A 72089-nucleotide genomic window follows, 5' to 3' on the forward strand; every position below is an offset into this window, starting at 1 on the left:
TATGATCCAACGTGTGATCGGGAAACGTGTTCAAATGTGTCTCAGTTTTCGTCCCCTGGTACTCGGGTGCAATATTCCAGACGCTTTACTAACACTCTCCCCACTTGGAGAGTCAGTGCCTTTAACCTCCTGTTTGGCCCAGTTTGCAATTTCTGCAGAAAATGAACAGGAATAGGGAGAACCAATGAGAGACTAGCTGGAGGTGTCTGGACGGGCAAATTTTACTCTCATTTCCCACCAGGAAGAGGAATTAACCAAAGGCTCAGCGTGCCATGCCAGTACCACACTAGGGCCTGAAGCAATCCTGCAGTGTTGCGGCCAGCTCACAAGAAAGCGAGTTGAAGAAAGGAGCTCAGGGGCACTGTAATTCACAAACCTGCAGAGTTATAAATGACAGCTATCGTCCAAAAATATATTGAAGTAAGGCTGCCAAGAGGACTTGAAAGCGGGGCAGAATTGCAGGAAACCGATTTCAGGAGGTAGACTGGAATTGCATGTAAAGCATAGGAAAAGAGGCAGAACGTCCACAATGATGCACTTGGCCAAAAAGGGCGTATGCGTTTTTTCCTGAATATATTCAGGAAAAAACGCATACGCCCTTTTTGGCCAACCAAGCAAGCTTGCAAAGGAAATCTGCACTACAATGAAGTCTCACTGCCCCCCGGTCAGAAGGGCCATCTGAAAAAAGTGTAAAACCCAGAAAGGCAGGACAGGCCATGGAGAACTGGGAGCCTAGTTAGGCTGATGGGCGGGATGTAAATTGCCAACAGCCACTCTGGAGAAGTGTATGGTGTTTCCTGAAACATCTAAAAAACAAAGCAACAGAGCCTAGGGCACTTCCACTTATGGTCCTATAGCTTAGGGAAATTAAAATCAAAAAGACACAGCCACCCCAAAATTTGGGACGGCTCTGTTTACAGGAACCTCATTTACGGTACAAGTTCAATATCACAGAAAGCGAAAAATGGATAAAGAAGTTGTGGTACTAACGTACAATGCAATATCACTCAGCAATTAAATCTATGTCATCAGGCCCATAGCAGCATAATGAGTGGATTCAGGTACGATGATTCTAAGTGAAATATGTCACACAGAAAAAGAAACATCATAAGATATCACTAATACACGGAATGTAAACTTGGCTACACAGGAACTGAATTACAAAACAGAATAGGGTCTCAAATGTAGAAAACCAACTTATGCTTGCTTAAGGGGAAAGGTGAGTTGGGGTGCTGCATAAAACCAGAGATTGAAATTAGCACAGATACCTTTCCATAAGCCAAATATGTAATAGACAAGAGCTACTGCTTGCTCAACGAAGTGGACTCAACACCCCATATTAAACGCCTAAGGATATACCTGACTAGTAAGAATCTTAAAACCTATTGATTTATATGTCTCCGAAAGAGAATCAAGTGTGTGTACAGTGGCATAAACGCAGCAGTGATAGGATTGGTGAGGTTCGGTGAGCAAATGCAGACCCTTTGAAGTCATATTGCATGGTACCCATTCCATGGTTCTCAACTCTCCAGGTTTAAGGGATTCTTCCTTCAGCTAAAACATGCATGTGGAACCCAGAGTATGATCCACCGTGTGATCGGGAAACGTGTTCAAATGTGTCTCAGTTTTCGTCCCATGGTACTCGGGTGCAACATTCCAGACGCTTTACTAACACTCTCCCCACTTGGAGAGTCAGTGCCTTTAACCTCCTGTTTGGCCCAGTTTGCAATTTCTGCAGAAAATGAACAGGAATAGGGAGAACCAATGAGAGACTAGCTGGAGGTGTCTGGACGGGCAAATTTAACTCTCATTTCCAACCAGGAAGAGGAATTAACCAAAGGCTCAGCGTGCCATGCCGGTACCACACTAGGGCCTGAAGCAATCCTGCAGTGTTGCGGCCAGCTCACAAGAAAGCGAGTTGAAGAAAAGAGCTCAGGGGCCCTGTAATTCACAAACCTGCAGAGTTATAAATGAAAGCTATCGTCCAAAAATATATTGAAGTAAGGCTGCCAAGAGGACTTGAAAGTGGGGCAGAATTGCAGGAAACCGATTTCAGGAGGTAGACTGGAATTGCATGTAAAGCATAGGAAAAGAGGCAGAACGTCCACAATGATGCACTTGGCCAAAAAGGGCGTATGCGTTTTTTCCTGAATATATTCAGGAAAAAACGCATATGCACTTTTTGGACAACCAAGCAAGCTTGCAAAGGAAATCTGCACTATAATGAAGTCTCACAGCTCCCCGGTCAAAAGGGCAATCTGAAAAAAGTGTAAAATCCAGAAAGGCAGCCCAGGCCATGGAGAACTGGGAGTTTTGTTATGCCAATGGGCGTGATGTAAATTGCCAACAGCCACTCTGGAGAAGTGTATGGTGTTTCCTGAAACATCTAAAAAACAAAGCAACAGAGCCTAGGGCACTTCCACTTATGGTCCTATAGCTTAGGGAAATTAAAATCAAAAAGACACAGCCACCCCAAAGTTTGGGATGGCTCTGTTTACAAAAACCTCATTTACGGTACAAGTTCAATATCGCAGAAAGTGAAAAATGGATAAAGAACTTGTGGTACTTACGTACAATGCAATATCACTCAGCAATGAAATCTATGTCATCAGGCCAGTAGCAGCATAATGAGTGTATTCAGGTACGATGATTCTAAGTGAAATAAGTCACACAGAAAAAGAAACATCATAAGATATCACTAATACACAGAATGTAAACTTGTCTACATAGGAACTGAATTACAAAACAGAATAGGGTCTCAAATGTAGAAAACCAACTTATGCTTGCTTAAGGGGAAAGTTGAGTTGGGGTGCTGCATAAAACCACTGATTGAAATTAACACAGATACCTTTCCATAAGACAAATATGTAATAGACAAGAGCTACTGCTTGCTCAACGAAGTGGACTCAACACCCCATATTAAACGCCTAAGAATATACCTGACTAGTAAGAATCTTAAAACCTATGGATTTATATGTCTCCGAAAGAGAATCAAGCGTGTGTATAGCGGCATAAACGCAGCAGTGAAAGGATTGGTGAGGTTCGGTGAGCAAATGCAGACCCTTTGAAGTCATATTGCATGGTACCCAATCCATGGTTCACAACTCTCCAGGTTTAAGGGATTCTTCCTTCAACTAAAACATGCATGTGGAACCCAGAGTATGATCCACCGTTTGATCGGGAAACATGTTCAAATGTGTCTCAGTTTTCGTCCCCTGGTACTCGGGTGCAACATTCCAGACGCTTTACTAACACTCTCCCCACTTGGAGTGTCAGTGCCTTTAACCTCCTGTTTGGCCCAGTTTGCAATTTCTGCGGAATATGAACAGGAATAGGGAGAACCAATGAGAGACTAGCTGGAGGTGTCTGGACGGGCAAATTTAACTCTCATTTCCCACCAGGAAGAGGAATTAACCAAAGGCTCAGCGAGGCATGCCGGGACCACACTAGGGCCTGAAGCAATCCTGCGGTGTTGCGGCCAGCTCACAAGAAAGCGAGTTGAAGAAAGGAGCTCAGGGGCCCTGTAATTCACAAACCTGCAGAGTTATACATGACAGCTATCGTCCAAAAATATATTGAAGTAAGGCTGCCAAGAGGACTTGAAAGCGGGGCAGAATTGCAGGAAACCGATTTCAGGAGGTAGACTGGAATTGCATGTAAAGCATAGGAAAAGAGGCAGAACGTCCACAATGATGCACTTGGCCAAAAAGGGCGTATGCGTTTTTTCCTGAATATATTCAGGAAAAAACGCATACGCCCTTTTTGGCCAACCAAGCAAGCTTGCAAAGGAAATCTGCACTACAATGAAGTCTCACTGCCCCCCGGTCAAAAGGGCCATCTGAAAAAAGTGTAAAATCCAGAAAGGCAGGACAGTCCATGGAGAACTGGGAGCCTTCTTATGCTGATGGGCGGGATGTAAATTGCCAACAGCCACTCTGGAGAAGTGTATGGTGTTTCCTGAAACATCTAAAAAACAAAGCAACAGAGCCTAGGGCACTTCCACTTATGGTCCTATAGCTTAGGGAAATTAAAATCAAAAAGACACAGCCACCCCAAAGTTTGGGACAGCTCTGTTTACAAGAACCTCGTTTACGGTACAAGTTCAATATCACAGAAAGCGAAAAATGGATAAAGAAGTTGTGGTACTAACGTACAATGCAATATCACTCAGCAATGAAATGTATGTCATCAGGCCAGTAGCAGCATAATGAGTGGATTCAGGTACGATGATTCTAAGTGAAATAAGTCACACAGAAAAAGAAACATCATAAGGTATCACTAATACACGGAATGTAAACTTGGCTACACAGGAACTGAATTACAAAACAGAATAGGGTCTCAAATGTAGAAAACCAACTTACGCTTGCTTACGAGGAAAGGTTAGTTGGGGTGCTGCATAAAACCAGAGATTGAAATTAACACAGATACCTTTCCATAAGCCAAATATGTAATAGACAAGAGCTACTGCTTGCTCAACGAAGTGGACTCAACACCACATATTAAAAGCCTAAGAATATACCTGAGTAGTAAAAATCTTAAAACCTATGGATTTATATGTCTCCGAAAGAGAATCAAATGTGTTTACAGCAGCATAAACGCAGCAGTGATAGGATTGCTGAGGTTTGGTGAGCAAATGCAGACCCTTTGAAGTCATATTGCATGGTACCCATTCCATGGTTCTCAACTCTCCAGGTTTAAGGGATTCTTCCTTCATCTAAAACATGCATGTGGAACCCAGAGTATGATCCACCGTGTGATCGGGAAACGTGTTCAAATGTGTTTCAGTTTTTGTCCCCTGGTACTCGGGTGCAACTTTCCAGACGCTTTACTAACACTCTCCCCACTTGGAGAGTCAGTGCCTTTAACCTCCTGTTTGGCCCAGTTTGCAATTTCTGCGGAAAATGAACAGGAATAGGGAGAACCAATGAGAGACTAGCTGGAGGTGTCTGGACGGGCAAATTTAACTCTCATTTCCCACCAAGAAGAGGAATTAACCAAAGGCTCAGCGAGCCATGCCCGAACCACACTAGGGCCTGAAGCAATCCTGTGGTGTTGCGGCCAGCTCACAAGAAAGCGAGTTGAAGAAAGGAGCTCAGGGGCACTGTAATTCACAAACCTGCAGAGTTATAAATGACAGCTATCGTACAAAAATATATTGAAGTAAGGCTGCCAAGAGGACTTGAAAGTGGGGCAGAATTGCAGGAAACCGATTTCAGGAGGTAGACTGGAATTGCATGTAAAGCATAGGAAAAGAGGCAGAACGTCCACAATGATGCACTTGGCCAAAAAGGACGTATGCGTTTTTTCCTGAATATATTCAGGAAAAAACGCATACGCCCTTTTTGGCCAACCAAGCAAGCTTGCAAAGGAAATCTGCACTACAATGAAGTCTCACTGCCCCCCGGTCAAAAGGGCCATCTGAAAAAAGTGCAAAATCCAGAAAGGCAGGACAGGCCATGGAGAACTGGGAGCCTAGTTAGACTGATGGGCGGGATGTAAATTGCCAACAGCCACTCTGGAGAAGTGTATGGTGTTTCCTGAAATATCTAAAAAACAAAGCAACAGAGCCTAGGGCACTTCCACTTATGGTCCTATAGCTTAGGGAAATTAAAATCAAAAAGACACAGCCACCCCAAAGTTTGGAACGGCTCTGTTTACAAGAACCTCGTTTACGGTACAAGTTCAATATCGCAGAAAGCAAAAAATGGATAAAGAAGTTGTGGTACTTACGTACAATGCAATATCACTCAGCAATGAAATCTATGTCATCAGGCCAGTAGCAGCATAATGAGTGGATTCAGGCAGGATGATTCTAAGTGAAATAAGTCACACAGAAAAAGAAACATCATAAGATATCATTAATACACGGAATGTAAACTTGCCTACACAGGAACTGAATTACAAAACAGAATAGGGTCTCAAATGTAGAAAACCAACTTATGCTTGCTTAAGGGGAAAGGTGAGTTGGGGTGCTGCATAAAACCAGAGATTGAAATTAGCACAGATACCTTTCCATAAGCCAAATATGTAATAGAGAAGAGCTACTGCTTGCTCAACGAAGTGGACTCAACATCCCATATTAAACGCCTAAAAATATACCTGACTAGTAAGAATCTTAAAACCTATGGATTGATATGTCTACGAAAGAGAATCAAGCGTGTGTACAGCGGCATAAACGCAGCAGTGATAGGATTGGTGAGGTTCGGTGAGCAAATGCAGACCCTTTGAAGTCATATTGCATGGTACCCATTCCATGGTTCTCAACTCTCCAGGTTTAAGGGATTCTTCCTTCAGCTAAAACATGCATGTGGAACCCAGAGTATGATCCACCGTGTGATCGGGAAACGTGTTCAAATGTGTCTCAGTTTTCGTCCCCTGGTACTCGGGTGCAACATTCCAGATGCTTTACTAACACTCTCCCCACTTGGAGAGTCAGTGCCTTTAACCTCCTGTTTGGCCCAGTTTGCAATTTCTTCGGAAAATGAACAGGAATAGGGAGAACCAATGAGAGACTAGCTGGAGGTGTCTGGACGGGCAAATTTTACTCTCATTTCCCACCAGGAAGAAGAATTAACCAAAGGCTCAGCCTGCCGTGCCGGAACCACACTAGGGCATGAAGCAATCCTGCGGTGTTGCGGCCAGCTCACAAGAAAGCGAGTTGAAGAAAGGAGCTCAGGGGCACTGTAATTCACAAACCTTCAGAGTTATAAATGACAGCTATCGTCCAAAAATATATTGAAGTAAGGCTGCCAAGAGGACTTGAAAGCGGGGCAGAATTGCAGGAAACCGATTTCAGGAGGTAGACTGGAATTGCATGTAAAGCATAGGAAAAGAGGCAGAACGTCCACAATGATGCACTTGGCCAAAAAGGGCGTATTCTTTTTTTCCTGAATATATTCAGGAAAAAACGCATACGCCCTTTTTGGCCAACCAAGCAAGCTTACAAAGGAAATCTGCACTACAATGAAGTCTCACTGCCCCCCGGTCAAAAGGGCCATCTGAAAAAAGTGTAAAATCCAGAAAGGCAGGACAGACCATGGAGAACTGGGAGCCTTGTTATGCTGATGGGCGTGATGTAAATTGCCAACAGCCACTCTGGAGAAGTGTATGGTGTTTCCTGAAACATCTAAAAAACAAAGCAACAGAGCCTAGGGCACTTCCACTTATGGTCCTATAGCTTAGGGAAATTAAAATCAAAAAGACACAGCCACCCCAAAGTTTGGGACGGCTCTGTTTACAAGAAGCTCTTTTACGGTACAAGTTCAATATCGCAGAAAGCGAAAAATGGATAAAGAAGTTGTGGTACTTACGTACAATGCAATATCACTCAGCAATGAAATGTATGTCATCAGGCCAGTAGCAGCATAATGAGTGGATTCAGGTACGATAATTCTAAGTGAAATAAGTCACACAGAAAAAGAAACATCATAAGATATCACTAATACACGGAATGTAAACTTGCCTACACAGGAACTGAATTACAAAACAGAATAGGGTCTCAAATGTAGAAAACCAACTTATGCTTGCTTAAGGGGAAAGGTGAGTTGGGGTGCTGCATAAAACCAGAGATTGAAATTAGCACAGATACCTTTCCATAAGCCAAATATGTAATAGAGAAGAGCTACTGCTTGCTCAACGAAGTGGACTCAACATCCCATATTAAACGCCTAAAAATATACCTGACTAGTAAGAATCTTAAAACCTATGGATTGATATGTCTACGAAAGAGAATCAAGCGTGTGTACAGCGGCATAAACGCAGCAGTGATAGGATTGGTGAGGTTCGGTGAGCAAATGCAGACCCTTTGAAGTCATATTGCATGGTACCCATTCCATGGTTCTCAACTCTCCAGGTTTAAGGGATTCTTCCTTCAGCTAAAACATGCATGTGGAACCCAGAGTATGATCCACCGTGTGATCGGGAAACGTGTTCAAATGTGTCTCAGTTTTCGTCCCCTGGTACTCGGGTGCAACATTCCAGATGCTTTACTAACACTCTCCCCACTTGGAGAGTCAGTGCCTTTAACCTCCTGTTTGGCCCAGTTTGCAATTTCTTCGGAAAATGAACAGGAATAGGGAGAACCAATGAGAGACTAGCTGGAGGTGTCTGGACGGGCAAATTTTACTCTCATTTCCCACCAGGAAGAAGAATTAACCAAAGGCTCAGCCTGCCGTGCCGGAACCACACTAGGGCATGAAGCAATCCTGCGGTGTTGCGGCCAGCTCACAAGAAAGCGAGTTGAAGAAAGGAGCTCAGGGGCACTGTAATTCACAAACCTTCAGAGTTATAAATGACAGCTATCGTCCAAAAATATATTGAAGTAAGGCTGCCAAGAGGACTTGAAAGCGGGGCAGAATTGCAGGAAACCGATTTCAGGAGGTAGACTGGAATTGCATGTAAAGCATAGGAAAAGAGGCAGAACGTCCACAATGATGCACTTGGCCAAAAAGGGCGTATTCTTTTTTTCCTGAATATATTCAGGAAAAAACGCATACGCCCTTTTTGGCCAACCAAGCAAGCTTGCAAAGGAAATCTGCACTACAATGAAGTCTCACTGCCCCCCGGTCAGAAGGGCCATCTGAAAAAAGTGTAAAACCCAGAAAGGCAGGACAGGCCATGGAGAACTGGGAGCCTAGTTAGGCTGATGGGCGGGATGTAAATTGCCAACAGCCACTCTGGAGAAGTGTATGGTGTTTCCTGAAACATCTAAAAAACAAAGCAACAGAGCCTAGGGCACTTCCACTTATGGTCCTATAGCTTAGGGAAATTAAAATCAAAAAGACACAGCCACCCCAAAATTTGGGACGGCTCTGTTTACAGGAACCTCATTTACGGTACAAGTTCAATATCACAGAAAGCGAAAAATGGATAAAGAAGTTGTGGTACTAACGTACAATGCAATATCACTCAGCAATTAAATCTATGTCATCAGGCCCGTAGCAGCATAATGAGTGGATTCAGGTACGATGATTCTAAGTGAAATATGTCACACAGAAAAAGAAACATCATAAGATATCACTAATACACGTAATGTAAACTTGGCTACACAGGAACTGAATTACAAAACAGAATAGGGTCTCAAATGTAGAAAACCAACTTATGCTTGCTTAAGGGGAAAGGTGAGTTGGGGTGCTGCATAAAACCAGAGATTGAAATTAGCACAGATACCTTTCCATAAGCCAAATATGTAATAGACAAGAGCTACTGCTTGCTCAACGAAGTGGACTCAACACCCCATATTAAACGCCTAAGGATATACCTGACTAGTAAGAATCTTAAAACCTATTGATTTATATGTCTCCGAAAGAGAATCAAGTGTGTGTACAGTGGCATAAACGCAGCAGTGATAGGATTGGTGAGGTTCGGTGAGCAAATGCAGACCCTTTGAAGTCATATTGCATGGTACCCATTCCATGGTTCTCAACTCTCCAGGTTTAAGGGATTCTTCCTTCAGCTAAAACATGCATGTGGAACCCAGAGTATGATCCACCGTGTGATCGGGAAACGTGTTCAAATGTGTCTCAGTTTTCGTCCCATGGTACTCGGGTGCAACATTCCAGACGCTTTACTAACACTCTCCCCACTTGGAGAGTCAGTGCCTTTAACCTCCTGTTTGGCCCAGTTTGCAATTTCTGCGGAAAATGAACAGGAATAGGGAGAACCAATGAGAGACTAGCTGGAGGTGTCTGGACGGGCAAATTTAACTCTCATTTCCAACCAGGAAGAGGAATTAACCAAAGGCTCAGCGTGCCATGCCGGTACCACACTAGGGCCTGAAGCAATCCTGCAGTGTTGCGGCCAGCTCACAAGAAAGCGAGTTGAAGAAAAGAGCTCAGGGGCCCTGTAATTCACAAACCTGCAGAGTTATAAATGAAAGCTATCGTCCAAAAATATATTGAAGTAAGGCTGCCAAGAGGACTTGAAAGTGGGGCAGAATTGCAGGAAACCGATTTCAGGAGGTAGACTGGAATTGCATGTAAAGCATAGGAAAAGAGGCAGAACGTCCACAATGATGCACTTGGCCAAAAAGGGCGTATGCGTTTTTTCCTGAATATATTCAGGAAAAAACGCATATGCACTTTTTGGACAACCAAGCAAGCTTGCAAAGGAAATCTGCACTACAATGAAGTCTCACAGCTCCCCGGTCAAAAGGGCAATCTGAAAAAAGTGTAAAATCCAGAAAGGCAGGACAGGCCATGGAGAACTGGGAGTTTTGTTATGCCAATGGGCGTGATGTAAATTGCCAACAGCCACTCTGAAGAAGTGTATGGTGTTTCCTGAAACATCTAAAAAACAAAGCAACAGAGCCTAGGGCACTTCCACTTATGGTCCTATAGCTTAGGGAAATTAAAATCAAAAAGACACAGCCACCCCAAAGTTTGGGATGGCTCTGTTTACAAAAACCTCATTTACGGTACAAGTTCAATATCGCAGAAAGTGAAAAATGGATAAAGAACTTGTGGTACTTACGTACAATGCAATATCACTCAGCAATGAAATCTATGTCATCAGGCCAGTAGCAGCATAATGAGTGTATTCAGGTACGATGATTCTAAGTGAAATAAGTCACACAGAAAAAGAAACATCATAAGATATCACTAATACACAGAATGTAAACTTGTCTACATAGGAACTGAATTACAAAACAGAATAGGGTCTCAAATGTAGAAAACCAACTTATGCTTGCTTAAGGGGAAAGTTGAGTTGGGGTGCTGCATAAAACCACTGATTGAAATTAACACAGATACCTTTCCATAAGACAAATATGTAATAGACAAGAGCTACTGCTTGCTCAACGAAGTGGCCTCAACACCCCATATTAAACGCCTAAGAATATACCTGACTAGTAAGAATCTTAAAACCTATGGATTTATATGTCTCCGAAAGAGAATCAAGCGTGTGTATAGCGGCATAAACGCAGCAGTGAAAGGATTGGTGAGGTTCGGTGAGCAAATGCAGACCCTTTGAAGTCATATTGCATGGTACCCAATCCATGGTTCACAACTCTCCAGGTTTAAGGGATTCTTCCTTCAACTAAAACATGCATGTGGAACCCAGAGTATGATCCACCGTGTGATCGGGAAACATGTTCAAATGTGTCTCAGTTTTCGTCCCCTGGTACTCGGGTGCAACATTCCAGACGCTTTACTAACACTCTCCCCACTTGGAGTGTCAGTGCCTTTAACCTCCTGTTTGGCCCAGTTTGCAATTTCTGCGGAATATGAACAGGAATAGGGAGAACCAATGAGAGACTAGCTGGAGGTGTCTGGACGGGCAAATTTAACTCTCATTTCCCACCAGGAAGAGGAATTAACCAAAGGCTCAGCGAGGCATGCCGGGACCACACTAGGGCCTGAAGCAATCCTGCGGTGTTGCGGCCAGCTCACAAGAAAGCGAGTTGAAGAAAGGAGCTCAGGGGCCCTGTAATTCACAAACCTGCAGAGTTATACATGACAGCTATCGTCCAAAAATATATTGAAGTAAGGCTGCCAAGAGGACTTGAAAGCGGGGCAGAATTGCAGGAAACCGATTTCAGGAGGTAGACTGGAATTGCATGTAAAGCATAGGAAAAGAGGCAGAACGTCCACAATGATGCACTTGGCCAAAAAGGGCGTATGCGTTTTTTCCTGAATATATTCAGGAAAAAACGCATACGCCCTTTTTGGCCAACCAAGCAAGCTTGCAAAGGAAATCTGCACTACAATGAAGTCTCACTGACCCCCGGTCAAAAGGGCCATCTGAAAAAAGTGTAAAATCCAGAAAGGCAGGACAGTCCATGGAGAACTGGGAGCCTTCTTATGCTGATGGGCGGGATGTAAATTGCCAACAGCCACTCTGGAGAAGTGTATGGTGTTTCCTGAAACATCTAAAAAACAAAGCAACAGAGCCTAGGGCACTTCCACTTATGGTCCTATAGCTTAGGGAAATTAAAATCAAAAAGACACAGCCACCCCAAAGTTTGGGACAGCTCTGTTTACAAGAACCTCGTTTACGGTACAAGTTCAATATCACAGAAAGCGAAGAATGGATAAAGAAGTTGTGGTACTAACGTACAATGCAATATCACTCAGCAATGAAATGTATGTCATCAGGCCCGTAGCAGCATAATGAGTGGATTCAGATACGATGATTCTAAGTGAAATAAGTCACACAGAAAAAGAAACATCATAAGGTATCACTAATACACGGAATGTAAACTTGGCTACACAGGAACTGAATTACAAAACAGAATAGGGTCTCAAATGTAGAAAACCAACTTACGCTTGCTTACGAGGAAAGGTTAGTTGGGGTGCTGCATAAAACCAGAGATTGAAATTAACACAGATACCTTTCCATAAGCCAAATATGTAATAGACAAGAGCTACTGCTTGCTCAACGAAGTGGACTCAACACCACATATTAAAAGCCTAAGAATATACCTGAGTAGTAAAAATCTTAAAACCTATGGATTTATATGTCTCCGAAAGAGAATCAAATGTGTTTACAGCAGCATAAACGCAGCAGTGATAGGATTGCTGAGGTTTGGTGAGCAAATGCAGACCCTTTGAAGTCATATTGCATGGTACCCATTCCATGGTTCTCAACTCTCCAGGTTTAAGGGATTCTTCCTTCATCTAAAACATGCATGTGGAACCCAGAGTATGATCCACCGTGTGATCGGGAAACGTGTTCAAATGTGTTTCAGTTTTTGTCCCCTGGTACTCGGGTGCAACTTTCCAGACGCTTTACTAACACTCTCCCCACTTGGAGAGTCAGTGCCTTTAACCTCCTGTTTGGCCCAGTTTGCAATTTCTGCGGAAAATGAACAGGAATAGGGAGAACCAATGAGAGACTAGCTGGAGGTGTCTGGACGGGCAAATTTAACTCTCATTTCCCACCAAGAAGAGGAATTAACCAAAGGCTCAGCGAGCCATGCCCGAACCACACTAGGGCCTGAAGCAATCCTGTGGTGTTGCGGCCAGCTCACAAGAAAGCGAGTTGAAGAAAGGAGCTCAGGGGCACTGTAATTCACAAACCTGCAGAGTTATAAATGACAGCTATCGTACAAAAATATATTGAAGTAAGGCTGCCAAGAGGACTTGAAAGTGGGGCAGAATTGCAGGAAACCGATTTCAGGAGGTAGACTGGAATTGCATGTAAAGCATAGGAAAAGAGGCAGAACGTCCACAATGATGCACTTGGCCAAAAAGGACGTATGCGTTTTTTCCTGAATATATTCAGGAAAAAACGCATACGCCCTTTTTGGCCAACCAAGCAAGCTTGCAAAGGAAATCTGCACTACAATGAAGTCTCACTGCCCCCCGGTCAAAAGGGCCATCTGAAAAAAGTGCAAAATCCAGAAAGGCAGGACAGGCCATGGAGAACTGGGAGCCTAGTTAGACTGATGGGCGGGATGTAAATTGCCAACAGCCACTCTGGAGAAGTGTATGGTGTTTCCTGAAACATCTAAAAAACAAAGCAACAGAGCCTAGGGCACTTCCACTTATGGTCCTATAGATTAGGGAAATTAAAATCAAAAAGACACAGCCACCCCAAAGTTTGGAACGGCTCTGTTTACAAGAACCTCGTTTACGGTACAAGTTCAATATCGCAGAAAGCAAAAAATGGATAAAGAAGTTGTGGTACTTACGTACAATGCAATATCACTCAGCAATGAAATCTATGTCATCAGGCCAGTAGCAGCATAATGAGTGGATTCAGGCACGATGATTCTAAGTGAAATAAGTCACACAGAAAAAGAAACATCATAAGATATCATTAATACACGGAATGTAAACTTGCCTACACAGGAACTGAATTACAAAACAGAATAGGGTCTCAAATGTAGAAAACCAACTTATGCTTGCTTAAGGGGAAAGGTGAGTTGGGGTGCTGCATAAAACCAGAGATTGAAATTAGCACAGATACCTTTCCATAAGCCAAATATGTAATAGAGAAGAGCTACTGCTTGCTCAACGAAGTGGACTCAACATCCCATATTAAACGCCTAAAAATATACCTGACTAGTAAGAATCTTAAAACCTATGGATTGATATGTCTACGAAAGAGAATCAAGCGTGTGTACAGCGGCATAAACGCAGCAGTGATAGGATTGGTGAGGTTCGGTGAGCAAATGCAGACCCTTTGAAGTCATATTGCATGGTACCCATTCCATGGTTCTCAACTCTCCAGGTTTAAGGGATTCTTCCTTCAGCTAAAACATGCATGTGGAACCCAGAGTATGATCCACCGTGTGATCGGGAAACGTGTTCAAATGTGTCTCAGTTTTCGTCCCCTGGTACTCGGGTGCAACATTCCAGATGCTTTACTAACACTCTCCCCACTTGGAGAGTCAGTGCCTTTAACCTCCTGTTTGGCCCAGTTTGCAATTTCTTCGGAAAATGAACAGGAATAGGGAGAACCAATGAGAGACTAGCTGGAGGTGTCTGGACGGGCAAATTTTACTCTCATTTCCCACCAGGAAGAAGAATTAACCAAAGGCTCAGCCTGCCGTGCCGGAACCACACTAGGGCATGAAGCAATCCTGCGGTGTTGCGGCCAGCTCACAAGAAAGCGAGTTGAAGAAAGGAGCTCAGGGGCACTGTAATTCACAAACCTTCAGAGTTATAAATGACAGCTATCGTCCAAAAATATATTGAAGTAAGGCTGCCAAGAGGACTTGAAAGCGGGGCAGAATTGCAGGAAACCGATTTCAGGAGGTAGACTGGAATTGCATGTAAAGCATAGGAAAAGAGGCAAAACGTCCACAATGATGCACTTGGCCAAAAAGGGCGTATTCTTTTTTTCCTGAATATATTCAGGTAAAAACGCATACGCCCTTTTTGGCCAACCAAGCAAGCTTACAAAGGAAATCTGCACTACAATGAAGTCTCACTGCCCCCCGGTCAAAAGGGCCATCTGAAAAAAGTGTAAAATCCAGAAAGGCAGGACAGACCATGGAGAACTGGGAGCCTACTTAGGCTGATGGGCGGGATGTAAATTGCCAACAGCCACTCTGGAGAAGTGTATGGTGTTTCCTGAAACATCTGAAAAACAAAGCAACAGAGCCTAGGGCACTTCCATTTTTGGTCCTATAGATTAGGGAAATTAAAATCAAAAAGACACAGCCACCCCAAAGTTTGGAATGGCTCTGTTTACAAGAACCTCGTTTACGGTTCAAGTTCAATATCGCAGAAAGCGAAAAATGGATAAAGAAGTTGTGGTACTTACGTACAATGCAATATCACTCAGCAATGAAATCTATGTCATCAGGCCAGTAGCAGCATAATGAGTGGATTCAGGTACGATGATTCTAAGTGAAATAAGTCACACAGAAAAAGAAACATCATAAGATATCACTAATACACGGATTGTAAACTTGGCTACACAGGAACTGAATTACAAAACAGAATAGGGTCTCAAATGTAGAAAACCAACTTATGCTTTCTTAAGGGGAAAGGTGAGTTGGGGTGCTGCATAAAACCAGAGATTGAAATTAGCACAGATACCTTTCCATAAGCCAAATATGTAATAGACAAGAGCTACTGCTTGCTCAACGAAGTGGACTCAACACCCCATATTAAACGCCTAAGAATATACCTGACTAGTAAGAATCTTAAAACCTATGGATTTATATGTCTCCGAAAGAGAAACAAGCGTGTGTACAGCGGCATAAACGCAGCTGTGATAGGATTGGTGAGGTTCGGTGAGCAAATGCAGACCCTTGGAAGTCATATTGCATGGTACCCATTCCATGGTTCTCAACTCTCCAGGTTTAAGGGATTCTTCCTTCAGCTAAAACATGCATGTGGAACCCAGAGTATGATCCACCGTGTGATCGGGAAACGTGTTCAAATGTGTCTCAGATTTCGTCCCCTGGTAGTCGGGTGCAACATTCCAGACACTTTACTAACACTCTCCCCACTTGGAGAGTCAGTGCCTTTAACCTCCTATTTGCCCAATTTGCAAATTCTGCTGAAGATGAACAGGAATAGGGAGAACCAATGAGAGACTAGCTGGAGGTGTCTGGACGGGCAAATTTAACTCTCATTTCCCACCAGGAAGAGGAATTAACCAAAGGCTCAGCCTGCCGTGCCGGAACGACACTAGGGCCTGAAGCAATCCTGCGGTGTTGCGGCCAGCTCACAAGAAAGCGAGTTGAAGAAAGGAGCTCAGGGGCACTGTAATTCACAAACCTGCAGAGTTATAAATGACAGCTATCGTCCAAAAATATATTGAAGTAAGGCTGCCAAGAGGACTTGAAAGTGGGGCAGAATTGCAGGAAACCGATTTCAGGAGGTAGACTGGAATTGCATGTAAAGCATAGGAAAAGAGGCAGAACGTCCACAATGATGCACTTGGCCAAAAAGGACATATGCGTTTTTTCCTGAATATATTCAGGAATAAACGCATACGCACTTTTTGGCCAACCAAGCAAGCTTGCAAAGGAAATCTGCACTACAATGAAGTCTCACTGCCCCCCGGTCAAAAGGGCCATCTGAAAAAAGTGTAAAATCCAGAAAGGCAGGACAGGCCATGGAGAACTGGGAGCCTAGTTAGACTGATGGGCGGGATGTAAATTGCCAACAGCCACTCTGGAGAAGTGTATGGTGTTTCCTGAAACATCTAAAAAACAAAGCAACAGAGCCTAGGGCACTTCTACTTATGGTCCTATAGATTAGGGAAATTAAAATCAAAAAGACACAGCCACCCCAAAGTTTGGAACGGCTCTGTTTACAAGAACCTCGTTTACGGTACAAGTTCAATATCGCAGAAAGCGAAAAATGGATAAAGAAGTTGTGGTACATACGTACAATGCAATATCACTCAGCAATGAAATGTATGTCATCAGGCCAGTAGCAGCATAATGAGTGGATTCAGGTACGATGATTCTAAGTGAAATAAGTCACACAGAAAAAGAAACATCATAAGATATCACTAATACACGGAATGTAAACTTGCCTACACAGGAACTGAATTACAAAACAGAATAGGGTCTCAAATGTAGAAAACCAACTTATGCTTGCTTAAGGGGAAAGGTGAGTTGGGGTGCTGCATAAAACCAGAGATTGAAATTAGCACAGATACCTTTCCATAAGCCAAATATGTAATAGACAAGAGCTACTGCTTGCTCAACGAAGTGGACTCAACACCACATATTAAACGTCTATGAATATACCTGACTAGTAAGAATCTTAAAACCTATGGATTTATATGTCTCTGAAAGAGAATCAAGCGTGTTTACAGCGGCATAAACGCAGCAGTGATAGGATTGGTGATGTTCGGTGAGCAAATGCAGACCCTTTGAAGTCATATTGCATGGTACCCATTCCATGGTTCTCAACTCTCCAGGTTTAAGGGATTCTTCCTTCAGCTAAAACATGCATGTGGAACCCAGAGTATGATCCACCGTGTGATCGGGAAACGTGTTCAAATGTGTCTCAGTTTTCGTCCCCTGGTACTCGGGTGCAACATTCCAGACGCTTTACTAACACTCTCCCCACTTGGAGAGTCAGTGTCTTTAACCTCCTGTTTGGCCCAGTTTGCAATTTCTGCGGAAAATGAACAGGAATAGGGAGAACCAATGAGAGAGTAGCCCGAGCTGTCTGGACGGGCAAATTTAACTCTCATTTCCCACCAGGAAGAGAAATTAATCAAAGGCTCAGCGAGCCATGCCGAAACCACACTAGGGCCTGAAGCAATCCTGCGGTGTTGCGGCCAGCTCAGAAGAAAGCGAGTTGAAGAAAGGAGCTCAGGGGCACTGTAATTCACAAACCTGCAGAGTTATAAATGACAGCTATCGTCCAAAAATATATTGAAGTATGGCTGCCAAGAGGACTTGAAAGCGGGGCAGAATTGCAGGAAACCGATTTCCGGAGGTAGCCTGGAATTGCATGTAAAGCATAGGAAAAGAGGCAGAACGTCCACAATGATGCACTTGGCCAAAAAGGGCGTATTCTTTTTTTCCTGAATATATTCAGGAAAAAACGCATACGCCCTTTTTGGCCAACCAAGCAAGCTTGCAAAGGAAATCTGCACTACAATGAAGTCTCACTGCCCCCCGGTCAAAAGGGCCATCTGAAAAAAGTGTAAAATCCAGAAAGGCAGGACAGACCATGGAGAACTGGAAGCCTACTTAGGCTGATGGGCGGGATGTAAATTGCCAACAGCCACTCTGGAGAAGTGTATGGTGTTTCCTGAAACATCTGAAAAACAAAGCAACAGAGCCTAGGGCACTTCCACTTATGGTCCTATAGCTTAGGGAAATTAAAATCAAAAAGAAACAGCCACCCCAAAGTTTGGGACGGCTCTGTTTACAAGAAGCTCTTTTACGGCACAAGTTCAATATCGCAGAAAGCGAAAAATGGATAAAGAAGTTGTGGTACTTACGTACAATGCAATATCACTCAGCAATGAAATGTATGTCATCAGGCCAGTAGCAGCATAATGAGTGGATTCAGGTACGATGATTCTAAGTGAAATAAGTCACACAGAAAAAGAAACATCATAAGATATCACTAATACACGGAATGTAAACTTGGCTACACAGGAACTGAATTACAAAACAGAATAGGGTCTCAAATGTAGAAAACCAACTTATGCTTGCTTAAGGGGAAAGGTGAGTTGGGGTGCTGCATAAAACCAGAGATTGAAATTAACACAGATACCTTTCCATAAGCCAAATATGTAATAGACAAGAGCCACTCCTTGCTCAACGAAGTGGACTCAACATCCCATATTAAACGCCTAAGAATATACCTGACTAGTAAGAATCTTAAAACCTATGGATTTATATGTCTCCGCAAGAGAATCAAGCGTGTGTACAGTGGCATAAACGCAGCAGTGAAAGGATTGGTGAGGTTCGGTGAGCAAATGAAGACCCTTTGAAGTCATATTGCATGGTACCCATTCCACGGTTCTCAACTCTCCAGGTTTAAGGGATTCTTCCTTCAGCTAAAACATGCATGTGGAACCCAGAGTATGATCCAACGTGTGATCGGGAAACGTGTTCAAATGTGTCTCAGTTTTCGTCCCCTGGTACTCGGGTGCAACATTCCAGACGCTTTACTAACACTCTCCCCATTTGGAGAGTCAGTGCCTTTAACCTCCTGTTTGGCCCAGTTTGCAATTTCTGCAGAAAATGAACAGGAATAGGGAGAACCAATGAGAGACTAGCTGGAGGTGTCTGGACGGGCAAATTTAACTCTCATTTCCCACCAGGAAGAGGAATTAACCAAAGGCTCAGCGTGCCATGCCAGTACCACACTAGGGCCTGAAGCAATCCTGCAGTGCTTCGGCCAGCTCACAAGAAAGCGAGTTGAAGAAAGGAGCTCAGGGGCACTGTAATTCACAAACCTGCAGAGTTATAAATGACAGCTATCATCCAAAAATATATTGAAGTAAGGCTGCCAAGAGGACTTGAATGCGGGGCAGAATTGCAGGAAACCGATTTCAGGAGGTAGACTGGAATTGCATGTAAAGCATAGGAAAAGAGGCAGAACGTCCACAATGATGCACTTTGCCAAAAACGGTGTATGCGTTTTTTCCTGAATATATTCAGGAAAAAACGCATACGCCCTTTTTGGCCAACCAAGCAAGCTTGCAAAGGAAATCTGCACTACAATGAAGTCTCACTGCCCCCCGGTCAGAAGGGCCATCTGAAAAAAGTGTAAAACCCAGAAAGGCAGGACAGGCCATGGAGAACTGGGAGCCTAGTTAGGCTGATGGGCGGGATGTAAATTGCCAACAGCCACTCTGCAGAAGTGTATGGTGTTTCCTGAAACATCTAAAAAACAAAGCAACAGAGCCTAGGGCACCTCCACTTATGGTCCTATAGCTTAGGGAAATTAAAATCAAAAAGACACAGCCACCCCAAAATTTGGGACGGCTCTGTTTACAGGAACCTCATTTACGGTACAAGTTCAATATCACAGAAAGCGAAAAATGGATAAAGAAGTTGTGGTACTAACGTACAATGCAATATCACTCAGCAATTAAATCTATGTCATCAGGCCCATAGCAGCATAATGAGTGGATTCAGGTACGATGATTGTAAGTGAAATATGTCACACAGAAAAAGAAACATCATAAGATATCACTAATACACGGAATGTAAACTTGGCTACACAGGAACTGAATTACAAAACAGAATAGGGTCTCAAATGTAGAAAACCAACTTATGCTTGCTTAAGGGGAAAGGTGAGTTGGGGTGCTGCATAAAACCAGAGATTGAAATTAGCACAGATACCTTTCCATAATACAAATATGTAATAGACAAGAGCTACTGCTTGCTCAACGAAGTGGACTCAACACCCCATATTAAACGCCTAAGAATATACCTGACTAGTAAGAATCTTAAAACCTATGGATTTATATGTCTCCGAAAGAGAATCAAGTGTGTGTACAGCGGCATAAACGCAGCAGTGATAGGATTGGTGAGGTTCGGTGAGCAAATGCAGACCCTTTGAAGTCATATTGCATGGTACCCATTCCATGGTTCTCAACTCTCCAGGTTTAAGGGATTCTTCCTTCAGCTAAAACATGCATGTGGAACCCAGAGTATGATCCACCGTGTGATCGGGAAACATGTTCAAATGTGTCTCAGTTTTCGTCCCCTGGTACTCGGGTGCAACATTCCAGACGCTTTACTAACACTCTCCCCACTTGGAGAGTCAGTGCCTTTAACCTCCTGTTTGGCCCAGTTTGCAATTTCTGCGGAAAATGAACAGGAATAGGGAGAAACAATGAGAGACTAGCTGGAGGTGTCTGGACGGGCAAATTTAACTCTCATTTCCCACCAGGAAGAGGAATTAACCAAAGGCTCAGCGAGCCATGCCGGAACCACACTAGGGCCTGAAGCAATCCTGCGGTGTTGCGGCCAGCTCACAAGAAAGCGAGTTGAAGAAAGGAGCTCAGGGGCCCTGTAATTCACAAACCTACAGAGTTATACATGACAGCTATCGTCCAAAAATATATTGAAGTAAGGCTGCCAAGAGGACTTGAAAGCGGGGCAGAATTGCAGGAAACCGATTTCAGGAGGTAGACTGGAATTGCATGTAAAGCATAGGAAAAGAGGCAGAACGTCCACAATGATGCACTTGGCCAAAAAGCGTGTATGCGTTTTTTCCTGAATATATTCAGGAAAAAACTCATATGCCCTTTTTGGCCACCCAAGCAAGCTTGCAAAGGAAATCTGCACTACAATGAAGTCTCACTGCCCCCCGGTCAAAAGGGCCATCTGAAAAAAGTGTAAAATCCAGAAAGGCAAGACAGGCCATGGAGAACTGGGAGCCTTCTTATGCTGATGGGCGGGATGTAAATTGCCAACAGCCACTCTGGAGAAGTGTATGGTGTTTCCTGAAACATCTAAAAAACAAAGCAACAGAGCCTAGGGCACTTCCACTTATGGTCCTATAGATTAGGGAAATTAAAATCAAAAAGACACAGCCACCCCAAAGTTTGGGACAGCTCGGTTTACAAGAACCTCGTTTACGGTACAAGTTCAATATCGCAGAAAGCGAAAAATGGATAAAGAAGTTGTGGTACTTACGTACAATGCAATATCACTCAGCAATGAAATCTATGTCATCAGGCCAGTAGCAGCATAATGAGTGGATTGAGGTATGATGATTCTAAGTGAAATAAGTCACACAGAAAAAGAAACATCATAAGATATCACTAATACACGGAATGTAAACTTGGCTACACAGGAACTGAATTACAAAACAGAATAGGGTCTCAAATGTAGAAAACCAACTTATGCTTGCTTAAGGGGAAAGGTGAGTTGGGGTGCTGCATAAAACCAGAGATTGAAATTAGCACAGATACCTTTCCATAAGCCCAATATGTAATAGACAAGAGCTACTGCTTGCTCAACGAAGTGGACTCAACACCCCATATTAAACGCCTAAGAATATACCTGACTAGTAAGAATCTTAAAACCTATGGATTTATATGTCTCCGAAAGAGAATCAAGCGTGTGTACAGCGGCATAAAAGCAGCAGTGATAAGATTGGTGAGGTTCGGTGAGCAAATGCAGACCCTTTGAAGTCATATTGCATGGTACCCATTCCATGGTTCTCAACTCTCCAGGTTTAAGGGATTCTTCCTTCAGATAAAACATGCATGTGGAACCTAGACTATGATCCACCGAGTGATCGGGAAACGTGTTCAAATGTGTCTCAGGTTTCTTCCCCTTGTACTCGGGTGCAACATTCCAGACGCTTTACTAACACTCTCCCCACTTGGAGAGTCAGTGCCTTTAACCTCCTGTTTGGCCCAGTTTGCAATTTCTGTGGAAAATGAACAGGAATAGGGAGAACCAATGAGAGACTAGCTGGAGGTGTCTGGTCGGGCAAATTTAACTCTCATTTCCCACCAGGAAGAGGAATTAACCAAAGGCTCAGCGTGCCATGCCGGTACCACACTAGGGCCTGAAGCAATCCTGCAGTGTTGCGGCCAGCTCACAAGAAAGCGAGTTGAAGAAAGGAGCTCAGGGGCACTGTAATTCACAAACCTGCAGAGTTATAAATGAAAGCTATCGTCCAAAAATATATTGAAGTAAGGCTGCCAAGAGGACTTGAAAGTGGGGCAGAATTGCAGGAAACCGATTTCAGGAGGTAGACTGGAATTGCATGTAAAACATAGGAAAAGAGGCAGAACGTCCACAATGATGCACTTGGCCAAAAAGGGCGTATGTGTTTTTTCCTGAATATATTCAGGAAAAAACGCATATGCACTTTTTGGCCAACCAAGCAAGCTTGCAAAGGAAATCTGCACTACAATGAAGTCGCACTGCCCCCCGGTCAAAAGGGCCATCTGAAAAAAGTGTAAAATCCAGAAAGGCAGGACAGGCCATGGAGAACTGGGAGTTTTGTTATGCCAATGGGCGTGATGTATATTGCCAACAGCCACTCTGGAGAAGTGTATGGTGTTTCCTGAAACATCTAAAAAACAAAGCAACAGAGCCTAGGGCACTTCCACTTATGGTCCTATAGCTTAGGGAAATTAAAATCAAAAAGACACAGCCACCCCAAAGTTTGGGACGGCTCTGTTTACAAAAACCTCATTTACGGTACAAGTTCAATATCGCAGAAAGCGAAAAATGGATAAAGAAGTTGTGGTACTTACGTACAATGCAATATCACTCAGCAATGAAATCTATGTCATCAGGCCAGTAGCAGCATAATGAGTGTATTCAGGTACGATGATTCTAAGTGAAATAAGTCACACAGAAAAAGAAACATCATAAGATATCACTAATACACAGAATGTAAACTTGTCTACATAGGAACTGAATTACAAAACAGAATAGGGTCTCAAATGTAGAAAACCAACTTATGCTTGCTTAAGGGGAAAGGTGAGTTGGGGTGCTGCATAAAACCAGAGATTGAAATTAACACAGATACCTTTCCATAAGACAAATATGTAATAGACAAGAGCTACTGCTTGCTCAACGAAGTGGACTCAACACCCCATATTAAACGCCTAAGAATATACCTGACTAGTAAGAATCTTAAAACCTATGGATATATATGTCTCTGAAAGAGAATCAAGCGTGTGTACAGCGGCATAAACGCAGCAGTGATAGGATTGGTGAGGTTCGGTGAGCAAATGAAGACCCTTTGAAGTCATATTGCATGGTACCCATTCAATGGTTCTCAACTCTCCAGGTTTAAGGGATTCTTCCTTCAGGTAAAACATGCATGAGGAACCCAGAGTATGATCCAACGTGTGATCGGGAAACGTGTTCAAATGTGTCTCAGTTTTCGTCCCCTGGTACTCGGGTGCAACATTCCAGACGCTTTACTAACACTCTCCCCACTTGGAGAGTCAGTGCCTTTAACCTCCTGTTTGGCCCAGTTTGCAATTTCTGCGGAAAATGAACAGGAATAGGGAGAACACATGAGAGACTAGCTGGAGGTGTCTGGACGGGCAAATTTAACTCTCATTTCCCACCAGGAAGAGGAATTAACCAAAGGCTCAGCGAGCCGTGCCGGAACCACACTAGGGCCTGAAGCAATCTTGCGTTGTTGCGGCCAGCTCACAAGAAAGCGAGTTGAAGAAAGGAGCTCAGGGGCACTGTAATTCACAAACCTGCAGAGTTATAAATGACAGCTATCGTCCAAAAATATATTGAAGTAAGGCTGCCAAGAGGACTTGAAAGTGGGGCAGAATTGCAGGAAACCGATTTCAGGAGGTAGACTGGAATTGCATGTAAAGCATAGGAAAAGAGGCAGAACGTCCACAATGATGCACTTGGACAAAAAGGACATATGCGTTTTTTCCTGAATATATTCAGGAAAAAACGCATACGCCCTTTTTGGCCAACCAAGCAAGCTTGCAAAGGAAATCTGCACTACAATGAAGTCTCACTGCCCCCCGGTCAAAAGGGCCATCTGAAAAAAGTGTAAAATCCAGAAAGGCAGGACAGGCCATGGAGAACTGGGAGCCTAGTTAGACTGATGGGCGGGATGTAAATTGCCAATAGCCACTCTGGAGAAGTGTATGGTGTTTCCTGAAACATCTAAAAAACAAAGCAACAGAGCCTAGGGCACTTCCACTTATGGTCTTATAGATTAGGGAAATTAAAATCAAAAAGACACAGCCACCCCAAAGTTTGGAACGGCTCTGTTTACAAGAACCTCGTTTACGGTACAAGTTCAATATCGCAGAAAGCGAAAAATGGATAAAGAAGTTGTGGTACTTACGTACAATGCAATATCACTCAGCAATGAAATCTATGTCATCAGGCCAGTAGCAGCATAATGAGTGGATTCAGGTATGATGATTCTAAGTAAAATAAGTCACACAGAAAAAGAAACATCATAAGATATCACTAATACACGGAATGTAAACTTGCCTACACAGGAACTGAATTACAAAACAGAATAGGGTCTCAAATGTAGAAAACCAACTTATGCTTTCTTAAGGGGAAAGGTGAGTTGGGGTGCTGCATAAAACCAGAGATTGAAATTAACACAGATACCTTTCCATAAGACAAATATGTAATAGACAAGAGCTACTGCTTGCTCAACGAAGTGGACTCAACACCCCATATTAAACGCCTAAGAATATACCTGACTAGTAAGAATCTTAAAACCTATGGATTTATATGTCTCCGAAAGAGAAACAAACATGTGTACAGTGGCATAAACGCAGCTGTGATAGGATTGGTGAGGTTCGGTGAGCAAATGCAGACCCTTGGAAGTCATATTGCATGGTACCCATTCCATGGTTCTCAACTCTCCAGGTTTAATGGATTCTTCCTTCAGCTAAAACATGCATGTGGAACCCAGAGTATGATCCACCGTGTGATCGGGAAACGTGTTCAAATGTGTCTCAGATTTCGTCCCCTGGTACTCGGGTGCAACATTCCAGACACTTTACTAACACTCTCCCCACTTGGAGAGTCAGTGCCTTTAACCTCCTATTTGGCCCAATTTGCAAATTCTGCTGAAGATGAACAGGAATAGGGAGAACCAATGAGAGACTAGCTGGAGGTGTCTGGACGGGCAAATTTAACTCTCATTTCCCACCAGGAAGAGGAATTAACCAAAGGCTCAGCCTGCCGTGCCGGAACGACACTAGGGCCTGAAGCAATCCTGCGGTGTTGCGGCCAGCTCACAAGAAAGCGAGTTGAAGAAAGGAGCTCAGGGGCACTGTAATTCACAAACCTGCAGAGTTATAAATGACAGCTATCGTCCAAAAATATATTGAAGTAAGGCTGCCAAGAGGACTTGAAAGTGGGGCAGAATTGCAGGAAACCGATTTCAGGAGGTAGACTGGAATTGCATGTAAAGCATAGGAAAAGAGGCAGAACGTCCACAATGATGCACTTGGCCAAAAACGGTGTAGGCGTTTTTTCCTGAATATATTCAGGAAAAAACGCATACGCCCTTTTTGGCCAACGAAGCAAGCTTGCAAAGGAAATCTGCACTACAATGAAGTCTCACTGCCCCCCGGTCAAAAGGGCCATCTGAAAAAAGTGTAAAATCCAGAAAGGCAGGACAGGCCATGGAGAACTGGGAGCCTAGTTAGACTGATGGGTGGGATGTAAATTACCAACAGCCACTCTGGAGAAGTGTATGGTGTTTCCTGAAACATCTAAAAAACAAAGCAACAGAGCCTAGGGCACTTCCACTTATGGTCCTATAGATTAGGGAAATTAAAATCAAAAAGACACAGCCACCCCAAAGTTTGGAACGGCTCTGTTTACAAGAACCTCGTTTACGGTACAAGTTCAATATCGCAGAAAGCGAAAAATGGATAAAGAACTTGTGGTACTTACGTACAATGCAATATCACTCAGCAATGAAATCTATGTCATCAGGCCAGTAGCAGCATAATGAGTGGATTCAGGTACGATGATTCTAAGTGAAATAAGTCACACAGAAAAAGAAACATCATAAGATATCACTAATACACGGATTGTAAACTTGGCTACACAGGAACTGAATTACAAAACAGAATAGGGTCTCAAATGTAGAAAACCAACTTATGCTTGCTTAAGGGGAAAGGTGAGTTGGGGTGCTGCATAAAACCAGAGATTGAAATTAGCACAGATACCTTTCCATAAGCCAAATATGTAATAGACAAGAGCTACTGCTTGCTCAACGAAGTGGACTCAACACCCCATATTAAACGCCTAAGAATATACCTGACTAGTAAGAATCGTAAAACCTATGGATATATATGTCTCCGAAAGAGAATCAAGCGTGTGTACAGCGGCATAAACGCAGCAGTGATAGGATTGGTGAGGTTCGGTGAGCAAATGAAGACCCTTTGAAGTCATATTGCATGGTACCCATTCCATGGTTCTCAACTCTCCAGGTTTAAGGGATTCTTCCTTCAGGTAAAACATGCATGAGGAACCCAGAGTATGATCCAACTTGTGATCGGGAAACGTGTTCAAATGTGTCTCAGTTTTCGTCCCCTGGTACTCGCGTGCAACATTCCAGACGCTTTACTAACACTCTCCCCACTTGGAGAGTCAGTGCCTTTAACCTCCTGTTTGGCCCAGTTTGCAATTTCTGCGGAAAATGAACAGGAATAGGGAGAACACATGAGAGACTAGCTGGAGGTGTCTGGACGGGCAAATTTAACTCTCATTTCCCACCAAGAAGAGGAATTAACCAAAGGCTCAGCGAGCCATGCCGGAACCACACTAGGGCCTGAAGCAATCATGCGGTGTTGCGGCCAGCTCACAAGAAAGCGAGTTGAAGAAAGGAGCTCAGGGGCCCTGTAATTCACACACCTACAGAGTTATACATGACAGCTATCGTCCAAAAATATATTGAAGTAAGGCTGCCAAGAGGACTTGAAAGCGGGTCAGAATTGCAGGAAACCGATTTCAGGAGGTAGACTGGAATTGCATGTAAAGCATAGGAAAAGAGGCAGAACGTCCACAATGATGCACTTGGCCAAAAAGGGCGTATGCGTTTTTTCCTGAATATATTCAGGAAAAAACGCATACGCCCTTTTTGGCCAACCAAGCAAGCTTGCAATGGAAATCTGCACTACAATGAAGTCTCACTGCCCCCCGGTCAAAAGGGCCATCTGAAAAAAGTGTAAAATCCAGAAAGGCAGGACAGTCCATGGAGAACTGGGAGCCTTGTTATGCTGATGGGCGGGATGTAAACTGCCAACAGCCACTCTGGAGAAATGTATGGTGTTTCCTGAAACATCTAAAAAACAAAGCAACAGAGCCTAGAGCACTTCCACTTATGGTCCTATAGCTTAGGGAAATTAAAATCAAAAAGACACAGCCACCCCAAAGTTTGGGACGGCTCTGTTTACAAGAACCTCGTTTACGGTACAAGTTCAATATCGCAGAAAGAGAAAAATGGATAAAGAAGTTGTGGTACTAACGTACAATGCATTATCACTCAGCAATGAACTCTATGTCATCAGGCCCATAGCAGCATAATGAGTGGATTCAGGTACGATGATTCTAAGTGAAATATGTCACACAGAAAAAGAAACATCATAAGATATCACTAATACACGGAATGTAAACTTGGCTACACAGGAACTGAATTACAAAACAGAATAGGGTCTCAAATGTAGAAAACCAACTTATGCTTGCTTAAGGGGAAAGGTGAGTTGGGGTGCTGCATAAAACCAGAGATTGAAATTAGCACAGATACCTTTCCATAATACAAATATGTAATAGACAAGAGCTACTGCTTGCTCAATGAAGTGGACTCAACACCCCATATTAAACGCCTAAGAATATACCTGACTAGTAAGAATCTTAAAACCTATGGATTTATATGTCTCCGAAAGAGAATCAAGTGTGTGTACAGCGGCATAAACGCAGCAGTGATAGGATTGGTGAGGTTCGGTGAGCAAATGCAGACCCTTTGAAGTCATATTGCATGGTACCCATTCCATCGTTCTCAACTCTCCAGGTTTAAGGGATTCTTCCTTCAGCTAAAACATGCATGTGGAACCCAGAGTATGATCCACCGTGTGATCGGGAAACATGTTCAAATGTGTCTCAGTTTTCGTCCCCTGGTACTCGGGTGCAACATTCCAGACGCTTTACTAACACTCTCCCCACTTGGAGAGTCAGTGCCTTTAACCTCCTGTTTGGCCCAGTTTGCAATTTCTGCGGAAAATGAACAGGAATAGGGAGAACCAATGAGAGACTAGCTGGAGGTGTCTGGACGGGCAAATTTAACTCTCATTTCCCACCAAGAAGAGGAATTAACCAAAGGCTCAGCGAGCCGTGCCGGAACCACACTAGGGCCTGAAGCAATCCTGCGGTGTTGCGGCCAGCTCACAAGAAAGCGAGTTGAAGAAAGGAGCTCAGGGGCCCTGTAATTCACAAACCTGCAGAGTTATACATGACAGCTATCGTCCAAAAATATATTGAAGTAAGGCTGCCAAGAGGACTTGAAAGCGGGTCAGAATTGCAGGAAACCGATTTCAGGAGGTAGACTGGAATTGCATGTAAAGCATAGGAAAAGAGGCAGAACGTCCACAATGATGCACTTGGCCAAAAAGGGCGTATGCGTTTTTTCCTGAATATATTCAGGAAAAAACGCATACGACCTTTTTGGCCAACCAAGCAAGCTTGCAAAGGAAATCTACACTACAATGAAGTCTCACTGCCCCCCGGTCAAAAGGGCCATCTGAAAAAAGTGTAAAATCCAGAAAGGCAGGACAGGCCATGGAGAACTGGGAGCCTAGTTAGACTGATGGGCGGGATGTAAATTGCCAACAGCCACTCTGGAGAAGTGTATGGTGTTTCCTGAAACATCTAAAAAACAAAGCAACAGAGCCTAGGGCACTTCCACTTATGGTCCTATAGATTAGGGAAATTAAAATCAAAAAGACACAGCCACCCCAAAGTTTGGAACGGCTCTGTTTACAAGAACCTCGTTTACGGTACAAGTTCAATATCGCAGAAAGCAAAAAATGGATAAAGAAGTTGTGGTACTTACGTACAATGCAATATCACTCAGCAATGAAATGTATGTCATCAGGCCAGTAGCAGCATAATGAGTGGATTCAGGTACGATGATTCTAAGTGAAATAAGTCACACAGAAAAAGAAACATCATAAGATATCACTAATACACGGAATGTAAACTTGCCTACACAGGAACTGAATTACAAAACAGAATAGGGTCTCAAATGTAGAAAACCAACTTATGCTTGCTTAAGGGGAAAGGTGAGTTGGGGTGCTGCATAAAACCAGAGATTGAAATTAGCACAGATACCTTTCCATAATACAAATATGTAATAGACAAGAGCTACTGCTTGCTCAATGAAGTGGACTCAACACCCCATATTAAACGCCTAAGAATATACCTGACTAGTAAGAATCTTAAAACCTATGGATTTATATGTCTCCGAAAGAGAATCAAGTGTGTGTACAGCGGCATAAACGCAGCAGTGATAGGATTGGTGAGGTTCGGTGAGCAAATGCAGACCCTTTGAAGTCATATTGCATGGTACCCATTCCATGGTTCTCAACTCTCCAGGTTTAAGGGATTCTTCCTTCAGCTAAAACATGCATGTGGAACCCAGAGTATGATCCACCGTGTGATCGGGAAACATGTTCAAATGTGTCTCAGTTTTCGTCCCCTGGTACTCGGGTGCAACATTCCAGACGCTTTACTAACACTCTCCCCACTTGGAGAGTCAGTGCCTTTAACCTCCTGTTTGGCCCAGTTTGCAATTTCTGCGGAAAATGAACAGGAATAGGGAGAACCAATGAGAGACTAGCTGGAGGTGTCTGGACGGGCAAATTTAACTCTCATTTCCCACCAGGAAGAGGAATTAACCAAAGGCTCAGCGAGCCGTGCCGGAACCACACTAGGGCCTGAAGCAATCCTGCGGTGTTGCGGCCAGCTCACAAGAAAGCGAGTTGAAGAAAGGAGCTCAGGGGCCCTGTAATTCACAAACCTGCAGAGTTATACATGACAGCTATCGTCCAAAAATATATTGAAGTAAGGCTGCCAAGAGGACTTGAAAGCGGGTCAGAATTGCAGGAAACCGATTTCAGGAGGTAGACTGGAATTGCATGTAAAGCATAGGAAAAGAGGCAGAACGTCCACAATGATGCACTTGGCCAAAAAGGTCGTATGCGTTTTTTCCTGAATATATTCAGGAAAAAACGCATACGCCCTTTTTGGCCAACCAAGCAAGCTTGCAAAGGAAATCTGCACTACAATGAAGTCTCACTGCCCCCCGGTCAAAAGGGCCATCTGAAAAAAGTGTAAAATCCAGAAAGGCAGGACAGGCCATGGAGAACTGGGAGCCTAGTTAGACTGATGGGCGGGATGTAAATTGCCAACAGCCACTCTGGAGAAGTGTATGGTGTTTCCTGAAACATCTAAAAAACAAAGCAACAGAGCCTAGGGCACTTCCACTTATGGTCCTATAGATTAGGGAAATTAAAATCAAAAAGACACAGCCACCCCAAAGTTTGGAACGGCTCTGTTTACAAGAACCTCGTTTACAGTACAAGTTCAATATCGCAGAAAGCAAAAAATGGATAAAGAAGTTGTGGTACTTACGTACAATGCAATATCACTCAGCAATGAAATGTATGTCATCAGGCCAGTAGCAGCATAATGAGTGGATTCAGGTACGATGATTCTAAGTGAAATAAGTCACACAGAAAAAGAAACATCATAAGATATCACTAATACACGGAATGTAAACTTGCCTACACAGGAACAGAATTACAAAACAGAATAGGGTCTCAAATGTAGAAAACCAACTTATGCTTGCTTAAGGGGAAAGGTGAGTTGGGGTGCTGCATAAAACCAGAGATTGAAATTAGCACAGATACCTTTCCATAATACAAATATGTAATAGACAAGAGCTACTGCTTGCTCAATGAAGTGGACTCAACACCCCATATTAAACGCCTAAGAATATACCTGACTAGTAAGAATCTTAAACCTATGGATTTATATGTCTCCGAAAGAGAATCAAGTGTGTGTACAGCGGCATAAACGCAGCAGTGATAGGATTGGTGACGTTCGGTGAGCAAATGCAGACCCTTTGAAGTCATATTGCATGGTACCCATTCCATGGTTCTCAACTCTCCAGGTTTAAGGGATTCTTCCTTCAGCTAAAACATGCATGTGGAACCCAGAGTATGATACACCGTGTGATCGGGAAACGTGTTCAAATGTGTCTCAGTTTTCGTCCCCTGGTACTCGGGTGCAACATTCCAGACGCTTTACTAACACTCTCCCCACTTGGAGAGTCAGTGCCTTTAACCTCCTGTTTGGCCCAGTTTGCAATTTCTGCGGAAAATGAACAGGAATAGGGAGAACCAATGAGAGACTAGCTGGAGGTGTCTGGACGGGCAAATTTAACTCTCATTTCCCACCAGGAAGAGGAATTAACCAAAGGCTCAGCGAGCCGTGCCGGAACCACACTAGGGCCTGAAGCAATCCTGCGGTGTTGCGGCCAGCTCACAAGAAAGCGAGTTGAAGAAAGGAGCTCAGGGGCCCTGTAATTCACAAACCTTCAGAGTTATACATGACAGCTATCGTCCAAAAATATATTGAAGTAAGGCTGCCAAGAGGACTTGAAAGCGGGTCAGAATTGCAGGAAACCGATTTCAGGAGGTAGACTGGAATTGCATGTAAAGCATAGGAAAAGAGGCAGAACGTCCACAATGATGCACTTGGCCAAAAAGGTCGTATGCGTTTTTTCCTGAATATATTCAGGAAAAAACGCATACGCCCTTTTTGGCCAACCAAGCAAGCTTGCAAAGGAAATCTTCACTACAATGAAGTCTCACTGCCCCCCGGTCAAAAGGGCCATCTGAAAAAAGTGTAAAATCCAGAAAGGCAGGACAGGCCATGGAGAACTGGGAGCCTAGTTAGACTGATGGGCGGGATGTAAATTGCCAACAGCCACTCTGGAGAAGTGTATGGTGTTTCCTGAAACATCTAAAAAACAAAGCAACAGAGCCTAGGGCACTTCCACTTATGGTCCTATAGATTAGGGAAATTAAAATCAAAAAGACACAGCCACCCCAAAGTTTGGAACGGCTCTGTTTACAAGAACCTCGTTTACAGTACAAGTTCAATATCGCAGAAAGCAAAAAATGGATAAAGAAGTTGTGGTACTTACGTACAATGCAATATCACTCAGCAATGAAATGTATGTCATCAGGCCAGTAGCAGCATAATGAGTGGATTCAGGTACGATGATTCTAAGTGAAATAAGTCACACAGAAAAAGAAACATCATAAGATATCACTAATACACGGAATGTAAACTTGCCTACACAGGAACTGAATTACAAAACAGAATAGGGTCTCAAATGTAGAAAACCAACTTATGCTTGCTTAAGGGGAAAGGTGAGTTGGGGTGCTGCATAAAACCAGAGATTGAAATTAACACAGATACCTTTCCATAAGCCAAATATGTAATAGACAAGAGCTACTGCTTGGTCAACGAAGTGGACTCAACACCCCATATTAAACGCCTAAGAATATACCTGACTAGTAAGAATCTTAAAACCTATGGATTTATATGTCTCCGAAAGAGAATCAAGCGTGTGTACAGCGGCATAAACGCAGCAGTGAAAGGATTGGTGAGGTTCGGTGAGCAAATGAAGACCCTTTGAAGTCATATTGCATGGTACCCATTCCACGGTTCTCAACTCTCCAGGTTTAAGGGATTCTTCCTTCAGCTAAAACATGCATGTGGAACCCAGAGTATGATCCAACGTGTGATCGGGAAACGTGTTCAAATGTGTCTCAGTTTTCGTCCCCTGGTACTCGGGTGCAACATTCCAGACGCTTTACTAACACTCTCCCCACTTGGAGAGTCAGTGCCTTTAACCTCCTGTTTGGCCCAGTTTGCAATTTCTGCAGAAAATGAACAGGAATAGGGAGAACCAATGAGAGACTAACTGGAGGTGTCTGGACGGGCAAATTTAACTCTCATTTCCCACCAGGAAGAGGAATTAACCAAAGGCTCAGCGTGCCATGCCAGTACCACACTAGGGCCTGAAGCAATCCGGCGGTGTTGCGGCCAGCTCACAAGAAATCGAGTTGAAGAAAGGAGCTCAGGGACCCTGTAATTCACAAACCTGCAGAGTTATACATGACAGCTATCGTCCAAAAATATATTGAAGTAAGGCTGCGAAGAGGACTTGAAAGCAGGGCAGAATTGCAGGAAACCGATTTCAAGAGGTAGACTGGAATTGCATGTAAAGCATAGGAAAAGAGGCAGAACGTCCACAATGATGCACTTGGCCAAAAAGGGCGTATGCGTTTTTTCCTGAATATATTCAGGGAAAAAACGCATACGCCCTTTTTGGCCAACCAAGCAAGCTTGCAAAGGAAATCTGCACTACAATGAAGTCTCACTGCCCCCCGGTCAAAAGGGCCATCTGAAAAAAGTGTAAAACCCAGAAAGGCAGGACAGGCCATGGAGAACTGGGAGCCTAGTTAGGCTGATGGGCGGGATGTAAATTGCCAACAGCCACTCTGGAGAAGTGTATGGTGTTTCCTGAAACATCTAAAAAACAAAGCAACAGAGCCTAGGGCACTTCCACTTATGGTCCTATAGCTTAGGGAAATTAAAATCAAAAAGACACAGCCACCCCAAAATTTGGGACGGCTCTGTTTACAGGAACCTCATTTACGGTACAAGTTCAATATCACAGAAAGCGAAAAATGGATAAGGAAGTTGTGGTACTAACGTACAATGCAATATCACTCAGCAATGAAATCTATGTCATCAGGCCCATAGCAGCATAATGAGTGGATTCAGGTACGATGATTCTAAGTGAAATAAGTCAAACAGAAAAAGGAACATCATAAGATATCACTAATACACGGAATGTACACTTGGCTACACAGGAACTGAATTACAAAACAGAATAGGGTCTCAAATGTAGAAAACCAACTTATGCTTGCTTAAGGGGAAAGGTGAGTTGGGGTGCTGCATAAAACCAGAGATTGAAATTAACACAGATACCTTTCCATAAGCCAAATATGTAATAGACAAGAGCTACTCCTTGCTCAACGAAGTGGACTCAACACCCCATATTAAACGCCTAAGAATATACCTGACAAGTAAGAATCTTAAAACCTATGGATTTATATGTCTCCGAAAGAGAATCAAGCGTGTGTACAGTGGCATAAACGCAGCAGTGAAAGGATTGGTGAGGTTCGGTGAGCAAATGAAGACCCTTTGAAGTCATATTGCATGGTACCCATTCCACGGTTCTCAACTCTCCAGGTTTAAGGGATTCTTCCTTCAGCTAAAACATGCATGTGGAACCCAGAGTATGATCCAACGTGTGATCGGGAAACGTGTTCAAATGTGTCTCAGTTTTCGTCCCCTGGTACTCGGGTGCAACATTCCAGACGCTTTACTAACACTCTCCCCACTTGGAGAGTCAGTGCCTTTAACCTCCTGTTTGGCCCCGTTTGCAATTTCTGTGGAAAATGAACAGGAATAGGGAGAACCAATGAGAGACTAGCTGGAGGTGTCTGGACGGGCAAATTTAACTCTCATTTCCCACCAGGAAGAGGAATTAACCAAAGGCTCAGCGTGCCATGCCGGTACCACACTAGGGCCTGAAGCAATCCTGCAGTGTTGCGGCCAGCTCACAAGAAAGCGAGTTGAAGAAAGGAGCTCAGGGGCCCTGTAATTCACAAACCTGCAGAGTTATAAATGAAAGCTATCGTCCAAAAATATATTGAAGTAAGGCTGCCAAGAGGACTTGAAAGTGGGGCAGAATTGCAGGAAACCGATTTCAGGAGGTAGACTGGAATTGCATGTAAAGCATAGGAAAAGAGGCAGAACGTCCACAATGATGCACTTGGCCAAAAAGGGCGTATGCATTTTTTCCTGAATATATTCAGGAAAAAACGCATATGCACTTTTTGGACAACCAAGCAAGCTTGCAAAGGAAATCTGCACTATAATGAAGTCTCACAGCTCCCCGGTCAAAAGGGCAATCTGAAAAAAGTGTAAAATCCAGAAAGGCAGGACAGGCCATGGAGAACTGGGAGTTTTGTTATGCCAATGGGCGTGATGTAAATTGCCAACAGCCACTCTGGAGAAGTGTATGGTGTTTCCTGAAACATCTAAAAAACAAAGCAACAGAGCCTAGGGCACTTCCAGTTATGGTCCTATAGCTTAGGGAAATTAAAATCAAAAAGACACAGCCACCCCAAAGTTTGGGACGGCTCTGTTTACAAGAACCTCGTTTACGGTACAAGTTCAATATCGCAGAAAGCGAAAAATGGATAAAGAAGTTGTGGTACTTACGTACAATGCAATATCACTCAGCAATGAAATCTATGTCATCAGGCCAGTAGCAGCATAATGAGTGGATTCAGGTACGATGATTCTAAGTGAAATAAGTCACACAGAAAAAGAAACATCATAAGATATCACTAATACACGGAATGTAAACTTGGCTACACAGGAACTGAATTACAAAACAGAATAGGGTCTCAAATGTAGAAAACCAACTTATGCTTGCTTAAGGGGAAAGGTGAGTTGGGGTGCTGCATAAAACCAGAGATTGAAATTAACACAGATACCTTTCCATAAGCCAAATATGTAATAGACAAGAGCTACTGCTTGCTCAACGAAGTGGACTCAACACCCCATATTAAACGCCTAAGAATATACCTGACTAGTAAGAATCTTAAAACCTATGGATTTATATGTCTCCAAAAGAGAATCCAGCGTGTGTACAGCGGCATAAACGCAGCAGTGATAGGATTGGTGAGGTTCGGTGAGCAAATGCAGACCCTTTGAAGTCATATTGCATGGTACCCATTCCATGGGTCTCAACTCTCCAGGAGTAAGGGATTCTTCCTTCAGCTAAAACATGCATGTGGAACCCAGAGTATGATCCACCATGTGATCGGGAAACGTGTTCAAATGTGTCTCAGTTTTCGTCCCCTGGTACTCGGGTGCAACATTCCAGACGCTTTACTAACACTCTCCCCACTTGGAGAGTCAGTGCCTTTAACCTCCTGTTTGGCCCAGTTTGCAATTTCTGCGGAAAATGAACAGGAATAGGGAGAACCAATGAGAGACTAGCTGGAGGAGTCTGGACGGGCAAATTTAACTCTCATTTCCCACCAGGAAGAGGAATTAACCAAAGGCTCAGCGAGCCATGCCGTAACTACACTAGGGCCTGAAGCAATCCTGCGGTGTTGCGGCCAGCTCACAAGAAAGCGAGTTGAAGAAAGGAGCTCAGGGGCCCTGTAATTCACACACCTGCAGAGTTCTAAATGACAGCTATCGTCCAAAAATATATTGAAGTAAGGCTGCCAAGAGGACTTGAAAGCGGGGCAGAATTGCAGGAAACCGATTTCAGGAGGTAGACTGGAATTGCATGTAAAGCATAGGAAAAGAGGCAGAACGTCCACAATGATGCACTTGGCCAAAAAGGGCGTATGCGTTTTTTCCTGAATATATTCCTGAATATATTCAGGAAAAAACGCATACGCCCTTTTTGGCCAACCAAGCAAGCTTGCAAAGGAAATCTGCACTACAATGAAGTCTCACTGCCCCCCGGTCAAAAGGGCCATCTGAAAAAAGTGTAAAATCCAGAAAGGCAGGACAGGCCATGGAGAACTGGGAGCCTTGTTATGCTGATGGGCGTGATGTAAATTGCCAACAGCCACTCTGGAGAAGTGTATGGTGTTTCCTGAAACATCTAAAAAACAAAGCAACAGAGCCTAGGGCACTTCCACTTATGGTACTATAGCTTAGGGAAATTAAAATCAAAAAGACACAGCAACCCCAAAGTTTGGGACGGCGCTGTTTACAAGAACCTCATTTACGGTACAAGTTCAATATCGCAGAAAGCGAGAAATGGATAAAGAAGTTGAGGTACTTACGTACAATGCAATAACACTCAGCAATGAAATCTATGTAATCAGGCCCTTAGCAGCATAATGAGTGGATTCAGGTACGATGATTCTAAGTGAAATAAGTCACACAGAAAAAGAAACATCATAAGATATCACTAATACACGGAATGTAAGCTTGGCTACACAGGAATTGAATTACAAAACAGAACAGGGTCTCAAATGCAAAAAAGCAACTTATGCTTGCTTAAGGGGAAAGGTGAGTTGGGGTGCTGCATAAAACCAGAGATTGAAATTAGCACAGATACCTTTCCATAAGCCAAATATGTAATAGACAAGAGCTACAGCTTTCTCAACGAAGTGGACTCAACACCCCATATTAAACGCCTAAAAATATACCTGACTAGTAAGAATCTTAAAACCTATGGATTTATATGTCTCCGAAAGAGAATCAAGCATGTTTACAGTGGCATAAACGCAGCAGTGATAGGATTGGTGAGGTTCGGTGAGCAAATGCAGACCCTTTGAAGTCATATTGCATGGTACCCATTCCATGGTTCTCAACTCTCCAGGTTTAAGGGATTCTTCCTTCAGCTAAAACATGCATGTGGAACCCAGAGTATGATCCACCGTGTGATCGGGAAACGTGTTCAAATGTGTCTCAGTTTTCGTCCCCTGGTACTCGGGTGCAACATTCCAGACGCTTTACTAACACTCTCCCCACTTGGAGAGTCAGTGCCTTTAACCTCCTGTTTGGCCCAGTTTGCAAATTCTGCGGAAAATGAACAGGAATAGGGAGAACCAATGAGAGACTAGCTGGAGGAGTCTGGACGGGCAAATTTAACTCTCATTTCCCAACAGGAAGAGGAATTAACCAAAGGCTCAGCGAGCCATGCCGGAACCACACTAGGGCCTGAAGCAATCCTGCGGTGTTGCGGCCAGCTCACAAGAAAGCGAGTTGAAGAAAGGAGCTCAGGGACCCTGTAATTCACACACCTGCAGAGTTCTAAATGACAGCTATCGTCCAAAAATATATTGAAGTAAGGCTGCCAAGAGGACTTGAAAGCGGGGCAGAATTGCAGGAAACCGATTTCAGGAGGTAGACTGGAATTGCATGTAAAGCATAGGAAAAGAGGCAGAACGTCCACAATGATGCACTTGGCCAAAAAGGGCGTATGCTTTTTTTCCTGAATATATTCCTGAATATATTCAGGAAAAAACGCATACGCCCTTTTTGGCCAACCAAGCAAGCTTGCAAAGGAAATCTGCACTACAATGAAGTCTCACTGCCCCCCGGTCAAAAGGGCCATCTGAAAAAAGTGTAAAATCCAGAAAGGCAGGACAGGCCATGGAGAACTGGGAGCCTTGTTATGCTGATGGGAGGGATGTAAATTGCCAACAGCCACTCTGGAGAAGTGTATGGTGTTTCCTGAAACATCTGAAAAACAAAGCAACAGAGCCTAGGGCACTTCCATTTTTGGTCCTATAGATTAGGGAAATTAAAATTAAAACAGACACAGCCACCCCAAAGTTTGGGACGGCTCTGTTTACAAGAACCTCATTTACGATAAAAGTTCAATATCGCAGAAAGCGAAAAATGGATAAACAAGTTGTGGTACTTACGTACAATGCAATATCACTCAGCAATGAAATCTATGTCATCAGGCCAGTAGCAGCATAATGAGTGGATTCAGGTACGATGATTCTAAGTGAAATAAGTCACACAGAAAAAGAAACATCATAAGGTATCACTAATACACGGAATGTAAACTTGGCTACACAGGAACTGAATTACAAAACAGAATAGGGTCTCAAATGTAGAAAACCAACTTATGCTTGCTTAAGGGGAAAGCTGAGTTGGGGTGCTGCATAAAACCAGAGATTGAAATTAGCACAGATACATTTCCATAAGTCAAATATGTAATAGACAAGAGCTACTGCTTGCTCAACGAAGTGGACTCAACACCACATATTAAACGCCTAAGAATATACCTGACTAGTAAGAATCTTAAAACCTATGGATTTATATGTCTCCGAAAGAGAATCCAGCGTGTGTACAGCGGCATAAACACAGCAGTGATAGGATTGGTGAGGTTCGGTGAGCAAATGCAGACCCTTTGAAGTCATATTGCATGGTACCCATTCCATGGGTCTCAACTCTCCAGGTTTAAGGGATTCTTCCTTCAGCTAAAACATGCATGTGGAACCCAGAGTATGATCCACCGTGTGATCGGGAAACGTGTTCAAATGTGTCTCAGTTTTCGTCCCCTGGTACTCGGGTGCAACATTCCAGACGCTTTACTAACACTCTCCCCACTTGGAGAGTCAGTGCCTTTAACCTCCTGTTTGGCCCAGTTTGCAATTTTTGTGGAAAATGAACAGGAATAGGGAGAACCAATGAGAGACTAGCTGGAGGTGTCTGGACGGGCAAATTTAACTCTCATTTTCCACCAGGAAGAGGAATTAACCAAAGGCTCAGCGAGCCATGCCGGAACCACACTAGGGCCTGAAGCAATCCTGCGGTGTTGCGGCCAGCTCACAAGAAAGCGAGTTGAAGAAAGGAGCTCAGGGGCCCTGTAATTCACACACCTGCAGAGTTCTAAATGACAGCTATCGTCCAAAAATATATTGAAGTAAGGCTGCCAAGAGGACTTGAAAGCGGGGCAGAATTGCAGGAAACCGATTTCAGGAGGTAGACTGGAATTGCATGTAAAGCATAGGAAAAGAGGCAGAACGTCCACAATGACGCACTTGGCCAAAAAGGGCGTATGCGTTTTTTCCTGAATATATTCCGGAAAAAACGCATACGCCCTTTTTGGCCAACCAAGCAAGCTTGCAAAGGAAATCTGCACTACAATGAAGTCTCACTGCCCCCTGGTCAAAAGGGCCATCTGAAAAAAGTGTAAAATCCAGAAAGGCAGGACAGGCCATGGAGAACTGGGAGCCTTGTTATGCTGATGGGCGTGATATAAATTGCCAACAGCCACTCTGGAGAAGTGTATGGTGTTTCCTGAAACATCTAAAAAACAAAGCAACAGAGCCTAGGGCACTTCCACTTACGGTCCTATAGATTAGGGAAATTAAAATCAAAAAGACACAGGCACCCCAAGTTTGGGACGGCTCTGTTTACAAGAAGCTCTTTTACGGTACAAGTTCAATATCGCAGAAAGCGAAAAATGGATAAAGAAGTTGTGGTACTTACGTACAATGAAATATCACTCAGCAATGAAATCTATGTCATCAGACCAGTAGCAGCATAATGAGTGGATTCAGGTACGATGATTCTAAGTGAAATAAGTCACACAGAAAAAGAAACATCATAAGATATCACTAATACACGGAATGTAAACTTGGCTACACAGGAACTGAATTACAAAACAGAATAGGGTCTCAAATGTAGAAAACCAACTTATGCTTGCTTAAGTGGAAAGGTGAGTTGAGGTGCTGCATAAAACCAGAGATTGAAATTAGCACAGATACCTTTCCATAAGCCAAATACGTAATAGACAAGAGCTACTGCTTGCTCAACGAAGTGGACTCAACACCCCATATTAAACGCCTAAGAATATACCTGACTAGTAAGAATCTTAAAACCTATGGATTTATATGTCTCCGAAGGAGAATCAAGTGTGTGTACAGCGGCATAAACGCAGCAGTGATAGGATTGGTGAGGTTCGGTGAGCAAATGCAGACCCTTTGAAGTCATATTGCATGGTACCCATTCCATGGTTCTCAACTCTCCAGGTTTAAGGGATTCTTCCTTCAGCTAAAACATGCATGTGGAACCCAGAGTATGATCCACCGTGTGATCGGGAAACGTGTTCAAATGTGTCTCAGTTTTCGCCCCCTGGTACTCGGGAGCAACATTCCAGACGCTTTACTAACACTCTCCCCACTTGGAGAGTCAGTGCCTTTAACCTCCTGTTTGGCCCAGTTTGCAATTTCTGCGGAAAATGAACAGGAATAGGGAGAACCAATGAGAGACTAGCTGGAGGTGTCTGGACGGGCAAATTTAACTCTCATTTCCCACCAGGAAGAGGAATTAACCAAAGGCTCAGCGAGCCATGCCGGAACCACACTAGGGCCTGAAGCAATCCTGCGGTGTTGCGGCCAGCTCACAAGAAAGCCAGTTGAAGAAAGTAGCTCAGGGGCACTGTAATTCACAAACCTTCAGAGTTCTAAATGACAGCTATCGTCCAAAAATATATTGAAGTAAGGCTGCCAAGAGGACTTGAAAGCGAGGCAGAATTGCAGGAAACCGTTTTCAGGAGGTAGACTGGAATTGCATGTAAAGCATAAGAAAAGAGGCAGACCGTCCATTATGATGCACTTGGCCAAAAAGGGCGTATGCGTTTTTTCCTGAATATATTCAGGAAAAAACGCATACGCCCTTTTTGGCCAACCAAGCAAGCTTGCAAAGGAAATCTGCACTACAATGAAGTCTCACTGCCCCCCGGTCAAAAGGGCCATCTGAAAAAAGTGTAAAATCCAGAAAGGCAGGACAGACCATGGAGAACTGGGAGCCTACTTAGGCTGATGGGCGGGATGTAAATTGCCAACAGCCACTCTGGAGAAGTGTATGGTGTTTCCTGAAACATCTGAAAAACAAAGCAACAGAGCCTAGGGCACTTCCATTTTTGGTCCTATAGATTAGGGAAATTAAAATCAAAAAGACACAGCCACCCCAAAGTTTGGGAGAGCTCTGTTTACAAGAACCTCATTTACGATACAAGTTCAATATCGCAGAAAGCGAAAAATGGATAAAGAAGTTGTGGTACTTAAGTACAATGCAATATCACTCAGCAATGAAATCTATGTTATCAGGCCAGTAACAGCATAATGAGTGGATTCAGGTACGATGATTCTAAGTGAAATAAGTCACACAGAAAAAGAAACATCATAAGGTATCACTAATACACGGAATGTAAACTTGGCTACACAGGAACTGAATTACAAAACAGAATAGGGTCTCAAATGTAGAAAACCAACTTATGCTTGCTTAAGGGGAAAGGTGAGTTGGGGTGCTGCATAAAACCAGAGATTGAAATTAGCACAGATACCTTTCCATAAGCCAAATATGTAATAGACAAGAGCTACTGCTTGCTCAACGAAGTGGACTCAACACCCCATATTAAACGCCTAAGAATATACCTGACTAGTAAGAATCTTAAAACCTATGGATTTATATGTCTCCGAAAGAGAATCCAGCGTGTGTACAGCGGCATAAACGCAGCAGTGATAGGATTGGTGAGGTTCGGTGAGCAAATGCAGACCCTTTGAAGTCATATTGCATGGTACCCATTCCATGGGTCTCAACTCTCCAGGTTTAAGGGATTCTTCCTTCAGCTAAAACATGCATGTGGAACCCAGAGTATGATCCACCGTGTGATCGGGAAACGTGTTCAAATGTGTCTCAGTTTTCGTCCCCTGGTACTCGGGTGCAACATTCCAGATGCTTTACTAACACTCTCCCCACTTGGAGAGTCAGTGCCTTTAACCTCCTGTTTGGCCCAGTTTGCAATTTCTGTGGAAAATGAACAGGAATAGGGAGAACCAATGAGAGACTAGCTGGAGGTGTCTGGACGGGCAAATTTAACTCTCATTTCCCACCAGGAAGAGGAATTAACCAAAGGCTCAGCGAGCCATGCCGGAACCACACTAGGGCCTGAAGCAATCCTGCGGTGTTGCGGCCAGCTCACAAGAAAGCCAGTTGAAAAAAGGAGCTCAGGGGCACTGTAATTCACAAACCTTCAGAGTTATAAATGACAGCTATCGTCCAAAAATATATTGAAGTATGGCTGCCAAGAGGACTTGAAAGCAGGGCAGAATTGCAGTAAACCGATTTCAGGAGGTAGACTGGAATTGCATGTAAAGCATAGGAAAAGAGGCAGAACGTCCACAATGATGCACTTGGCCAAAAAGGGCGTATTCTTTTTTTCCTGAATATATTCAGGAAAAAACGCATACGCCCTTTTTGGCCAACCAAGCAAGCTTGCAAAGGAAATCTGCACTACAATGAAGTCTCACTGCCCCCCGGTCAAAAGGGCCATCTGAAAAACCTGTAAAATCCAGAAAGGCAGGACAGGCCATGGAGAACTGGGAGCCTTCTTATGCTGATGGGCGGGATGTAAATTGCCAACAGCCACTCTGGAGAAATGTATGGTGTTTCCTTAAACATCTAAAAAACAAAGCAACAGAGCCTAGGGCACTTCCACTTATGGTCCTATAGCTTAGGGAAATTAAAATCAAAAAGACACAGCCACCCCAAAGTTTGGGTCGGCTCTGTTTACAAGAACCTCATTTATGGTACAAGTTCAATATCGCAGAAAGCGAAAAATGGATAAAGAAGTTGTGGTACTTACGTACAATGCAATATCACTCAGCAATGAAATCTATGTCATCAGGCCAGTAGCAGCATAATGAGTGGATTCAGGTACGATGATTCTAAGTAAAATAAGTCACACAGAAAAAGAAACATCATGAGGTATCACTAATACACGGAATGTAAACTTGGCTACACAGGAACTGAATTACAAAACAGAATAGGGTCTCAAATGTAGAAAACCAACTTATGCTTGCTTAAGGGGAAAGGTGAGTTGGGGTGCTGCATAAAACCAGAGATTGAAATTAGCACAGATACATTTCCATAAGTCAAATATGTAATAGACAAGAGCTACTGCTTGCTCAACGAAGTGGACTCAACACCACATATTAAACGCCTAAGAATATACCTGACTAGTAAGAATCTTAAAGCCTATGGATTTATATGTCTCCGAAAGAGAATCAAGCATGTGTACAGCGGCATAAACGCAGCAGTGATAGGATTGGTGAGGTTCGGTGAGCAAATGCAGACCCTTTGAAGTCATATTGCATGGTACCCATTCCATGCGTCTCAACTCTCCAAGTAAGGGATTCTTCCTTCAGCTAAAACATGCATGTGGAACCCAGAGTATGATCCACCGTGTGATCGGGAAACGTGTTCCAATGTGTCTCAGTTTTCGTCCCCTGGTACTCGGGTGCAACATTCCAGACACTTTACTAACACTCTCCCCACTTGGAGAGTCAGTGCCTTTAAACTCCTATTTGGCCCAGTTTGCAATTTCTGTGGAAAATTAACAGGAATAGGGAGAATCAATGACAGACTAGCTGGAGGTGTCTGGACGGGCAAATTTAACTCTCATTTCCCACCAGGAAGACGAATTAACCAAAGGCTCAACGAGCCATGCCGAAACCACACTAGGGCCTGAAGCAATCCTGCGGTGTTGCGGCCAGCTCAGAAGAAAGCGAATTGAAGAAAGAAGCTCAGGGACACTGTAATTCACAAGCCTGCAGAGTTATAAATGACAGCTATCATCCAAAAATATATTGAAGTAAGGCTGCCAAGAGGACTTGAAAGCGGGGCAGAATTGCAGGAAACCGATTTCAGGAGGTAGACTGGAATTGCATGTAAAGCATAGGAAAAGAGGCAGAACGTCCACAATGATGCACTTGGCCAAAAAGGGCGTATGCGTTTTTTCCTGAATATATTCAGGAAAAAACGCATACGCCCTTTTTGGCCAACCAAGCAAGCTTGCAAAGGAAATCTGCACTACAATGAAGTCTCACTGCCCCCCGGTCAAAAGGGCCATCTGAAAAAAGTGTAAAATCCAGAAAGGCAGGACAGGCCATGGAGAACTGGGAGCCTTCTTATGCTGATGGGCGGGATGTAAATTGCCAACAGCCACTCTGGAGAAGTGTATGGTGTTTCCTGAAACATCTAAAAAACAAAGCAACAGAGCCTAGGGCACTTCCACTTATGGTCCTATAGATTAGGGAAATTAAAATCAAAAAGACACAGCCACCCCAAAGTTTGGGACGGCTCTGTTTACAAGAACCTCATTTACGGTACAAGTTCAATATTGCAGAAAGCGAAAAATGGATAAAGAAGTTGTGGTACTTACGTACAATGCAATACCACTCAGCAATGAAATCTATGTCATCAGGCCAGTAGCAGCATAATGAGTGGATTCAGGTACGATGATTCTAAGTGAAATATGTCACACAGAAAAACAAACATCATAAGATATCACTAATACACGGAATGTAAACTTGGCTACACAGGAACTGAATTACAAAACAGAATAGGGTCTCAAATGTAGAAAACCAACTTATGCTTGCTTAAGGGGAAAGGTGAGTTGGGGTGCTGCATAAAACCAGAGATTGAAATTAGCACAGATACCTTTCCATAAGCCAAATATGTAATAGACAAGAGCTACTGCTTGCTCAACGAAGTGGACTCAACACCCCATATTAAACGCCTAAGAATATACCTGACTAGTAAGAATCTTAAAACCTATGGATTTATATGTCTCCGAAAGAGAATCCAGCGTGTGTACAGCGGCATAAACGCAGCAGTGATAGGATTGGTGAGGTTCGGTGAGCAAATGCAGACCCTTTGAAGTCATATTGCATGGTACCCATTCCATGGTTCTCAACTCTCCAGGTTTAAGGGATTCTTCCTTCAGCTAAAACATGCATGTGGAACCTAGAGTATGATCCACCATGTGATCGGGAAACGTGTTCAAATGTGTCTCAGTTTTCATCCCCTGGTACTCGGGTGCAACATTCCAGACGCTTTACTAACACTCTCCCCACTTGGAGAGTCAGCGCCTTTAACCTCCTGTTTGGCCCAGTGTGCAATTTCTGCGGAAAATGAAAAGGAATAGGGAGAACCAATGAGAGACTAGCTGGAGGTGTCTGGACGGGCAAATTTAACTCTCATTTCCCACCAGGAAGAGGAATTAACCAAAGGATCAGCGAGCCATGCCGGAACCACACTAGGACCTGAAGCAATCATGCGGTGTTGCGGCCAGCTCACAAGAAAGCCAGTTGAAAAATAGAGCTCAGGGGCACTGTAATTCACAAACCTTCAGAGTTATAAATGACAGCTATCGTCCAAAAATATATTGAAGCAAGGCTGCCAAGAGGACTTGAAAGCGGGGAAGAATTGCAGGAAACCAATTTCAGGAGGTAGACTGGAATTGCATGTAAAGCATAGGAAAAGAGGCAGAACGTCCACAATGATGCACTTGGCCAAAAAGGGCGTATGCGTTTTTTCCTGAATATATTCAGGAAAAAACGCATACGCCCTTTTTGGCCAACCAAGCAAGCTTGCAAAGGAAATCTGCACTACAATGAAGTCTCACTGTCCCCCGGTCAAAAGGGCCATCTGAAAAAAGTGTAAAATCCAGAAAGGCAGGACAGGCCATGGAGAACTGGGAGCCTTCTTATGCTGATGGGTGGGATGTAAATTGCAAACAGCCACTCTGGAGAAGTGTATGGTGTTTCCTGAAATATCTAAAAAACAAAGCAACAGAGCGTAGGGCACTTCCACTTATGGTCCTATAGCTTAGGGAAATTAAAATCAAAAAGACACAGCCACCCCAAGTTTGGGACGGCTCTGTTTACAAGAACCTCGTTTACGGTACAAGTTCAATATCGCAGAAAGCGAAAAATGGATAAAGAAGTTGTGGTACTTACGTACAATGCAATATCACTCAGCAATGAAATCTATGTCATCAGGCCAGTAGCAGCATAATGAGTGGATTCAGGTACGATGATTCTAAGTGACATAAATCACACAGAAAAAGAAACATCATAAGGTATCACTAATACACGGAATGTAAACATGGCTACACAGGAACTGAATTACAAAACAGAATAGGGTCTCAAATGAAGAAAACCAACTTACGCTTGCTTAAGAGGAAAGGTTAGTTGGGGTGCTGCATAAAACCAGAGATTGAAATTAATACAGATACCTTTCCATAAGCCAAATATGTAATAGACAAGAGCTACTGCTTGCTCAACGAAGTGGACTCAACACCACATATTAAACGCCTAAGAATACACCTGACTAGTAAGAATCTTAAAACCTATGGATTTATATGTCTCCGAAAGAGAATCAAGCGTGTTTACAGCGGCATAAACGCAGCAGTGATAGGATTGGTGAGGTTCGGTGAGCAAATGCAGACCCTTTGAAGTCATATTGCATGGTACCCATTCCATGGTTCTCAACTCTCCAGGTTTAAGGGATTCTTCCTTCAGCTAAAACATGCATGTGGAACCCAGAGTATGATCCACCGTGTGATCGGGAAACGTGTTCAAATGTGTCTCAGTTTTCGTCCCCTGGTACTCGGGTGCAACATTCCAGACGCTTTACTAACACTCTCCCCACTTGGAGAGTCAGTGCCTTTAACCTCCTGTTTGGCCCAGTTTGCAATTTCTGAGGAAAATGAACAGGAATAGGGAGAACCATTGAGAGACTAGCTGGAGGTGTCTGGACGGGCAAATTTAACTCTCATTTCCCACCAGGAAGAGGAATTAACCAAAGGCTCAGCGAGCCATGCCGAAACCACACTAGGGCCTGAAGCAATCCTGCGGTGTTGCGGCCAGCTCACAAGAAAGCGAGTTGAAGAAAGGAGCTCAGGGGCACTGTCATTCACAAACATGCAGAGTTATACATGACAGCTATCGTCCAAAAATATATTGAAGTAAGGCTGCCAAGAGGACTTGAAAGCGGGGCAGAATTGCAGGAAACCGATTTCAGGAGGTAGACTGGAATTGCATGTAAAGCATAGGAAAAGAGGCAGAACGTCCACAATGATGCACTTGGCCAAAAAGGGCGTATGCGTTTTTTCCTGAATACATTCAGGAAAAAACGCATACGCACTTTTTGGCCAAGGAAGCAAGCTTGCAAAGGAAATCTGCACTACAATGAAGTCTCACTGCCCCCCGGTCAAAAGGGCCATTTGAAAAAAAGTGTAAAATCCAGAAAGGCAGGACAGGCCATGGAGAACTTAGAGCCTAGTTAGACTGATGGGCGGGATGTAAATTTCCAACGGCCACTCTGGAGAAGTGTATGGTGTTTCCTGAAACATCTAAAAAACAAAGCAACAGAGCCTAGGGCACTTATACTTATGGTCCTATAGATTAGGGAAATTAAAATCAAAAAGGCACAGCCACCCCAAAGTTTGGGACGGCTCTGTTTACAAGAACCTCATTTACGGTACAAGTTCAATATCGCAGAAAGCGAAAAATGGATAAAGAAGTTGTGGTACTTACGTACAATGCAATATCACTCAGCAATGAAATCTATGTCATCAGGCCAGTAGCAGCATAATGAGTGAATTCAGGTACGATGATTCTAAGTAAAATAAGTCACACAGAAAAAGAAACATCATGAGGTATCACTAATACACGGAATGTAAACTTGGCTACACAGGAACTGAATTACAAAACAGAATAGGGTCGCAAATGTAGAAAACCAACTTATGCTTGCTTAAGGGGAAAGGTGAGTTGGGGTGCTGCATAAAACCGGAGATTGAAATTAGCACAGATACATTTCCATAAGTCAAATATGTAATAGACAAGAGCTACTGCTTGCTCAACGAAGTGGACTCAACACCCCATATTAAACGCCTAAGAATATACCTGACTAGTAAGAATCTTAAAGCCTATGGATTTATATGTCTCCGAAAGAGAATCAAGCATGTGTACAGCGGCATAAACGCAGCAGTGATAGGATTGGTGAGGTTCGGTGAGCAAATGCAGACCCTTTGAAGTCATATTGCATGGTACCCATTCCATGGGTCTCAACTCTCCAGGTTTAAGGGATTCTTCCTTCAGCTAAAACATGCATGTGGAACCCAGAGGATGATCCACCGTGTGATCGGGAAACGTGTTCAAATGTGTCTCAGTTTTCGTCCCCTGGTACTCGGGTGCAACATTCCAGACGCTTTACTAACACTCTCCCCACTTGGAGAGTCAGTGCCTTTAACCTCCTGTTTGGCCCAGTTTGCAATTTCTGCGGAAAATGAACAGGAATAGGGAGAACCAATGAGAGACTAGCTGGAGGTGTCTGGACGGGCAAATTTAACTCTCATTTCCCACCAGGAAGAGGAATTAACCAAACGCTCAGCGAGCCATGACGGAACCACACTAGGGCCTGAAGCAATCCTGCGGTGTTGCGGCAAGCTCACAAGAAAGCCAGTTGAAAAAAGGAGCTCAGGGGCACTGTAATTCACAAACCTTCAGAGTTATAAATGACAGCTATCGTCCAAAAATATATTGAAGCAAGGCTGCCAAGAGGACTTGAAAGCGGGGAAGAATTGCAGGAAACCGGTTTCAGGAGGTAGACTGGAATTGCATGTAAAGCATAGGAAAAGAGGCAGAACGTCCACAATGATGCACTTGGCCAAAAAGGGCGTATGCGTTTTTTCCTGAATATATTCAGGAAAAAACGCATACGCCCTTTTTGGCCAACCAAGCAAGCTTGCAAAGGAAATCTGCACTACAATGAAGTCTCACTGCCCCCCGGTCAAAAGGGCCATCTGAAAAAAGTGTAAAATCCAGAAAGGCAGGACAGGCCATGGAGAACTGGGAGCCTTCTTATGCTGATGGGTGGGATGTAAATTGCCAACAGCCACTCTGGAGAAGTGTATGGTGTTTCCTGAAATATCTAAAAAACAAAGCAACAGAGCCTAGGGCACTTCCACTTATGGTCCTATAGCTTAGGGAAATTAAAATCAAAAAGACACAGCCACCCCAAAGTTTGGGACAGCTCTGTTTACAAGAACCTCGTTTACGGTACAAGTTCAATATCGCAGAAAGCGAAAAATGGATAAAGAAGTTGTCGTACTTACGTACAATGCAATATCACTCAGCAATGAAATCTATGTCATCAGGCCAGTAGCAGCATAATGAGTGGATTCAGGTACGATGATTCTAAGTGAAATAAATCACACAGAAAAAGAAACATCATAAGGTATCACTAATACACGGAAGGTAAACATGGCTACACAGGAACTGAATTACAAAACAGAATAGGGTCTCAAATGAAGAAAACCAACTTACGCTTGCTTAAGAGGAAAGGTTAGTTGGGGTGCTGTATAAAACCAGAGATTGAAATTAACACAGATATATTTCCATAAGCCAAATATGTAATAGACAAGAGCTACTGCTTGCTCAACGAAGTGGACTCAACACCACATATTAAACGCCTAAGAATATACCTGACTAGTAAGAATCTTAAAACCTATGGATTTATATGTCTCTGAAAGAGAATCAAGCGTGTTTACAGCGGCATAAACGCAGCAGTGATAGGATTGGTGAGGTTCGGTGAGCAAATGCAGACCCTTTGAAGTCATATTGCATGGTACCCATTCCATGGTTCTCAACTCTCCAGGTTTAAGGGATTCTTCCTTCAGCTAAAACATGCATGTGGAATCCAGAGTATGATCCACCGTGTGATCGGGAAACGTGTTCAAATGTGTCTCAGTTTTCGTCCCCTGGAACTCGGGTGCAACATTCCAGACGCTTTACTAACACTCTCCCCACTTGGAGAGTCAGTGCCTTTAACCTCCTGTTTGGCCCAGTTTGCAATTTCTGTGGAAAATGAACAGGAATAGGGAGAACCAATGAGAGACTAGCTGGAGGTGTCTGGACGGGCAAATTTAACTCTCATTTCCCACCAAGAAGAGGAATTAACCAAAGGCTCAGCGAGCCATGCCGAAACCACTCTAGGGCCTGAAGCAATCCTGCGGTGTTGCGGCCAGCTCACAAGAAAGCGAGTTGAAAAAAGGAGCTCAGGGGCACTGTCATTCACAAACCTGCAGAGTTATACATGACAGCTATCGTCCAAAAATATATTGAAGTAAGGCTGCCAAGAGGACTTGAAAGCGGGGCAGAATTGCAGGAAACCGATTTCAGGAGGTAGACTGGAATTGCATGTAAAGCATAGGAAAAGAGGCAGAACGTCCACAATGATGCACTTGGCCAAAAAGGGCGTATGCGTTTTTTCCTGAATACATTCAGGAAAAAACGCATACGCCCGTTTTGCCCAAGGAAGCAAGCTTGCAAAGGAAATCTGCACTACAATGAAGTCTCACTGCCCCCCGGTCAAAAGGGCCATCTGAAAAAAGTGTAAAATCCAGAAAGGCAGGACAGGCCATGGAGAACTGAGAGCCTAGTTAGACTGATGGGCGGGATGTAAATTTCCAACAGCCACTCTGGAGAAGTGTATGGTGTTTCCTGAAACATCTAAAAAACAAAGCAACAGAGCCTAGGGCACTTCCACTTATAGTCCTATAGCTTAGGGAAATTAAAATCAAAAAGACACAGCCACCCCAAAGTTTGGGACGGCTCTGTTTACAAGAACCTCATTTACGGTACAAGTTCAATATTGCAGAAAGCGAAAAATGGATAAAGAAGTTGTGGTACTTACGTACAATGCAATACCACTCAGCAATGAAATCTATGTCATCAGGCCAGTAGCAGCATAATGAGTGGATTCAGGTACGATGATTCTAAGTGAAATAAGTCACACAGAAAAAGAAACATCATAAGATATCACTAATACACGGAATGTAAACTTGGCTACACAGGAACTGAATTACAAAACAGAATAGGGTCTCAAATGTAGAAAACCAACTTATGCTTGCTTAAGGGGAAAGGTGAGTTGGGGTGCTGCATAAAACCAGAGATTGAAATTAACACAGATACCTTTCCATAAGCCAAATATGTAATAGACAAGAGCTACTGCTTGCTCAACGAAGTGGACTCAACACCCCATATTAAACGCCTAAGAATATACCTGACTTGTAAGAATCTTAAAACCTATGGATTTATATGTCTCCGAAAGAGAATCCAGCATGTGTACAGCGGCATAAACGCAGCAGTGATAGGATTGGTGAGGTTCGGTGAGCAAATGCAGACCCTTTGAAGTCCTATTGCATGGTACCCATTCCATGGGTCTCAACTCTCCAGGTTTAAGGGATTCTTCCTTCAGCTAAAACATGCATGTGGAACCCAGAGTATGATCCAACGTGTGATCGGGAAACGTGTTCAAATGTGTCTCAGTTTTCGTCCCCTGGTACTCGGGTGCAACATTCCAGATGCTTTACTAACACTCTCCCCACTTGGAGAGTCAGTGCCTTTAACCTCCTGTTTGGCCCAGTTTGCAATTTTTGTGGAAAATGAACAGGAATAGGGAGAACCAATGAGAGAGTAGCTGGAGGTGTCTGGACGGGCAAATTTAACTCTCATTTCCCACCAGGAAGAGGAATTAACCAAAGGCTCACTGAGATATGCCGGAACCACACTAGGGCCTGAAGCAATCCTGCGGTGTTGCGGCCAGCTCACAAGAAAGCCAGTTGAAGAAAGGAGCTCAGGGGCACTGTATTTCACAAACCTGCAGAGTTGTAAATGACAGCTATCGTCCAAAAATATATTGAAGTAAGGCTCCCAAGAGGACTTGAAAGCGGGGCAGAATTGCAGGAAACCGATTTCAGGAGGTAGACTGGAATTGCATGTAAAGCATAGGAAAAGAGGCAGAACGTCCACAATGATGCACTTGGCCAAAAGGGCGTATGCGTTTTATCCTGAATATATTCAGGAAAAAACGCATACGCACTTTTTGGCCAACCAAGCAAGCTTGCAAAGGAAATCTGCACTACAATGAAGTCTCACTGCCCCCCGGTCAAAAGGGCCATCTGAAAAAAGTGTAAAATCCAGAAAGGCAGGACAGGCCATGGAGAACTGGGAGCCTTCTTATGCTGATGGGCGGGATGTAAATTGCCAACAGCCACTCTGGAGAAGTGTATGGTGTTTCCTGAAACATCTAAAAAACAAAGCAACAGAGCCTAGGGCACTTCCACTTATGGTCCTATAGATTAGGGAAATTAAAATCAAAAAGACACAGCCACCCCAAAGTTTGGGACGGCTCTGTTTACAAGAACCTCGTTTACGGTACAAGTTCAATATCGCAGAAAGCGAAAAATGGATAAAGAAGTTGTGGTACTTACGTACAATGCAATATCACTCAGCAATGAAATCTATGTCATCAGGCCAGTAGCAGCATAATGAGTGGATTTAGGTGCGATGATTCTAAGAGAAATAAGTCAAACAGAAAAAGAAACATCATAAGGTATCACTAATACACGGAATGTAAACTTGGCTACACAGGAACTGAAGTACAAAACAGGATAGGTTCTCAAATGTAGAAAACCAACTTATGCTTGCTTAAGGGGAAAGGTGAGTTGGGGTGCTGCATAAAACCAGAGATTGAAATAAGCACAGATACCTTTCCATAAGCCAAATATGTAATAGACAAGAGCTACTGCTTGCTCAACGAAGTGGACTCAACACCCCATATTAAACGCCTAAGAATATACCTGACTAGTAAGAATCTTAAAACCTATGGATTTATATGTCTCCGAAAGAGAATCAAGCGTGTGTACAGCGGCATAAACGCAGCAGTGATAGGATTGGTGAGGTTCGGTGAGCAAATGCAGACCCTTTGAAGTCATACTGCATGGTACCCATTCCATGGGTCTCAACTCTCCTGGATTAAAGGATTCTTCCTTCAGCTAAAACATGCATGTGGAACCCAGAGTATGATCCACCGTGTGATCGGGAAACGTGTTCAAATGTGTCTCAGTTTTCATCCCCTGATACTCGGGTGCAACATTCCAGACGCTTGACTAACACTCTTCCCACTTGGAGAGTCAGTGCCTTTAACCTCCTGTTTGGCCCAGTTTGCAATTTCTGCGGAAAATGAACAGGAATAGGGAGAACCAATGAGAGACTAGCTGGAGGTGTCTGGACGGGCAAATTTAACTCTCATTTCCCACCAGGAAGAGGAATTAACCAAAGGCTCAGCGTGCCGTGCCGGAACCACACTAGGGCCTGAAGCAATCCTGCTGTGTTGCGGCCAGCTCACAAGAAAGCGTGTTGAAGAAAGGAGCTCAGGGGCACTGTATTTCACAAACCTGCAGAGTTATAAATGACAGGTATCGTCCAAAAATATATTGAAGTAAGGCTGCCAAGAGGACTTGAAAGCGAGGCAGAATTGTAGGAAAGCAATTTCAGGAGGCAGAGGGGAATTGCATGTAAAGCCTAGGAAAAGAGGCAGAACGTCCACAATGATGCACTTAGCCAAAAAGGGCGTATGCGTTTTTTCCTGAATATATTCAGGAAAAAACGCATACGCCCTTTTTAGCCAACCAAGCAATCTTGCAATGGAAATCTGCACTACAATGAAGTCTCACAGCTCCCCGTTCAAAAGGGCCATCTGAAAAAAGTGTAAAATCCAGAAAGGCAGGACAGGCCATGGAGAACTGGGAGCCTTGTTATGCTGATGGGCGGGATGTAAATTGCCAACAGCCACTCTGGAGAAGTGTATGGTGTTTCCTGAAGCATCTATAAAACAAAGCAACAGAGCCTAGGGCACTTCTACTTATGGTCCTATAGCTTAGGGAAATTAAAATCAAAAAGACACAGCCACCCCAAAGTTTGGGACGGCTCTGTTTACAAGAACCTCATTTACGGTACAAGTTCAATATCGCAGAAAGCAAAAATGGGTAAAGAAGTTGTGGTACTTACGTACAATGCAATATCACTCAGCAATGAAATCTATGTCATCAGGCCAGTAGCAGCATAATGAGTGGATTCACCTACGATGATTCTAAGTGAAATAAGTCACACAGAAAAAGAAACATCATAAGATATCACTAATACACGGAATGTAAACTTGGCTACACAGGAACTGAATTACAAAACAGAATAGGGTCTCAAATGTAGAAAACCAACTTATGCTTGCTTAAGGGGAAAGGTGAGGTGGGGTGCTGCATAAAACCAGAGATTGAAATTAACACAGATACCTTTCCATAAGCCAAATATGTAATAGACAAGAGCTACTCCTTGCTCAACGAAGGACACTCAACACCACATATTAAACGCCTAAGAATATACCTGACTAGTAAGAATCTTAAAACCTATGGATTTATATGTCTCTGAAAGCGAATCAAGAGTGTGTACAGCGGCATGAACGCAGCAGTGATAGGATTGGTGAGGTTCGGTGAGCAAATGCAGACTCTTTGAAGTCATATTGCATGGTACCCGTTCCATGGTTCTCAACTCTCCAGGTTTAAGGGATTCTTCCTTCAGCTAAAACATGCATGTGGAACCCAGAGTATGATCCACCGTGTGATCGGGAAACGTGTTCAAATGTGTCTCAGTTTTCGTCCCCTGGTACTCGGGTGCAACATTCCAGACGCTTTACTAACACTCTCCCCACTTGGAGAGTCAGTGCCTTTAACCTCCTGTTTGGCCCAGTTTGCAATTTCTGCAGAAAATGAACAGGAATAGGGAGAACTAATGAGAGACTAGCTGGAGGTGTCTGGACGGGCAAATTTAACTCTCATTTCCCACCAAGAAGAGGAATTAACCAAAGGCTCAGCGAGCCATGCCGGAACCACACTAGGGCCTGAAGCAATCCTGTGGTGTTGCGGCCAGCTCACAAGAAAGCGAGTTGAAGAAAGGAGCTCAGGGGCCCTGTAATTCACAAACCTGCAGAGTTATAAATGACAGCTATCGTCAAAAAATATATTGAAGTAAGGCTGCCAAGAGGACTTGAAAACGGGGCAGAATTGCAGGAAACCAATTTCAGGAGGTAGACTGGAATTGCATGTAAAGCATAGGAAAAGAGGCAGAACGTCCACAATGATGCACTTGGCCAAAAAGCGCGTATGCGTTTTTTCCTGCATATATTCAGGAAAAAACGCATATGCCCTTTTTGGCCACCCAAGCAAGCTTGCAAAGGAAATCTGCACTACAATGAAGTCTCACTGCCCCCCGGTCAAAAGGGCCATCTGAAAAAAGTGTAAAATCCAGAAAGGCAGGACAGGCCATGGAGAACTGGGAGCCTTCTTATGCTGATGGGCGGGATGTAAATTGCCAACAGCCACTCTGGAGAAGTGTATGGTGTTTCCTGAAACATCTAAAAAACAAAGCAACAGAGCCTAGGGCACATCCACTTATGGTCCTATAGCTTAGGGAAATTAAAATCAAAAAGACACAGCCACCCCAAAGTTTGGGACGGCTCTGTTTACAAGAACCTCATTTATGGTACAAGTTCAATATCGCAGAAAGCGAGAAATGGATAAAGAAGTTGAGGTACTTACGTACAATGCAATAACACTCAGCAATGAAATCTATGTAATCAGGCCAGTAGCAGCATAATGAGTGGATTCAGGTACGATGATTCTAAGTGAAATAAGTCACACAGAAAAAGAAACATCATAAGATATCACTAATACACGGAATGTAAACTTGGCTACACAGGAACTGAATTACAAAACAGAATAGGGTCTCAAATGTAGAAAACCAACTTATGCTTGCTTAAGGGGAAAGGTGAGTTGGGGTGCTGCATAAAACCAGAGATTGAAATTAGCACAGATACCTTTCCATAAGCCAAATATGTAATAGCCAAGAGCTACTGCTTGCTCAACGAAGTGGACTCAACACCCCATATTAAACGCCTAAGAATATACTTGACTAGTAAGAATCTTAAAACCTATGGATTTATATGTCTCCGAAAGAGAATCAAGCATGTGTACAGTGGCATAAACGCAGCAGTGATAGGATTGGTGAGGTTCGGTGAGCAAATGCAGACCCTTTGAAGTCATATTGCATGGTACCCATTCCATGGGTCTCAACTCTCCAGGTTTAAGGGATTCTTCCTTCAGCTAAAACATGCATGTGGAACCCAGAGGATGATCCACCGTGTGATCGGGAAACGTGTTCAAATGTGTCTCAGTTTTCGTCCCCTGGTACTCGGGTGCAACATTCCAGACGCTTTACTAACACTCTCCCCACTTGGAGAGTCAGTGCCTTTAACCTCCTGTTTGGCCCAGTTTGCAATTTCTGCGGAAAATGAACAGGAATAGGGAGAACCAATGAGAGACTAGCTGGAGGTGTTTGGACAGGTAAATTTAACTCTCATTTCCCACCAAGAAGAGGAATTAACCAAAGGCTCAGCGAGCCATGCCGGAACCACACAAGGGCCTGAAGCAATCCTGCGGTGTTGCGGCCAGCTCACAAGAAAGCGAGTTGAAGAAAGGAGCTCAGGGGCCCTGTAATTCACACAACTGCAGAGTTATAAATGACAGCTATCATCCAAAAATATATTGAAGTAAGGCTGCCAAGAGGACTTGAAAGCGGGGCAGAATTGCAGGAAACCGATTTCAGGAGGTAGACTGGAATTGCATGTAAAGCATAGGAAAAGAGGCAGAACGTCCACAATGATGCACTTGGCCAAAAAGGGCGTATGCGTTTTTTCCTGAATATATTCAGGAAAAAACGCATACGCCCTTTTTGGCCAACCAAGCAAGCTTGCAAAGGAAATCTGCACTACAATGAAGTCTCACTGCCCCCGGTCAAAAGGGCCATCTGAAAAAAGTGTAAAATCCAGAAAGGCAGGACAGGCCATGGAGAACTGGGAGCCTTCTTATGCTGATGGGCGGGATGTAAATTGCCAACAGCCACTCTGGAGAAGTGTATGGTGTTTCCTGAAACATCTAAAAAACAAAGCAACAGAGCCTAGGGCACTTCCACTTATGGTCCTATAGATTAGGGAAATTAAAATCAAAAAGACACAGCCACCCCAAAGTTTGGGACGGCTCTGTTTACAAGAACCTCATTTACGGTACAAGTTCAATATTGCAGAAAGCGAAAAATGGATAAAGAAGTTGTGGTACTTACGTACAATGCAATACCACTCAGCAATGAAATCTATGTCATCAGGCCAGTAGCAGCATAATGAGTGGATTCAGGTACGATGATTCTAAGTGAAATATGTCACACAGAAAAACAAACATCATAAGATATCACTAATACACGGAATGTAAACTTGGCTACACAGGAACTGAATTACAAAACAGAATAGGGTCTCAAATGTAGAAAACCAACTTATGCTTGCTTAAGGGGAAAGGTGAGTTGGGGTGCTGCATAAAACCAGAGATTGAAATTAGCACAGATACCTTTCCATAAGCCAAATATGTAATAGACAAGAGCTACTGCTTGCTCAACGAAGTGGACTCAACACCCCATATTAAACGCCTAAGAATATACCTGACTAGTAAGAATCTTAAAACCTATGGATTTATATGTCTCCGAAAGAGAATCCAGCGTGTGTACAGCGGCATAAATGCAGCAGTGATAGGATTGGTGAGGTTCGGTGAGCAAATGCAGACCCTTTGAAGTCATATTGCATGGTACCCATTCCATGGTTCTCAACTCTCCAGGTTTAAGGGATTCTTCCTTCAGCTAAAGCATGCATGTGGAACCCAGAGTATGATCCACCGTGTGATCGGGAAACGTGTTCAAATGTGTCTCAGTTTTCATCCCCTGGTACTCGGGTGCAACATTCCAGACGCTTTACTAACACTCTCCCCACTTGGAGAGTCAGTGCCTTTAACCTCCTGTTTGGCCCAGTGTGCAATTTCTGCGGAAAATGAAAAGGAATAGGGAGAACCAATGAGAGACTAGCTGGAGGTGTCTGGACGGGCAAATTTAACTCTCATTTCCCACCAGGAAGAGGAATTAACCAAAGGATCAGCGAGCCATGCCGGAACCACACTAGGACCTGAAGCAATCATGCGGTGTTGCGGCCAGCTCACAAGAAAGCCAGTTGAAAAAAAGAGCTCAGGGGCACTGTAATTCACAAACCTTCAGAGTTATAAATGACAGCTATCGTCCAAAAATATATTGAAGCAAGGCTGCCAAGAGGACTTGAAAGCGGGGAAGAATTGCAGGAAACCAATTTCAGGAGGTAGACTGGAATTGCATGTAAAGCATAGGAAAAGAGGCAGAACGTCCACAATGATGCACTTGGCCAAAAAGGGCGTATGCGTTTTTTCCTGAATATATTCAGGAAAAAACGCATACGCCCTTTTTGGCCAACCAAGCAAGCTTGCAAAGGAAATCTGCACTACAATGAAGTCTCACTGTCCCCCGGTCAAAAGGGCCATCTGAAAAAAGTGTAAAATCCAGAAAGGCAGGACAGGCCATGGAGAACTGGGAGCCTTCTTATGCTGATGGGTGGGATGTAAATTGCAAACAGCCACTCTGGAGAAGTGTATGGTGTTTCCTGAAATATCTAAAAAACAAAGCAACAGAGCGTAGGGCACTTCCACTTATGGTCCTATAGCTTAGGGAAATTAAAATCAAAAAGACACAGCCACCCCAAGTTTGGGACGGCTCTGTTTACAAGAACCTCGTTTACGGTACAAGTTCAATATCGCAGAAAGCGAAAAATGGATAAAGAAGTTGTGGTACTTACGTACAATGCAATATCACTCAGCAATGAAATCTATGTCATCAGGCCAGTAGCAGCATAATGAGTGGATTCAGGTACGATGATTCTAAGTGACATAAATCACACAGAAAAAGAAACATCATAAGGTATCACTAATACACGGAATGTAAACATGGCTACACAGGAACTGAATTACAAAACAGAATAGGGTCTCAAATGAAGAAAACCAACTTACGCTTGCTTAAGAGGAAAGGTTAGTTGGGGTGCTGCATAAAACCAGAGATTGAAATTAATACAGATACCTTTCCATAAGCCAAATATGTAATAGACAAGAGCTACTGCTTGCTCAACGAAGTGGACTCAACACCACATATTAAACGCCTAAGAATACACCTGACTAGTAAGAATCTTAAAACCTATGGATTTATATGTCTCCGAAAGAGAATCAAGCGTGTTTACAGCGGCATAAACGCAGCAGTGATAGGATTGGTGAGGTTCGGTGAGCAAATGCAGACCCTTTGAAGTCATATTGCATGGTACCCATTCCATGGTTCTCAACTCTCCAGGTTTAAGGGATTCTTCCTTCAGCTAAAACATGCATGTGGAACCCAGAGTATGATCCACCGTGTGATCGGGAAACGTGTTCAAATGTGTCTCAGTTTTCGTCCCCTGGTACTCGGGTGCAACATTCCAGACGCTTTACTAACACTCTCCCCACTTGGAGAGTCAGTGCCTTTAACCTCCTGTTTGGCCCAGTTTGCAATTTCTGCGGAAAATGAACAGGAATAGGGAGAACCAATGAGAGACTAGCTGGAGGTGTCTGGACGGGCAAATTTAACTCTCATTTCCCACCAGGAAGAGGAATTAACCAAAGGCTCAGCGAGCCATGCCGAAACCACACTAGGGCCTGAAGCAATCCTGCGGTGTTGCGGCCAGCTCACAAGAAAGCGAGTTGAAGAAAGGAGCTCAGGGGCACTGTCATTCACAAACCTGCAGAGTTATACATGACAGCTATCGTCCAAAAATATATTGAAGTAAGGCTGCCAAGAGGACTTGAAAGCGGGGCAGAATTGCAGGAAACCGATTTCAGGAGGTAGACTGGAATTGCATGTAAAGCATAGGAAAAGAGGCAGAACGTCCACAATGATGCACTTGGCCAAAAAGGGCGTATGCGTTTTTTCCTGAATACATTCAGGAAAAAACGCATACGCACTTTTTGGCCAAGGAAGCAAGCTTGCAAAGGAAATCTGCACTACAATGAAGTCTCACTGCCCCCCGGTCAAAAGGGCCATTTGAAAAAAAGTGTAAAATCCAGAAAGGCAGGACAGGCCATGGAGAACTTAGAGCCTAGTTAGACTGATGGGCGGGATGTAAATTTCCAACGGCCACTCTGGAGAAGTGTATGGTGTTTCCTGAAACATCTAAAAAACAAAGCAACAGAGCCTAGGGCACTTATACTTATGGTCCTATAGATTAGGGAAATTAAAATCAAAAAGGCACAGCCACCCCAAAGTTTGGGACGGCTCTGTTTACAAGAACCTCATTTACGGTACAAGTTCAATATCGCAGAAAGCGAAAAATGGATAAAGAAGTTGTGGTACTTACGTACAATGCAATATCACTCAGCAATGAAATCTATGTCATCAGGCCAGTAGCAGCATAATGAGTGAATTCAGGTACGATGATTCTAAGTAAAATAAGTCACACAGAAAAAGAAACATCATGAGGTATCACTAATACACGGAATGTAAACTTGGCTACACAGGAACTGAATTACAAAACAGAATAGGGTCGCAAATGTAGAAAACCAACTTATGCTTGCTTAAGGGGAAAGGTGAGTTGGGGTGCTGCATAAAACCAGAGATTGAAATTAGCACAGATACATTTCCATAAGTCAAATATGTAATAGACAAGAGCTACTGCTTGCTCAACGAAGTGGACTCAACACCCCATATTAAACGCCTAAGAATATACCTGACTAGTAAGAATCTTAAAGCCTATGGATTTATATGTCTCCGAAAGAGAATCAAGCATGTGTACAGCGGCATAAACGCAGCAGTGATAGGATTGGTGAGGTTCGGTGAGCAAATGCAGACCCTTTGAAGTCATATTGCATGGTACCCATTCCATGGGTCTCAACTCTCCAGGTTTAAGGGATTCTTCCTTCAGCTAAAACATGCATGTGGAGCCCAGAGTATGATCCACCGTGTGATCGGGAAACGTGTTCAAATGTGTCTCAGTTTTCGTCCCCTGGTACTCGGGTGCAACATTCCAGACGCTTTACTAAGACTCTCCCCACTTGGAGAGTCAGTGCCTTTAACCTCCTGTTTGACCCAGTTTGCAATTTCTGCGGAAAATGAACAGGAATAGGGAGAACCAATGAGAGACTAGCTGGAGGTGTCTGGACGGGCAAATTTAACTCTCATTTCCCACCAGGAAGAGGAATTAACCAAACGCTCAGCGAGCCATGACGGAACCACACTAGGGCCTGAAGCAATCCTGCGGTGTTGCGGCAAGCTCACAAGAAAGCCAGTTGAAAAAAGGAGCTCAGGGGCACTGTAATTCACAAACCTTCAGAGTTATAAATGACAGCTATCGTCCAAAAATATATTGAAGCAAGGCTGCCAAGAGGACTTGAAAGCGGGGAAGAATTGCAGGAAACCGGTTTCAGGAGGTAGACTGGAATTGCATGTAAAGCATAGGAAAAGAGGCAGAACGTCCACAATGATGCACTTGGCCAAAAAGGGCGTATGCGTTTTTTCCTGAATATATTCAGGAAAAAACGCATACGCCCTTTTTGGCCAACCAAGCAAGCTTGCAAAGGAAATCTGCACTACAATGAAGTCTCACTGCCCCCCGGTCAAAAGGGCCATCTGAAAAAAGTGTAAAATCCAGAAAGGCAGGACAGGCCATGGAGAACTGGGAGCCTTCTTATGCTGATGGGTGGGATGTAAATTGCCAACAGCCACTCTGGAGAAGTGTATGGTGTTTCCTGAAATATCTAAAAAACAAAGCAACAGAGCCTAGGGCACTTCCACTTATGGTCCTATAGCTTAGGGAAATTAAAATCAAAAAGACACAGCCACCCCAAAGTTTGGGACAGCTCTGTTTACAAGAACCTCGTTTACGGTACAAGTTCAATATCGCAGAAAGCGAAAAATGGATAAAGAAGTTGTCGTACTTACGTACAATGCAATATCACTCAGCAATGAAATCTATGTCATCAGGCCAGTAGCAGCATAATGAGTGGATTCAGGTACGATGATTCTAAGTGAAATAAATCACACAGAAAAAGAAACATCATAAGGTATCACTAATACACGGAAGGTAAACATGGCTACACAGGAACTGAATTACAAAACAGAATAGGGTCTCAAATGAAGAAAACCAACTTACGCTTGCTTAAGAGGAAAGGTTAGTTGGGGTGCTGTATAAAACCAGAGATTGAAATTAACACAGATATATTTCCATAAGCCAAATATGTAATAGACAAGAGCTACTGCTTGCTCAACGAAGTGGACTCAACACCACATATTAAACGCCTAAGAATATACCTGACTAGTAAGAATCTTAAAACCTATGGATTTATATGTCTCTGAAAGAGAATCAAGCGTGTTTACAGCGGCATAAACGCAGCAGTGATAGGATTGGTGAGGTTCGGTGAGCAAATGCAGACCCTTTGAAGTCATATTGCATGGTACCCATTCCATGGTTCTCAACTCTCCAGGTTTAAGGGATTCTTCCTTCAGCTAAAACATGCATGTGGAATCCAGAGTATGATCCACCGTGTGATCGGGAAACGTGTTCAAATGTGTCTCAGTTTTCGTCCCCTGGAACTCGGGTGCAACATTCCAGACGCTTTACTAACACTCTCCCCACTTGGAGAGTCAGTGCCTTTAACCTCCTGTTTGGCCCAGTTTGCAATTTCTGTGGAAAATGAACAGGAATAGGGAGAACAAATGAGAGACTAGCTGGAGGTGTCTGGACGGGCAAATTTAACTCTCATTTCCCACCAAGAAGAGGAATTAACCAAAGGCTCAGCGAGCCATGCCGAAACCACTCTAGGGCCTGAAGCAATCCTGCGGTGTTGCGGCCAGCTCACAAGAAAGCGAGTTGAAAAAAGGAGCTCAGGGGCACTGTCATTCACAAACCTGCAGAGTTATACATGACAGCTATCGTCCAAAAATATATTGAAGTAAGGCTGCCAAGAGGACTTGAAAGCGGGTCAGAATTGCAGGAAACCGATTTCAGGAGGTAGACTGGAATTGCATGTAAAGCATAGGAAAAGAGGCAGAACGTCCACAATGATGCACTTGGCCAAAAAGGGCGTATGCGTTTTTTCCTGAATACATTCAGGAAAAAACGCATACGCCCGTTTTGCCCAAGGAAGCAAGCTTGCAAAGGAAATCTGCACTACAATGAAGTCTCACTGCCCCCCGGTCAAAAGGGCCATCTGAAAAAAGTGTAAAATCCAGAAAGGCAGGACAGGCCATGGAGAACTGAGAGCCTAGTTAGACTGATGGGCGGGATGTAAATTTCCAACAGCCACTCTGGAGAAGTGTATGGTGTTTCCTGAAACATCTAAAAAACAAAGCAACAGAGCCTAGGGCACTTCCACTTATAGTCCTATAGCTTAGGGAAATTAAAATCAAAAAGACACAGCCACCCCAAAGTTTGGGACGGCTCTGTTTACAAGAACCTCATTTACGGTACAAGTTCAATATTGCAGAAAGCGAAAAATGGATAAAGAAGTTGTGGTACTTACGTACAATGCAATACCACTCAGCAATGAAATCTATGTCATCAGGCCAGTAGCAGCATAATGAGTGGATTCAGGTACGATGATTCTAAGTGAAATAAGTCACACAGAAAAAGAAACATCATAAGATATCACTAATACACGGAATGTAAACTTGGCTACACAGGAACTGAATTACAAAACAGAATAGGGTCTCAAATGTAGAAAACCAACTTATGCTTGCTTAAGGGGAAAGGTGAGTTGGGGTGCTGCATAAAACCAGAGATTGAAATTAACACAGATACCTTTCCATAAGCCAAATATGTAATAGACAAGAGCTACTGCTTGCTCAACGAAGTGGACTCAACACCCCATATTAAACGCCTAAGAATATACCTGACTAGTAAGAATCTTAAAACCTATGGATTTATATGTCTCCGAAAGAGAATCCAGCATGTGTACAGCGGCATAAACGCAGCAGTGATAGGATTGGTGAGGTTCGGTGAGCAAATGCAGACCCTTTGAAGTCCTATTGCATGGTACCCATTCCATGGGTCTCAACTCTCCAGGTTTAAGGGATTCTTCCTTCAGCTAAAACATGCATGTGGAACCCAGAGTATGATCCAACGTGTGATCGGGAAACGTGTTCAAATGTGTCTCAGTTTTCGTCCCCTGGTACTCGGGTGCAACATTCCAGATGCTTTACTAACACTCTCCCCACTTGGAGAGTCAGTGCCTTTAACCTCCTGTTTGGCCCAGTTTGCAATTTTTGTGGAAAATGAACAGGAATAGGGAGAACCAATGAGAGAGTAGCTGGAGGTGTCTGGACGGGCAAATTTAACTCTCATTTCCCACCAGGAAGAGGAATTAACCAAAGGCTCACTGAGATATGCCGGAACCACACTAGGGCCTGAAGCAATCCTGCGGTGTTGCGGCCAGCTCACAAGAAAGCCAGTTGAAGAAAGGAGCTCAGGGGCACTGTATTTCACAAACCTGCAGAGTTATAAATGACAGCTATCGTCCAAAAATATATTGAAGTAAGGCTCCCAAGAGGACTTGAAAGCGGGGCAGAATTGCAGGAAACCGATTTCAGGAGGTAGACTGGAATTGCATGTAAAGCATAGGAAAAGAGGCAGAACGTCCACAATGATGCACTTGGCCAAAAGGGCGTATGCGTTTTATCCTGAATATATTCAGGAAAAAACGCATACGCACTTTTTGGCCAACCAAGCAAGCTTGCAAAGGAAATCTGCACTACAATGAAGTCTCACTGCCCCCCGGTCAAAAGGGCCATCTGAAAATAGTGTAAAATCCAGAAAGGCAGGACAGGCCATGGAGAACTGGGAGCCTTCTTATGCTGATGGGCGGGATGTAAATTGCCAACAGCCACTCTGGAGAAGTGTATGGTGTTTCCTGAAACATCTAAAAAACAAAGCAACAGAGCCTAGGGCACTTCCACTTATGGTCCTATAGATTAGGGAAATTAAAATCAAAAAGACACAGCCACCCCAAAGTTTGGGACGGCTCTGTTTACAAGAACCTCGTTTACGGTACAAGTTCAATATCGCAGAAAGCGAAAAATGGATAAAGAAGTTGTGGTACTTACGTACAATGCAATATCACTCAGCAATGAAATCTATGTCATCAGGCCAGTAGCAGCATAATGAGTGGATTTAGGTGCGATGATTCTAAGAGAAATAAGTCAAACAGAAAAAGAAACATCATAAGGTATCACTAATACACGGAATGTAAACTTGGCTACACAGGAACTGAAGTACAAAACAGGATAGGTTCTCAAATGTAGAAAACCAACTTATGCTTGCTTAAGGGGAAAGGTGAGTTGGGGTGCTGCATAAAACCAGAGATTGAAATAAGCACAGATACCTTTCCATAAGCCAAATATGTAATAGACAAGAGCTACTGCTTGCTCAACGAAGTGGACTCAACACCCCATATTAAACGCCTAAGAATATACCTGACTAGTAAGAATCTTAAAACCTATGGATTTATATGTCTCCGAAAGAGAATCAAGCGTGTGTACAGCGGCATAAACGCAGCAGTGATAGGATTGGTGAGGTTCGGTGAGCAAATGCAGACCCTTTGAAGTCATACTGCATGGTACCCATTCCATGGGTCTCAACTCTCCTGGATTAAAGGATTCTTCCTTCAGCTAAAACATGCATGTGGAACCCAGAGTATGATCCACCGTGTGATCGGGAAACGTGTTCAAATGTGTCTCAGTTTTCATCCCCTGATACTCGGGTGCAACATTCCAGACGCTTGACTAACACTCTTCCCACTTGGAGAGTCAGTGCCTTTAACCTCCTGTTTGGCCCAGTTTGCAATTTCTGCGGAAAATGAACAGGAATAGGGAGAACCAATGAGAGACTAGCTGGAGGTGTCTGGACGGGCAAATTTAACTCTCATTTCCCACCAGGAAGAGGAATTAACCAAAGGCTCAGCGTGCCGTGCCGGAACCACACTAGGGCCTGAAGCAATCCTGCTGTGTTGCGGCCAGCTCACAAGAAAGCGAGTTGAAGAAAGGAGCTCAGGGGCACTGTATTTCACAAACCTGCAGAGTTATAAATGACAGCTATCGTCCAAAAATATATTGAAGTAAGGCTGCCAAGAGGACTTGAAAGCGAGGCAGAATTGTAGGAAAGCAATTTCAGGAGGCAGAGGGGAATTGCATGTAAAGCCTAGGAAAAGAGGCAGAACGTCCACAATGATGCACTTAGCCAAAAAGGGCGTATGCGTTTTTTCCTGAATATATTCAGGAAAAAACGCATACGCACTTTTTAGCCAACCAAGCAAGCTTGCAATGGAAATCTGCACTACAATGAAGTCTCACAGCTCCCCGTTCAAAAGGGCCATCTGAAAAAAGTGTAAAATCCAGAAAGGCAGGACAGGCCATGGAGAACTGGGAGCCTTGTTATGCTGATGGGCGGGATGTAAATTGCCAACAGCCACTCTGGAGAAGTGTATGGTGTTTCCTGAAGCATCTATAAAACAAAGCAACAGAGCCTAGGGCACTTCTACTTATGGTCCTATAGCTTAGGGAAATTAAAATCAAAAAGACACAGCCACCCCAAAGTTTGGGACGGCTCTGTTTACAAGAACCTCATTTACGGTACAAGTTCAATATCGCAGAAAGCAAAAATGGGTAAAGAAGTTGTGGTACTTACGTACAATGCAATATCACTCAGCAATGAAATCTATGTCATCAGGCCAGTAGCAGCATAATGAGTGGATTCACCTACGATGATTCTAAGTGAAATAAGTCACACAGAAAAAGAAACATCATAAGATATCACTAATACACGGAATGTAAACTTGGCTACACAGGAACTGAATTACAAAACAGAATAGGGTCTCAAATGTAGAAAACCAACTTATGCTTGCTTAAGGGGAAAGGTGAGGTGGGGTGCTGCATAAAACCAGAGATTGAAATTAACACAGATACCTTTCCATAAGCCAAATATGTAATAGACAAGAGCTACTCCTTGCTCAACGAAGGACACTCAACACCACATATTAAACGCCTAAGAATATACCTGACTAGTAAGAATCTTAAAACCTATGGATTTATATGTCTCTGAAAGCGAATCAAGAGTGTGTACAGCGGCATGAACGCAGCAGTGATAGGATTGGTGAGGTTCGGTGAGCAAATGCAGACTCTTTGAAGTCATATTGCATGGTACCCGTTCCATGGGTCTCAACTCTCCAGGTTTAAGGGATTCTTCCTTCAGCTAAAACATGCATGTGGAACCCAGAGGATGATCCACCGTGTGATCGGGAAACGTGTTCAAATGTGTCTCAGTTTTCGTCCCCTGGTACTCGGGTGCAACATTCCAGACGCTTTACTAACACTCTCCCCACTTGGAGAGTCAGTGCCTTTAACCTCCTGTTTGGCCCAGTTTGCAATTTCTGCGGAAAATGAAGAGGAATAGGGAGAACCAATGAGAGACTAGCTGGAGGTGTTTGGACAGGTAAATTTAACTCTCATTTCCCACCAAGAAGAGGAATTAACCAAAGGCTCAGCGAGCCATGCCGGAACCACACAAGGGCCTGAAGCAATCCTGCGGTGTTGCGGCCAGCTCACAAGAAAGCGAGTTGAAGAAAGGAGCTCAGGGGCCCTGTAATTCACACAACTGCAGAGTTATAAATGACAGCTATCATCCAAAAATATATTGAAGTAAGGCTGCCAAGAGGACTTGAAAGCGGGGCAGAATTGCAGGAAACCGATTTCAGGAGGTAGACTGGAATTGCATGTAAAGCATAGGAAAAGAGGCAGAACGTCCACAATGATGCACTTGGCCAAAAAGGGCGTATGCGTTTTTTCCTGAATATATTCAGGAAAAAACGCATACGCCCTTTTTGGCCAACCAAGCAAGCTTGCAAAGGAAATCTGCACTACAATGAAGTCTCACTGCCCCCCGGTCAAAAGGGCCATCTGAAAAAAGTGTAAAATCCAGAAAGGCAGGACAGGCCATGGAGAACTGGGAGCCTAGTTAGACTGATGGGCGGGATGTAAATTGCCAACAGCCACTCTGGAGAAGTGTATGGTGTTTCCTGAAACATCTAAAAAACAAAGCAACAGAGCCTAGGACACTTCCACTTATGGTCCTATAGATTAGGGAAATTAAAATCAAAAAGACACAGCCACCCCAAAGTTTGGGACGGCTCTGTTTACAAGAACCTCGTTTACGGTACAAGTTCAATATCGCAGAAAGCGAAAAATGGATAAAGAAGTTGTGGAACTTACATACAATGCAATATCACTCAGCAATGAAATCTATGTCATCAGGCCAGTAGCAGCATAATGAGTGGATTCAGGTACGATGATTCTAAGTGAAATAAGTCACACAGAAAAAGAAACATCATAAGATATCACTAATACACGGAATGTAAACTTGGCTACACAGGAACTGAATTACAAAACAGAATAGGGTCTCAAATGTAGAAAACCAACTTATGCTTGCTTAAGGGGAAAGGTGAGTTGGGGTGCTGCATAAAACCAGAGATTGAAATTAACACAGATACCTTTCCATAAGCCAAATATGTAATAGACAAGAGCTACTGCTTGCTCAACGAAGTGGACTCAACACCCCATATTAAACGCCTAAGAATATACCTGACTAGTAAGAATCTTAAAACCTATGGATTTATATGTCTCCAAAAGAGAATCCAGCGTGTGTACAGTGACATAAAAGCAGCAGTGATAGGATTGGTGAGGTTCGGTGAGCAAATGCAGACCCTTTGAATTCATATTGCATGGTACCCATTCCATGGTTCTCAACTCTCCAGGTTTAAGGGATTCTTCCTTCAGCTAAAACATGCATGTGGAACCCAGAGTATGATCCACCGTGTGATTAGGAAACGTGTTCAAATGTGTCTCAGTTTTCGTCCCCTGGTACTTGGGTGCAACATTCCAGATGCTTTACTAACACTCTCCCCACTTGGAGAGTCAGTGCCTTTAACCTCCTGTTTGGCCCAGTTTGCAATTTCTGCGGAAAATGAACAGGAATAGGGAGAACCAATGAGAGACTAGCTGGAGGTGTCTGGACGGGCAAATTTAACTCTCATTTCCCACCAAGAAGAGGAATTAACCAAAGGCTCAGCGTGCCATGCCGGAACCACACTAGGGCCTGAAGCAATCCTGCGGTGTTGCGGCCAGCTCACAAGAAAACGAGTTGAAGAAAGGAGCTCAGGGGCACTGTAATTCACAAACATGCAGAGTTATAAATGACAGCTATCGTCAAAAAATATATTGAAGTAAGGCTCCCAAGAGGACTTGAAATTTGGGCAGAATTGCAGGAAACTGATTTCAGAAGGTAGACTGGAATTTCATGTAAAGCATAGGAAAAGAGGCAGAACGTCCACAATGATGCACTTGGCCAAAAAGGGCGTATGCGTTTTTTCCTGAATATATTCAGGAAAAAACGCATACGCCCTTTTTGGCCAACCAAGCAAGCTTGCAAAGGAAATCTGCACTACAATGAAGTCTCACTGCCCCCCGGTCAAAAGGGCCATCTGAAAAAAGTGTAAAATCCAGAAAGGCAGGACAGGCCATGGAGAACTGGGAACCTTGTTATGCTGATGGGCGGGATGTAAATTGCCAACAGCCACTCTGGAGAAGTGTATGGTGTTTCCTGAAACATCTAAAAAACAAAGCAACAGAGCCTAGGGCACTTCCACTTATGATCCTATAGCTTAGGGAAATTGAAATCAAAAAGACAAGCCACCCAAAAGTTTGGGTCGGCTCTGTTTACAAGAACCTTGTTTACGGTACAAGTTCAATATCACAGAAAGCGAAAAATGGATAAAGAAGTTGTGGTACTTACGTACACTGCAATATCACTCAGCAATGAAATCTATGTCATCAGGCCAGTAGCAGCATAATGAGTGGATTCAGGTACGATAATTCTAAGTGAAATAAGTCACACAGAAAAAGAAACATCATAAGATATCACTAATACATGGAATGTAAACTTGGCTACACAGGAACTGAATTACAAAACAGAACAGGGTCTCAAATGTAGAAAACCAACTTATGCTTGCTTAAGGGGAAAGGTTAGTTGGGGTGCTGCATAAAACCAGAGATTGAAATTAGCACAGATACCGTTCCATAAGCCAAATATGTAATAAACAAGAGCTACTCCTTGCTCAACGAAGTGGACCCAACACCCCATATTAAACGCCTAAGAATATACCTGACTAGTAAGAATCTTAAAACCTATGGATTTATATGTCTCCGAAAGAGAAACCAGCGTGTGTACAGCGGCATAAACTCAGCAGTGATAGGATTGGTGAGGTTCGGTGAGCAAATGCAGACCCTTTGAAGTCATATTGCATGGTACCCATTCCATGGGTCTCAACTCTCCAGGAGTAAGGGATTCTTCCTTCAGCTGAAACATGCATGTGGAACCCAGAGTATGATCCACCATGTGATCGGGAAACGTGTTCAAATGTGTCTCAGTTTTCGTCCCCTGGTACTCGGGTGCAACATTCCAGACGCTTTACTAACACTCTCCCCACTTGGAGAGTCAGTGCCTTTAACCTCCTGTTTGGCCCAGTTTGCAATTTCTGCGGAAAATGAACAGGAATAGGGAGAACCAATGAGAGACTAGCTGGAGGAGTCTGGACGGGCAAATTTAACTCTCATTTCCCAACAGGAAGAGGAATTAACCAAAGGCTCAGCGAGCCATGCCGGAACCACACAAGGGCCTGAAGCAATCCTGCGGTGTTGCGGCCAGCTCACAAGAAAGCGAGTTGAAGAAAGGAGCTCAGGGGCCCTGTAATTCACACAACTGCAGAGTTATAAATGACAGCTATCATCCAAAAATATATTGAAGTAAGGCTGCCAAGAGGACTTGAAAGCGGGGCAGAATTGCAGGAAACCGATTTCAGGAGGTAGACTGGAATTGCATGTAAAGCATTGGAAAAGAGGCAGAAAGTCCACAATGATGCACTTGGCCAAAAAGGGCGTATGCGTTTTTTCCTGAATATATTCAGGAAAAAACGCATACGCCCTTTTTGGCCAACCAAGCAAGCTTGCAAAGGAAATCTGCACTACAATGAAGTCTCACTGCCCCCTGGTCAAAAGGGCCATCTGAACAATGTGTAAAATCCAGAAAGGCAGGACAGGCCATGGAGAACTGGGAGCCTTGTTATGCTGATGGGCGTGATGTAAATTGCCAACAGCCACTCTGGAGAAGTGTATGGTGTTTCCTGAAACATCTAAAAAACAAAGCAACAGAGCCTAGGGCACCTCCACTTATGGTCCTATAGCTTAGGGAAATTAAAATCAAAAAGACACAGCCACCCAAAAGTTTGGGACGGCTCTGTTTACAAGAACCTCGTTTCCGGTACAAGTTCAATATCGCAGAAAGCGAAAAATGGATAAAG

General features: G+C 43.6%; 1 long non-coding RNA gene across 1 annotated transcript; it reads right to left on the reverse strand.

Moving 5' to 3' along the window:
* Positions 1-24682: 24682 nt before the first annotated feature.
* LOC137231073 (uncharacterized) lies at positions 24683-42186 on the reverse strand. Its single transcript, XR_010946398.1, has 2 exons — positions 42090-42186; positions 24683-24771 (listed from the first exon to the last, which is right to left on the reverse strand). It is a non-coding gene; the product is annotated as an uncharacterized lncRNA (long non-coding RNA).
* Between the last annotated feature and the right edge of the window lie 29903 nt (positions 42187-72089).

The sequence above is a fragment of the Pseudorca crassidens genome, chromosome 1 (assembly GCF_039906515.1).
Source record: "Pseudorca crassidens isolate mPseCra1 chromosome 1, mPseCra1.hap1, whole genome shotgun sequence".
Taxonomy (NCBI): Eukaryota; Metazoa; Chordata; class Mammalia; order Artiodactyla; family Delphinidae; genus Pseudorca; species Pseudorca crassidens.